Raw genomic sequence first — 59,281 nt, forward strand, 5'->3', positions numbered from 1 at the left:
TTTTTTTTTTTTGAGAACTTTTTAGGGGATAATCAGTCTTAATAACTTTGCAGCAACTGAAAACCTATAAGCTATGTTGTAACAGGGAATGCCAGGTGCTCTTACAGAGATGTTGCTACAAGCCTCCTCTATTGCAATCCCAGCATGTGCTGGCTGCWTTCGTTACAGGTAGTGTTGAGGCTGCAACTTGAGGATCAGGCTTCTGTTATGAAAGACCGTGTGTGTATATATGATAGCATAAAATATAAGGACATATTCAAACAGACCTTTGTCTTGCATAAAATACAAGGACATATGCTCATTCAAACAGACCTTTGTCTCATCAGGCTATAATGTAAAATGAGACGCCTGGGATTTTAAACAGTCTGAGCCTTATTTAAACTGCTTTAATCTCTATTTACCTGGAAGTAAAAGGCTCCAGTGTAAAATTGCAGTAACTTACTCCAGAGTAGCCATGGGTTTAATGTACCTGTAGGATAAATGTGGCTTGGTCCCTCTCCTTTGATGACCCCTCCCTCTGGTCATCTTGTAACCCAGCATGCTCAGGTGTTCMTAAACTGAGGGACATCTGGAGATGTCTTGTTATCAGCTGTATGGSAGCTTAGGCCTTCTTTAAAAAGAAGTAAAAATGGAATGAGCACAGACCTGCCTTGCAACATTGCACAAACCTTGCATGAAAAGGTAATACAAGGAGCACCTGCAGTGAGCTCTTGGAGCATTTTTCCTGACAGTTTTTAGGCAGTGGCCTTTAAAGGAGCTCTTCCTTCTCCAGCCTTGTCCTTCAGACCTCCATCACCCCTTTGCACCCTGGCAGATAACAGGCATTTCCTTATGGCTGGGTAGCTGCTCTTTAACTTACCTCTTCTCTTACTGTCAAGGGTATAGATGCAATGCAGAGGGTCCTAAGGTGAAGGATGGGGAGCAAGAATGTGGGAGATGTAAGGACATGGGGCCAAGAGAGAGGCTAAGGAAGGAGGGAGACTGGAGCGCAGATGGAGAGGGGAATCACAGCTGGGTGCTTCTCTTCATGATTACTGTTCTGTGCTTCTGGTGATGAATCTTGCCCAAGCCTGGAAAGGCTTCCTTTCTGAAAGGTGCAAAGGAGCCAAAATCAAGGGGACCTCAGCTTTAAAACACTGCCTATTTTGGGTTAGAATTTTCTCATAGGTTGAGTCTGGATTTTTTTTTTTGGGGGGGAGGGGGAGTGAATCTCAGTTTCTAGGATCAGGGATTAGTGATGTGGTAGACCCAATTAGTGAACACTGTGCTAAAATAGAAGGGGAAGCAGAGGACTGGGATTAAATAAATGCAGCCTATATGATGACTGACAGACACCAGGACAAAGTTCAAGCAGGGGAAATAGGCCAGGAAACCAGAAAAGAAAGCCTGGCYAGTCCCTTGTTTGGGATATGGTGTGAGATGGAAGTTGGGCCCTAATACAGATGAGAGACCCTTCAAGCACAGTTTTCAGGGGGCTGTTCAGATAGGACCTGAACATTTTTTGTGCCCACCTCTGCTACTGGACAACCTGGGCAAGGGAGACTGGTATTTTTCYGTGCTGCCAGTTTCTCCTCTGAAACCCTGTAGCATTGCACTGGCCAGGAGGGAGGGCCCGGCTCCAGGGCTGGTGCTCCTGGTGAGCCCCTGCTGAAAGGCATTTCCTCCATGGGACCCTCTTGCACCCCACTCGTATGCTGCACCATGAGAGAAGTAACGTGGCTTGGAGCCACTCCTGGATCACCAGTCATGGTGATCACAACTGAGTTTTCTTAGRAATTTTTTCTTTCGAAATAGTGTTTATCCAACTTGATCCTCTTCACCAATGTGAGCCCTGGATCTGTTCTTTATTGGTGCCCTTTCCTGCTTTCTGCAAGGTTGGTGTGGTTATAATTTCAACTATGATTTTCTTCCTTGCTGTCTGATGAGTTACTGCAGTGCTGTACTTTCCTCCTGCGTATCTGGACATCCTGCATGTCCACTAGGCACTCTGGAAAAAGGAGCTCAAAGAGAGAGAGTCTCAGAGGCACTATGATTGTAGAAGATACGGAATATTTTAGCAGCACCACGAGAGACAAATTTAGACAACTTTAACAGAAAGTGCATGGCTGTGCCTTGAAATGTAATCCTGATGACATCTTTTTATTATTGAATAAACAYAAATTAATGCTTTTAAATTCAATATTCATTTTTCCACTGAATTTAATCCAATACGCCCTATTTCCAGTTGTGAGAAGTCCATAATTACATTATATAAAAGTGATCTCAAAATAGATTTTTCCTTTTATACAAAAGATACACAATCTCACTTCAAACTACATCTTGAAAGGAACTCATTAATTTGGCACTAATACCGTATTATTAAAATGATTAAGTCACTTTAAAATAAAAACTTCTTGTGAGAGGGAATAAGGAGYCCTGATGAGCAGCAGAGGAAGAGTGGGGGAGGAAAAGCATCGATAAGTAGAGCAGAGCATTTAGAGTTGCTATTTCCCATATAGATGGTGCTGGGAAAGGATCCACAGTCAAGTGGCTCCTGTGATGCCTCAGACCATATCTTGGCAAAGGGCAGTCTGTTGAATCTCTCCTTGTGAGCAGTCTGGCCTCCTGACAGAAGTACAGGGGTCCCTACCTGCCGTACAACTTTCACAAATTCGTGTGGCAGATTTTTCATGACTCCAACAACTGTTTTTTCACRTGGTTCTGAAAAACCTTCAATCCTGAGTTCACAACTTTAAATTTCCAACAAGCCATACAGCCAACTTTTTCACAAGAAAGTAATGTTGTCACCCGAAAGTAACACTTCTATAGCCTACAGTCTGTTGTTCTCTTTTGTTTATTTGCAAATGTTGTATAAAATGCCATTTAAAATTGGCTCGGTGAAATGCGGCACTTATTCTAATATTGACCAACTTTCTGTGTATGAATGACATGGAAGTAGTGAGACAGATATACACAGCAAAGCAATTGGACCAGACTACTAGGAAGGGCTGTCATCACATCACTGACACTATGAAACTTTGTAGTAACTTGAACTTACATGCACTACTGTCCAAAAACTTTATTACAGAACTTCAGTACCGTGATTTAGTAACCAGGCTCATCACAGGTTTTTTTTTTTTTTTTTTTTTTTTAATTACAAAATCTTCCAAATTTAACACTCTTACAAAGGAGGGAGGACAAATTTGACACTGAAAACAGAAGCTGACAGTTGAATCTACTGCTACAGTACTGTTTTGTTTTTTAAGCTGACCACTTTAAGACTCAAACCCACTAGTTACACCTATTTTTAGAATAATAAAAAAAATAGGAAATTAAATGGCATCAACTGCTTTGGGGAAGATGAGATGCAGGCCTTCAAGCAAAGCAAAAAGGCCAGCAGCATTTTGGCCAGGAGGGTAGTAATACAGTCAAYGGACAGGTAGAGAAGGGGCTATGACATTGGTAATCTGTGGCAAAGCAAGGTGACAAGGCTTCCTGGTTGCACAGACACATTATAGTAAATATCCTCAGACTATAACAGAACTACTACTGGGGGAGAGGAAAAAGCTTTTTTTTTTTTTTTTTTTTTTTTTTTTAAACATAGAAGCAGCTGGAGGAAAGCTGGGAGTTCTCCCTGGTAAGAAAAAAAAATCATTACAAAATTGTAGCCCTTTCATAAAGGACTGAACTTTTCCCATACCCTTGGATCAGCAAAGTGCACCTAGTTTTTCTATGCTGTACCTCAGACAATCTCTATCTGATTTACTCCAAAGATGACTTTTTAACTGGAGTCTTTGAACCTGACAYGTGTGGATTTTCTGCCGCTTGTGGCAAAGGAGCCAAAATGTGGAGCGAGTGCGTGACTGCAAACTGTTCCCACAGGCTGCTGCAATGCTATGTCCGCTCAGCTCAGCGCTAAGGCAAAGCTACAAGTCATCAACCTATGAGCACCCCAGGAGGAAGGACATGAAAAGGGCTTTTTGTTAAACATACAGAAGTTGGCAGGCTTTCAGGTCATAAACACTATGAACAATACAAAATTAAGGCTGTGAGGAGTTCTTGGTTTATGTCTTAAAAATAACTAAATTTAGTAAATTTGTACAGCAGGCTGAATGCATTTTCTTTTTTGAAGCAGGCAGGCAGCCACTACAGCACACTTGCAATACTATCTAAAAGGAAGCTCGCGTCTTGGGATTATTCAAAACCTGCAGACTGCTTAGCCAGCTAAGAGATCTTCCCATGGATTTTCTTCTATGGATCACAAAATGTGTTATCCAGACTTCAAAGCTGGAATGGCTACTACTGTCATGGGGGTAAAATCAGACTGTGGAGGACTGGGGGTTTATTAGATCCTTTGGAGTAAAGAGCAGGATAAGAGAAGAGAAAGAGACAGTGGGGCTCAGGCCCATGTAAGGGTGGCGCCGAGGGCACCTTGTTCCTGTCCAGCCTCTGTCAGAGTGAGAATGATACCATGGCTCCTTCCCAGCAGATCAGACCAGCCCTGGTAAAACGTTATCTACCAAAACAAAAACCTTTTGTCACAGTACTTACAGGTGCAAAATTCTATAATAACTTCAGTTCTTCCATAATAACCCGGATTCAGAAAATGAAGCTCTCTGTAAGTCCTCCTGCATCATGCAAGTTGTTTACCGTTGGATTGGCTGTGCCATACAGTAATGTGTTTTGTCCACTTAGTTCTGGATGTAGCACCAACATTTAAAACAGAGGTATATATGCTTCAGAATTGATGCAGCAGTTCTGTTGCTTTGAACATGAGAATAGGGCACTTGTGAGTCTTCGCCTCTCCTCACTAACGTCTCAGTCCTCACACAAGCTCTGCAAGCTCAAGCTTACTGTAGCACAGAGGCATGAAACTGCTCAAAAAGTGATCCGACTCTCTGTTCGCTCATGACTCGGTGAAGAAGTGTGAATTGCCTGCTGTGCTGAATTATGTCCCTGTATATCTGAATTTATTTAAAACATGCTAGTCACAAAATCACAGTTCTGTCCAGTTTTTCTTCCAAAACACTGACATGTTAAACTTCCTAGATGTGCTGTACTTGTCCTCAAAGGTGGGAAAACCTTTTCATAATTCAGCTTCTTGAAACATGTACTATACAGAAAAGATGTGTAACAACTCTTTTGGGAGATAACTTGTTTATGGTCATTAAACTAGCAATATCTTTTTTTTAATGTTAAGTCTCTTAGTAACAAATAGTTCTTTACAGTGTGATACAGCTTTGATCATATTGCACAAAGACATGTTTCTGTGTTGTGACTTTTTTTAAAAACTTTTTTTTTTTGTTGCTATGATGAGCAAATGGGAAAGAGTTAGGCAGACAGTGATGTAGCATAATCTACAGCAATTCTGTTGCTATGTGTTGTGAAAGCTATGACCAAAGACAGGGCAAATGTGAGTGAGCTCCTCTTTTTTTTCTTTCCTTCACCTCAAAACTGGGATGGGAAAAGACAGTACATTAAAAAAGAAAATGTCAAATTCTTTTTGTAGCATACAAAACATAGAGGAGGTGTTTGCACATATCACTGCAAAGGAATTTCTAAGCCAAAATAAAAAAGCAAAAAGCCCCTTTATAAATAATCAGTATATAATGACAACACAAAAGGAATTTGAAAGAACTTTTTTTGAAAGAAAAACTTCTGAGTTCATACTTTCATGACTCACATTTTTAAAAATCTAATTCATGGAACTATGTATTTTGACCACCTTTCCCTTCTGCAGAAAAGTCTATTTCTGCAAGTTCTGAGAAGTCCAGTTTTATTGTCTCAGTCATACATCATTAATAAAGGGTTAGCTAATGCTGTTAATTTATGAGCTCCTGGAGCTCCTTATCAGTCAGCTCATTGACTTCCATGATCTTTTCCAAGTGCTCCATGTACCGTGCATGGTCTTGCAAAAAGTGTGGTACCCTCATGTTCTCGATCACAGCTAATTCCTTCAGGCGGTCCACATCCTCGTATGAGATCTGCAAGGAAGGAGAGGGGTTAATATTGAGCTATAGTCCTGTTACATCTGTAATTTCTCTGTTGTGGCTCTAAACTCCCTATTGCAGATGGTAAAACATTTTGGAGCAGAGGGATTTATAAGCTTGTCAGAGTCCTTTGAAAGCAACCTTAGAGCATGAGTTATTGTGCTTCTCAATGGAAGAAAAATGTAACCCTAACAAATGCCTACATAGTTCCTGATTCTGCTTTTGATTAATTCAGTGAACAGACTCTAGTGACCTAATGCGAACCTACAACAGCTACAGCAGTAGGGAGGGAAAGGATGGAACGCATGTAATTCCTGGAGTTCTCAAAGAGGTGAATACACTGACATGAGACTGGAAAAGGTGCTGGGCCAAAGATCAGGGAACTAGAAAGGGAGTGTAGGACAGATACAGAACAGGAAGCAGGCAGGCTTGGGCTTCGGGAAGGTCCAGAAAGTCCGGCAGTCCCAGCTACCTAAACAACTCGTATGGTTTCATTTTCACCAGCAATAACTTATTTGTGCTTATACAAAGCTAAATTAAAATATGCCTCTTTAGTAACTAACTACAGCATAGGCAACCTTATGCACCTTAAAATGGGGGAGCAGGGGGTGGAGATTGGGTTTGCCTCTTGGCATCAACAGCTTCTGGGCATAGCCGCAGCATTTGCAAACTTCTTTCAGACTACTGCTTCTTTATAATGAAAGCTGAGATTTTTCTCATAGTTAGCTCAAGGTGTTGTGAATGATAATCTGGAAAGGGTGATTTCTTTGGCTTTGCAAGGCTACACAAGCTGTCCTGCAAACACAGAACAAGTCTCCTTGGGCAGTTATCCACTGTGATGAAATGTAAGCTGTGTGCGCTGGGGCACCCTACAGGCAGAAGCATATGTACTGGCAAAAATGTACGCCAGGCTGTGCTTACTAGCTGGCAATTCCTAGTTCCTCAGGCCATAGTGGTGCCAGGTGGCTTGAGTGTGGAGCCTGCTCCTTCAAACCTTTTTACCTTCTGTTCCTTCTAAGGAGCTGAGCACAGTGCTGTTAGAGTTGCCTGGAAACAGCCTGTTCTCTTAGCAGGTGATGGTTCCTATTTAGAAAAAATGAAAGCAAGCAGTGATGACCTACCTATGCGTAAGAGACATGGAAAGTCTCTTTGGAGGGTCTAATCCAAGTTACTAAACCGGATCCACAGGAGCAGTTAAATGTGGGGTGATTATCTCACTGAAAATGGGAGCAAACTCCAGGAAGAGGATGAATTTGCATCTGAGCACTTGAATGTTTTCTGAGATGCAATGACAAAACGCATCTTAATTTAAAAATGAACATGCACCCATGCCCAGGCAGTAAGCCAGTATGAAGGCACATCAACATGAACTATTGCTGTACTACTGCTGTTTGAAGAGAGTGTGAGATTTCACCCTGCTTAATGTATTCAGAAGCAGATATACAGGACCCATATGAAATCATACCATCTCCTCTCAGTCTGGAAACACGGCACCAAATGAGATTAAATTCTCATCTCTCCTCTCCCAACTTTAAATCTACCTCTTTTCCTCAAAAAGGGAGAAAGAACCCTTTCCCATCTTGTATTTACATTCAGGAGTTTCTGTTACTGCTGCAGCTAAAAAATAAGCATTTGTGATCAAAGGTATGGTCAGAATGGGATGTGTTTCACTGGTTATGGCAATTTCTAAAAATAACTTTTGACATTTTGAGGAGAACATAAAAACATAATCTCATCCTACTATGGCAACAGGTCATCTTCCTTACAACCTGTAATTAAAATTATTGTAACAGGTAACAAAGACTAGGCTAAAATTGGCTCATTTAGGCTTTTTCTAATGTGTTTATGTTCTTGGAAAACAAAGCAGCAGGTGACTTTTTGCTGCCTTTTCTTTTTACAACACTTGTAGTTGTTCAGTACTGAGACACCTCCAATATCTGCATTCTATTTCTCTTCTTTAATATTTGCATGTGACTATTACATGAAAGTTTTGCAAGGCTTCCCATACTTTATTCTTTAACTACTGCAAAGCTTTAAAAACTGCTCTTTCTCAAAAGCATCTCTTTTCAAGCTTCAGTGTCTCTTATTCATCACCCTCCAGGAATGCAGAACAGCTTGCATGAGTGCATAAGCCATGTTCTATTTCCACATATTGCTCTCTTCAGCACTCTAAGTAATGCCAGAAGCAGCAGGAAGGCATGACTGTTTGGGTCAGCCAAACCTCTAGCACTCAGATGAGAACAGAGGACACAGAAACTTCAGGATGGCTCTCTTAAATGCGTTCATATGAGAAATCAGTGCTCTGATTTTATGGCTGTGTTAACTACCTATTGAAGCACAGAAAGCAATTTCTTACTGGCAGTATAGTTGGTTGCTTTTGCTTCCTATTATGTTTATTCCCAGGTTGTATTTGGAATAAAATAGGCCTAAGGTAAACATGCTGAGAAAGATGAGCTCACTTGTTACAACACAACACCACTAAGAATCTTTGAAAAACAATGAATATTTTCCCACTATTTCCTGGCCTTCCCTATGTTTGAATTCCAGTACTTTTTCTTCTAAGCTAGAAGAAAAGTCAGTTTAGCTTCCTTATGGAACATCTCAATCCTTCTTTTCTGCCTTAAACAAACAAACAAAACCACCTTTAGAATGGTGAGGAACTCATAATAACCACAGTCTAAATCTCAGTGAAAGCTCAGTATTCCTCTGTGAACATAGACTTTTTTTCTTGAGAGCAGGCACTGCTCTTACACACACATCTTCAGTTGGATTGTAGATGTCTGCAGTAAAAACATTCAAAGTAGTGTTTAAGTTCCCTTGATTTAGAAGGGAATTTAGATTTTAGATAATTTTAGATTTTAAATTTAGATTTTAAGTATGGCCTGTATCATAATATGCTATCTTCCTTCATCACTCAATGTCAATACCAAGCAGGAAGCAATACTGATACACCAGCTTTCAACCCAAGCAAAACAGTACTAACTTGATTCCCATTTTATGTGAGTTTGAATCTTGCTTTATGAAATGTGGAACCCTAGCAATCTAAAAATCCCGTTCAAGAAGTCTCTGACAAACCTGCACTACTTAGAATGGATTTGAGGACAACAGGCTTGTCCCAGCCCCACCTTTAAAACCGAGGATGGCAGTCAGGCAGAGAACACCAAGAAGTGATATTCAAAATGGATGGAAAACATATTGTGTGAATTCAGAAATACCATGTATTCTGGAAAAAAGAGACACTAATTTTCAAAAAAAAAATATCAGAGATGACATGAGAGAGAGGAAATAGGGATGGAAACCCCAGTATCAGCCCTCCCTTTGTGATGGAAGGGGATGTGTTAGGATCAAACTGTGAATTTGACTTTCTACAAGGACCATCACCTTCTCTAGCACCTGTCCTACTTGCCTGAGGCATTCCACTGTACTACAGTGAAGGCACCTGATAAACCTTCCTGAACAGTAATCAGATGCCATCAAAAGGAGGAAAAGAAAGCCTGAGAAATATGACTGTAAAATCATAATCTGATAAGTGAAGAATGAGAAAAATCTGGCAGGAATTTTTAGAACCTCAAAATATTTGTAACTCTTGCTTTGTGTAAATCACGTGCTACACAGATTTCTAGATCAAAGTAAAGCAAAGGGCAATGATTTGCGTAACTCTTCACAGGTGACCTTGCTAAAACCTCGCAACTGCATCTTTCGGGTAAGAATGAGTCCGCTCACCTTTCCAAGGGCTGTCAGAAGGTGGAAATCAATGGACTCTCTGTATCTCAGGATTCGAAGGATGCCATCCAAGTATACCTGATCCTTATTGAAACAGCCTAAAAGGAATAAGATTTATTCCACTGCATCAGTTTGTTTAAGTTGTATTTTAAGAAGTCATTATTAACAGAACTGTAATTCTTAAAACTACATGTTTGTATCTTGGAGCTTCAAAACTTTCCTAAGACTAACTAGAAAGCTAAACTCACTAGCTAGAGAAAGAAAACAAACACAAAAGATCATACCTGTGAATATCTTCAGCAACACTTGTAATAAACATGAAAGGAGGTCATACTGAATCTAAACTTTTTCATACTTTTACAGTTCCCACATTCAACAAAAAAAATCCTTTATTGACTCAGTTTGACAGTCTTACAAATGTGTATTTTCAAAAGCATAAATCCTGTTGCCTCATTTTAGAAAGTGAATCATTCCATTTCTCCTTTCTGTGAAACTTTTACTGCATGAACAGGTTCTGAATGAGCTCTGTGCACACTCTGGCCCCATCTCTGAGGAACAATGATAGATAAAACAGAGACCCACCTGGCTGTGATGTATCAGTCCACCCCCTCTTGGCTCGTACACAGTAATCCCACCTAGTGTTGGGGTCCTTGACAAATTTTCCCACATCCTGGAAAAGCTGACTGAAGGACATTTGACTAGCCTGATACACTGTGTAGTAGAGCAGGGCAGCCCTCCAAAGAAAAGGGTCCTTGCGGAACAGGACACTGTGAATACTTGCTAGCCCCTCTTCAGTAGGGTTGATTGGTTTTAACCCATGTTTTCTACGTCCGTTCCAGTTGCACCAAGGTTGGCTGTTGTTGTTAATACCCCGAAAATAGTGAGTTCCTGAAAAGAAAGGAATATAGGACTTAGAACAATAACATCTACTGATTCCAGAAATGACAAAATACTAAGGAGATGCCAGGACTAAGGACTCACCTGGGTACTGGGCAATGGGAAAAGTGCCAACTTTGGCCCTATTCTAAATGCCAACAGTGCAGTAATTCACCTGCTGACTGCAAATCAGACTTCCAAAAATGCCTAAGGAATACAAATGTTAGCAAGCCTTGAGTTCCCAAATCCATGGAAAGGATTTTTCAAAAGTCTCTTACATGCTGAATGCCTCTAGGATACATTGGGCTTTGTGGTGAACAGAAGTAACGAGAGGCAAGGAAGGGAGGGTTCAGTGGCAGCAATGCTGCCTCTTGAGGCTGATTAGAGTCATACTGCTGCCTTGAAAGAGATTGCTGTCCACTTATAAAGTGAATAACACCGGCCCAAGGCAATCACAGGGCTTGCTTCTCAGATCAAATTCGGCAACTAGCCAAGTTTATCTGGTTTTGTTTTACTTAATTAGAACAAAATTCACTGACAAGTTTAGAGAAATTTTCTATGGGGCTGAGCCAACCTTGTGTAATGCAAAATGGAGGCAATCTTGTGCAGGTTACAGGATTGCTGCATACGCTCCTCGTATTTAAAGCTGCCTATATTAGCAAGCAGTGCAGCGTAGCAGAAGGGATTGGTAAAGTGAAATGGCTCATGCTGAGGCTAAGCAATCCCACTAGCTGTGTTTCAGGGTCTTTACTTTGGACTAACTCAGGGTTGGTTTTACAAACAAAATGCCCCTGAGCAGTGACAGCACTGTAGATATGCCCTGAAGCATAGCTTCTGTATTAGCATCATCTGAAAGGATTACACTTGGCCTGCTCCAAGACTGCTCTGCAATGTGAACCTTGCTGCAGTAAAGTGGGGATGACTGGCAGACTTGCTTTGAAAGGTTGCTCCTGAGCTGACCTGAAATGTTAATAGAAATACATCTAGGAATCTTAAAGTGAACATCTTCCTTCTGCTATGTGGTGCACATATAAATAGGTTTCTCCTCTTCAACACACTTACAATACAGGTCATTTAAGCAGGGGTATTCCCTCCTTTTGTGTATGTCCAGTACTTGGCCCATTATGGCAAAGGAAGTAAGAATGCATGCATGTACTCCCTTTTGTCTGAAGACCTGCTGCCATGCTCATACCAATTTCATGTCTCAGCATCCCTTCCAGCCAGTGTTCTCGGGCAGTAGAGATATTGATAGTGAGAGTGGGACGGCCATTCACCACTGTCATTGAGGCTCGAGAAAGCAGGTCCTCCGTGAGATGGACCACGATCTAAAGATGAAAGAGTTCAGGTATCAGAAGAGCTCTCTTCTACTTCCTGTTCCTGCTTTGTATCTTCCTTTGGCCCTTCCAGTATTTCATTTATGCTTGGTCCCTTGCCCTTTGCAACTCTTCTGAGCTAATGGCAGATTATCCTTGTGAGACATTTCTGACTCCACTGAGATATTCCAGCCACCTATGCTTCTGATAAAACCCCAGAGACCTTAGTGGGACTTAGCATGATGGTTATGACAGGCAGATATGAGACTGCAAAATTTGAATATGGCAACCAGGCTAGGAGGGAGAGGAATCAAATGCAGAAAGCAAGCTACAGAAAATTACATTTTTAAGGTGTGCCTAATAATCTTGGAAGTACTGATAATTTAAAAATATTAGATAAACACATACATTGACTGAATATCTGCACACTTAACAGTCTCTTTACCTTTTTAAATTGCAAATCTGAAGTCCCAGGAACGAGAGGGGAAAGCATGGTGTGCTTTGTGTCCTCATCGATAATGCAGACTTGAAATGTTATTCAGATATTGGTATTGTTTTGTTTTATATAGGAATCAAACTCTCTCCTGTTTTTCTTGAAAAATCAGTAATCAAAAAATGTCACAGAAAAAAAAACTAATGATATATTGATATATTTTTGTATTTGAGTTTTTAAAATAATTTTTAAACAAGTGGCTGGGAAAGTCAAAGGAAACTCTCTCTTTTGAAGATTAAGCAACTTTCCCACCTCAAGAAATGCTTAAAGAAGGTTCCCCAGAGTGCTGCTCAGGTGAGTACCTGAGAGTGTACCTACAAGAGAAACCATTTTTACTATCAAAGTTAACAAAAAAGGACCCAAGGTTCAAAACCCTCCTCTTCAGCAGCAAACAACCAGTCACCATAAAAATCTTATTAAAATGTAGGAAAGAAAAGAAAACCATAAAATATTTAGAATCTAAACTACTCTTACTATTTAGCCTTATTAACAGCTGATGTCTCTCTTCTCTTCAACTACAGAGAGTGTTTACAGCACATTTTAGACCATACTGAGCATGATGTACTCTGTAACTGTACTTTGCAGAACTGTAACTGTACTTTGCAGAAGGCAACACTTGATTAAGACAGATATGAGATGTTTTATGATAGTCATAAATATTTGTCTTTTGCTTCCATAAAGACAAAAAAAAAAAAGGATGCAAAGGGAAATAAAAGCACAGCAAAGACCAAAAATGTAAATTTTTTCTGGCTTGCTCTAAACTGCAGCCTTGGAACCTCACTGTTAGAGAAACAGGTGAAGTTTGGCACCAGTGTCAAACTGTAGTCTCCTAAAAAGGAGTGATGAGTGTAACAGTCTCTCCTAACATTACTGTGTTCACTAACTAAATCTAACTTCCTATAAACTAATTTTTGTCTATTGATTTCCCATTTCAGACTCCTCTTGTTCAATTCCATGAGCTCATACAAGTCGTGGACTGTGTCAGCTGGTGTTTTCATCTGCAGTAATTCTATTTTTCTACATTCAACTTCAGCTGACTTTTCCAAACAATCCTATGCAACTCAAACTGGATTTTTTTTTTAAGTCCTGAATAACTGAGAAATAGGTTTTTTTGCACACACCTCTAGAAAATAATGTTAAAATGAGAAAAAAAAACAGCAATGAAATCAACTGAACAAGTCAAAGTTTTTAAAACATTTTTATTTGCTTATGTCACCTTCATTTGTGCAACTTCTCACAAATCAGTCTTTTGGGCTGCGGATTATTTTTCTTGGCCTTCTCTTACTTCCCTTACCTTTGATGTAAATAATGTGATACATGAGAAAGAATGGCAGAACTGAGAAATAAATGGAAATGTGCTATTTCAAACAGCTGAAAAAAGAGAGGAGGAAGGGTGTTGCTCTTGGATACTCCCAAAAGAGAAGAAATTAAGAATGAGCATATATGAGTCAGGAAACAGGCTCAAAGAGATGGCTGAAGCGTTCACAAGGAACTTGCATCATTTGGATTGTTCAAAAATTCAGCTGGGCACAGCCATTAGAAAAATATGATGTAAGGAATATTCTTACAACTATGGAGGAAAGGCCTCTCAAACGGCCTCTTAGTTCCCTTCCCTGTGCAACTTTTTTTCTAAATAAATACTTCTTTCCTGAGCCAGCACATGACCTACCTCACCAAGACAGCCTTCTTTCACCATGTATTTCCTGACATGATTCCAGATGCGACTTTTGGTCAGCAAGCTGCCTCCAGTGGCCTGTTCAAACTTTTCATAGCTTCCATACTTCTGTAGTGTCCGTTCCATGATGTTAATGGACTACCAAACACAAAGGTATAGCAGATATGAATACAGCAAGACACCTGTGTAAGCTTGACACGTGTTCTCTCTTTCCCTTCTCCTTCTCTCTCCTTTTTTTTAAACTCACTCGGAGTCGCTAGTAAACTGTAGTCATTACATATAGGCTGACACACTCTGTAATCAATTATATAATCTTCAGACATTCATTAATGCCAAAGTACTGAAAAAAAGATTCTGATTAACTCACCTTGGACCCACATGACAGATGATTTTCAGCTTAGTGAAATGACACTCATTTCTTTCTATAATTTGGGGAAAATTGTACAACTGGCTTGTAAATCAAACATAAAAGGCCACAAGGACATGGGAAGGTTAAGTTATTAGCATGTATCCTTTATGGTTTTCCAATGAACTTTGTAAATATCATCCATTATCATCATCTTACTTTATTATTTATTGGTATTTTGTAATTTAGAAATGCTGAACCATGTTTGAACAGATGTATAATTTTAACAAGAATATTTCTACCAAAATGCCTCCTTATGATGAAATCCTCTGTACCATGGATGTCTGTGTTTCAGAAGGGAGCCGAGATAATAGCAACTTTACTCACAGAACTTCCATTTAAGCCAAAATACTTCTTTATAACCCAAACAATGAAGGAGGGAAATTCCATTAGGCAAATAAAGCAGTAACAATTTCAGTTCTCTTGTGTATTGCTGCGGGAAGAAGTCCTTTGTGTGTGGAGATGGAGCACAATGCCTGTTATATAAAATGAGATTGGAACTCTGTGCATGTTGAAGATGTTACTCATGAGGCGTGAAATAGTCATTTCCAGTGAGCTATTTCCCAACACTTCACACCCTTAAAAGAAAATACATTATAGAATATTTTCTTACCCAGCAGTAGTCCAGCTAAGAAAACTGCTTTATTCTCCTATATGACAACAGAAGCTCCTAAGAACCCCAGACAGAAAAATATTATTGATATTACCTATAAAATGAATACTATTTCTAAGAAAACACCACGAATGATGATGGTGGAAATCTTGCTGACTGAATCTCTTTCTACACTGTACAGTCAGTGTATGTATACACCAAGCTGATAACAGTTATGCTTTTTGTTTACAGCTATGTAATTCTGACATTGCCAGACTGGCTTATTGTCCACAAAAACAGGATTAATTTCGTATCTCTCACAGTTACTAACAATCCTCTTACTTCATTTTTGATGTTGAAACTAAGCAACCCTCAGTATTGCCACTGAAAAGCCATAAATGCTAGTCATGATGTAGTCTTAAAGTTCTGTTGCTCTTTGATGAAAGAAATACAAATTATTTGAATGCCAAATGAATACTACACTTGATTTTTGGTATTTCCTTTTGTGCCTCTCATGCTTCATGTTAAATTTGAAGGGTCCCCTAGTCAGATCTGAGAAATTTATTCAAAAGTGAAGGAAGTACCATAATTTAGAAAAAAAGATGGTTAGCTTAAAGAAGCCAGTCATTGCTGGAGGTCACATAATGTGGAAGCAAAGAAGCTATCTACCCTGTGTCACTGCTGTGATCTTTCTTCTCTCTACACCTGAATCTCCACATTAAGTTTTTCTAAAGTCATGTGAGCAGAGGTCACAAGCTGGAGAGCAGTAACAGTGAATCAGAAAAAGGATGTAAGTGGAAATCTGCTGCAAAGGTTGCCCTTGGTTGCTACAGGAGATATACAGCCAGTTCTTCAAGTACAGCATAGCAGCAGTATGATACAAAACTAATGCAACTTGTCCAAAAAGCTAGAGTACTTGGCCTCAAGAAAATGACTCTAACACAAACAGGCTCATTATAAAGCCAACCAGAAACCTTATATGAACACTATCCCTTCACACTGCCTCCTGTGTGGCACCTATTCGCCATGCAAATTCCAGCAATGGTTTCAGGCCTGTTAGGAACTTAGCAGCAGTTACACCCTAGACCCACCCTTGGCTGGGGTAAGAGAGTCCTGTCCTCAAACAACACCCCCAGGATGCAGGACTGTCTGGAGGGGCGGCATGTCACCGCTCAGCCTCAGGACATTTGGCTGGTCCCCAGGATCAAGGCCACTTCTGGCAGCCAAGGCCCTGCACCTGCTGAAGTCAGCAGAGTAAGAACTCGATGTTACAAAGAAATGCAGCAATGAGGAATGGATTAACTTTTCTAAGTTTTCTTTATAAGATCAGGCATCTGGATATCTGAACGGAGGTATCGTAAAAAAGAGCAGTGCTACCATAAAGCCTGAGACGCTGAAAACCGCTTGGCTTTGTGTCTCCCTGTTACAACACTGGAATGACCACGTGCACTCCCACATGTATCAATAGGCACTTTAAACACATTTAGCTTGGTTGCTTGCAAAGAAAACAAACCCTTCTGCTACTAAAGCAGCTACGGAACTGCCACAGTGAAAGCTACCATGGGTTTCTACAACTTGGAAACAAATGATGTTTTTCAAGGAGGATACATCAAAAACAGAGGATGCATCCTCACCTCCTGCAAACCAGGTAGCTCTAGCAATTACAGCCAAATGGCATCATTTCACCTTCCTGCTATTTTAGATATTTAAAAGACGTTCAATGCTGTTAATTTTACTGTTAATTCCATTGATTTATTGTACAGAAGTATTAGTAAGGAGAGCAATACATCTGCATTGTAGACCTATCCCACGACCTGCAATGTAAATGAGATTTTTGTTTCCAAGTAACTTCCCAGGTTTTACATTAGGTCCTCTACGAATGCATGGCAGCGACTGGAACTAATACATAAATAAAGGTTAGAGAAGTTTTAGCACATTAGTAAATAATATATTTTTCTCGTGAACATGCATGTCTATAAACACTGCATGTTATTTAAAAATGATCTTAGACAAATGAAGCAAACTTAGTGTCTAATCTACATAGTAAAAGTAAGAATACATGAGTCCATCATGCAGGGTCTAATGTTTCTGGAGTCTAGTCGCAATTGCTTTAACCAATTTGCTTTTAGCAAATTCAGGATCAAGGGCAAGGTGCAGAGAACAAATTAAAATTGAGTTCTTGGTTCTTAATCTGACAGAGAGCTTGTGTATTTTCCTAAAGGGTTTTTTTGTGTTTTTTTTTTAAACAGAATTATTACATACAAATTATTAACTTGTTCTAACAAGCTTTGGCTATTTTGTATGTTTTTCAGTATATCTGCAAATGCCAAAGTTATTTTCCTGCCTTGCACATGGTTAAAGAAATCAAAAACGCCTGCTCTCTGTCCCAGGAATAGTTTATTCTCAGCAGGCAACCTGAATAATTCAATATAACAACTCTTCAGTTTCCTTTGTAAGGTGCCAGGTCCTTAAGAAATTAATGTCACCTACTAGTTGTTTGGTATATCTGGTTTCACTGAACAATTAATTGCTGTCGTTTGCTCACTTTGAAAGAAGGAGTTTCTGAATTAATCTTCTAGCATGAAATTTCTTTTCACTACTGTTGACAGGAAATTTCAATGAAGTCCATTAGACACAAGAAGCTAAGCCCCTACTTATATTCTTTGATGCTTAAATCCCTTTGAATGTGCCTCAGTAATCTTCATTCTCAAAGAAATTTGATGCCCAACAGCAACATATTTTAGCTCCCAAATCTCTTCTTTTTTCTTTTCTCTTTCCCAGGTCAATTCTCTCTCTCAGTAATAAAGTCTGGAAAGATCTTCAAGTATATTGAGATGTTGGAAGTGAAGTTTTGAATGAGATTTACTAGGTGGTTCTGTCAGGTGAAATTACTTACTGGTTATTAAGGGACTAATTCTGTCACCTTTAATAACACCTTATGGCTCAGAGTACGCAGCAATAGGGAACTGAACTTCATTCTTTGTGATCAAATGGGCTCCCACAGAGGCACATGGGAACCCGTCTACTAGGAGATGGGTCAAAGCCTACAGCATTCTGTTGCAACTGTGTCAGCTTCACAGTAATAATAATGTATTGTTATAATTAATAGCATTATATAAAATCGCAGTGAGATGAAGAAGCAAGATGTAACAGGACTGCTTCAGGCTGAGTTACTGTCAAAGCCTGAATGAACTGCCCTCATGTGGCCAAAGCCAGAGAACTGCAACACCCTGAACTGTCGCAAATGCCATGTCAGCAGAACCCGTATTTTTGAAGACGTAAGTTTCTTTCTAAGTTTAAATGCACTTTGCACAGTTGTATTGCACGGCATTGCCCCCCCCCCCCAAAAAAGTTGTCAATAAGGCAACTCAGAACACTGTAATTCCTGTGGTTTTAAATTCTCTGAAAGTCATTTAGTGAAAGACCTGATGCGAGGATGGATAGCATTTTCAAAAGTGGCCAGGATTTTGTTCTTACCATTTTAAGGGATCTTAAGCCATCTTTCAATGCTCAGGCTGTATCAAGAGTAGTAAATCAGACAAGGCCAGGGCATTGGTTCAAGTGCTGGAACAGAATCATCCACAGAGCTTAACTATTAGCATGCCCCCAGACAAAGTTTTGTCTTGGGCTAACAAGCATGCTCTCAGGCAACACTTGTCCATGGCTGAAGGACAGTACAGGCCACCGTGTTCCCAGCAGAAGTGGGACCGAGGTTACTACCTTTTGGATGAGGAGAGTTCAGCCATACGGATGTGAAGTCTTGGCACTTGCCTTCAGGGCCAAAGAGCAAGTCCTGGCTCTTAATTAATATGGGATACGTCTTTGCAGTTCCACTGCCTTTACTGGTCATTCCATTCAGGCAGTAGGTAGTATGGAAACTGAAACATTTGAGAACAGCAGCTAAATTCTAGCTCTTTTTGAACAGTGATGAGTTAGGAAATCATGGAGCAAGTCAACAAAAATCTTGGAGTCTGTGACTCCTCTACTCAAATTACGTGAGTGACTTCAGTTAAAACAAAAGCTAGAACTGCAGATTCCTTATTTTTCTTCTTTTTTTCTGGAACAGGTCTTTTTAATGTATTTTTATTGCACAGAAAGCAGGAGCAATTTATGGCCCTGGAATCATTGCTAGTTGGGGAGTGTAGGAGTAGAAGTTTGGCTTAGTTCATGTCAAACGCTGCTGAGAAAAATTACTGCTGCAGCAATTTCACGGCATGTCCTCTTCCTGTCTGGACTGCTCTCAGCGTGGCTTCAGAGAGATGCCACAAACACACAGCTCAGTCTGCCTCTGTGCAAATCAAACACTAGGTCCAGTACAGCTTCATTACGAACTGCAGGAAAAAGCTTTTCCTACAACATGATGACAAAAAGTTTTGCATGGAGAAGAGACCAATAGAGAAAATGGGAGTGAGATTCTGACACTGAAAGAAGCCAAGAAAATAAGTGAAAAAGAGAAGTGTTAGGCTTAAAGAATAGAAAAGATACTTATATACTTTATGAAGGGTAGGAAAAATCTGGAGTGCTGACCAAAGTGGAGCAGGGATGAATGAGTTCAGGTTTGATAAAGCAGAAACTGTTGATGCAGACCACTGCTGAAACCATTTGAGAGCCAGGAGGCAGCTTCTTCTCAACATAAAAGCTCATAAAAATAAGGGTGTTTAAGAAGGGAAGATAAGCTTTATTAATCTGTACTGTTTTGATGCTGTTTACAAGGATATGTTACCACTACGAGAGACACAGCTTTATGTAGCTTTGGGGGTGTTATCCCAGAGGACTCTCCTGCCATAGTCAGGACATAGGTGTTTTTTAAAACCACTGCATCACAACAGTGAGAAAATGAACACTGAACATGCATTAAAATTTCTGTTTGGCCTTCAATGGCAAGAAACTTTCTCACACTGACACCCCCATACACCAACATTAGCTTGGCAGTCAGGAGCCCCAAGTTCACAGCTCTTCGTCTGCCTCCGTTGCTGAACTTCTTCCCATCTGCTTAAGGCTTTTTTAAAATGCTGCGAGACACCTGGATCAACAGCACAAGGTGAATAGCAGGTTCTCAGAGATACATTCCCATGAAAAAGCTTTTGAAAGTCCACAAACCCACAAATCAACACTGCACCTCAACCCACACACTGATGTGATTTCAGCAAGAGAAGCGAGTAGCCAAAGGGTACCTCCTCTACCCCATATGCCACGCTGGTAACCTATATCCTGATGATTCAGCCACCTCAGAACAGATGACACAAGCCTGAACCCCTGCAGATGGAGAAAGTCATTAAGCTTGGTCTCCTTATTCCTGAATAAGTATTCCTACTGTTAGGAATTTACTGATTGCCACTATCACCTTTTTCCATGGCTCTGTTTCAAAGAAAACAGAAGGAGTTCTGCTAGTTCCTTCCAAGAGCACCGGATGCTAGCTCTCCAGTGGGTGGAAGTATTACTCTGCATCCTCCAAAAAGCACTGAAACAGCCATAAGAGCCATCGCATGCACGCACGCACGCACAYACACACTCTCCTACCGGCGTAAAAGTTTCTGAAAGTGGCAGATGGACCAAGCATTGAGGTGGGAACTGTCCCCAGTAATGCTGCTGGTTTTGACACTTGCCAAAACCACCAGTTAATGGTGGTATCTGAGGGGGAAAGGTTTTTTATTAGTTTGATCCCAAGCACTGAATATGACATGGAGACCCCTCACTCAGGGTTCTCTGCTCGTCTCTGAAGTGAGGTGACAGAACTCAGGTTGGAACTTGCTAGGAAAGGGCAATATCCAGAATAGCATGTCAGCTCTTGTCTATCTCAGCATCCAACAGTGAACTCATTTTCCAGCCTCAGGGTCAGTGGGAAGCAAGTTACTGATCTTGTCACAGTTTCTAAGGCCAAACCATAAACTTTCCAGTAACAGGGAAAAAAAAAAAAAAGAAAAAAAAAAAGAGAAAGAAAGAAACAAGAGAGAAAAAAAGACTATATGCCTGTATCAGCTTACTAGTAAAGGACAACAATTCCTGTTGCTTATTATCGAAAAAGTCTAGCTGAATCCCTCTTATGGCTACAGAAGAGTGCCAGAAGAAGCAGTCGCAAGATAGGTCCCACTGCATAGCAACCACTGTGGAACTCAAGAAAGTAATGACACCAAAGCATTAAGGGGAGGAGACTTGCTTTCAGTTCTACTTAATTACCAGCTGCTAGGATTTTTTTTTTTTTTTTAACAAATTGTTTGCAGCAAATAGTTCTCTGAATCCCAAGTCATCTGCATACAGCAATACAGGATAATCTATTTTCGTGAGCACATCCTAGCAGTATTAGTATCTATAGCATACCTCAAGCAACCAAGCTGTACTGCTGCACATAGATGATGGGATGAGACAGCTGAGCTAGATAATGGACTGAGTGATCTAGAAGATAGTTCTGTGTCCTCAGTTCCCATGTTCAGACACAGCTCTGCTACAAAAGGCATGCAGATTTAGTTGAGATTTGTGATGCAGACAAGGCTTGCAGGCACTATTGCCCTCCTCCCTGCACAACTTATGTGTGTTCAAGTGAGGAGAAAAGCTTTCCAGCTGTATGCGTAAGTACCAATAAGCTGTACCAGATGGAGCTTGCTAGACTAATCAACAGCCATAAAATGGTGGCTGCCCTCTTTTCTAGATACAACTGAAAAAGAGAGACAGAGATGAGTGCAGGTTTCTGAGGACAGCTAACTTAGGCTATACTGTTTTGAGCTTTATTTAAAGTTTGCTATGTGTTTTCTTTCTGTTTGCTTGTGCTCTGTGTGGTAAAGAGCATGTTTCCATAATTCAGGTAGGGTGGATGTATTTTCAATGAAAAATGTCTTATATATTTTATAAGGAGTTAAAAATTCATGTTTGTTTTGGCTTTGTTCATAGCTAAAAGAAAGAAGCCCACGCTCCTACTGCAGTATTACCAGAAGCACTCTGCAAACAGTGGAAAAGAGAAGTCTGAACAGTGTCTTCAGAACTATGCTACCTGGATAAACCCAATAGCCTTGTGTTACACATTAACACTGTCTTATCTGTAAGTTTAGCTTAGGAATGAATTTAGTACATGTTGCTAATAAAACAGTGAGGTGTTTTACAATCAAATATCCTTTACAGCCAATGGCACTTTCATGGATCTTCAACACATCTAATCTGCAGTATCAGCAGAATGCTACAAGAGGTTATTCTGCATTAAATGTCTTGTCATTTAGCCTTCCCCTTTCACTTGATTATCTCTTCCATCACCTGAGATGCTTGCTAATTGTAAGCTAGTTCAATTCACCTACCACTTGTCAGGATTTAAATGTGTGTAACACAAACACTTACGATGTGGTATAACTGATTGTTTTCCCCTTCCCATTTAATTTAAAATTCTATTTTTCTGTATAAGCACAAAGGAGAAAAAAGTACAAGTCTTTCTCAGGAAAGACTACATGTTTAACAACAACAACAAAAAAAAAAGATTTAAAAAGATGTCTTTACTGCCCTCACCTATCATTCAAGAAATAGAGGTGTTCAGAGGCAAATTACTTGAAGTTGCAATTTCCTTACTAGTTTAAGTTCAGAAAATGGCAACTGATAAGTCAGCTGCTCTGCAAAGATAAGGGCAATTACTTCTACCTAAATATTACCACCTAAGGCATCAATACAAAAATTATAAATGCTTTAAGTGTTAATAAAAACTAACAACTAAGGACAACTAGTCTGAGCCAGAAGGAATGCAGGTAAGCAAGCTTTCACAGAACCTAAAACACAGGGCTGCTGCATTAACCTTGAAATACAGCAGTAGAGAATTATTTCTGTAGCATTAGAAGTGTCAACTAAACTGAAAAGTTAGAAGTCTGACATGCTATGTATTACTTCTTTATTTCTCAAGTTCTCTTCCTTAACAGCACACACTGCATGACTCATGGAAGGTAGGGCCTTATTATGTAGAAAATAAGATAAAGCAAGAGGAAAGAAACAAATCGAGTGTGAAAAAAAGGAGATGTTGGAAGTATAATTTTGAAGTATATTAATAATGCAAAAATATTGACTGTATGGCTGTGAAAAGTCAAAGGAAAAGAGTGGGATATGCCTGTGGTTAAAATATTTAATCTGTCTAGAAGCATGGGGGAGAAGGAAGTGCTCCCAAGCCTGCATTTTCCCAGCTGCGGTACTGTGGTGTCAATTGTTGGCAAATCCATACTGTTCTTTGCCTATTTTTGCTTAAAGGGCGAGGGGAGTGTTGTCATGTGTTGCCACTGATTCCACTGACATGCACAAAGGCAAGAAGGATAATAAGAGAATGCAACCTGCTTTCATGTCTTAGCAGGCTAGCTTCCTAGCTGGGTAAAATTACCATTAAAATGATTTTAAAGACCTTAAATTCTGAATTGTCTGGTTTTGATCTCATTTTGCTCATGTATCCTAGCAGCCCCTATGAAGCTAGAGAGTTAGTGCGAAACTAGTTTTACTGAAATTTAAGTCATAGAAGAGCAAACAACGGTAAGTCACTGTAAGCCTCTTCCACAAATGGGTTAAGAGTAATTTCATTTCTGCTCACAGAAAGTAAAGCTTCCTAATATAACTGCAATAACCAATTAAAGTCTAAAATACTACAGGAAACAAAATAGAGCTGATGCCTTTTTACAGAAAAAAGGAAGACTACTTGCAGTTGTGTTTGACTACAGATTACTTGACATTGTGAGTACTTTCATTATAGATCTAATTTGTCTTTTCAGAACTTAACGCTTCCTATTAAACACTTGCATGTTTCTCCTCATAAGTAAAATCTGAATGGAAAAAAAATAGCATTGAAGAAAACTGCTCATACAACATTATGGACTAAAACTTTGGGTAATGCTGCTTTTTCTAGATAATAAATTTGCATGAAATGAAATTCAAATTTGTGTGGAAATGAAAATTTTCTGAAGCTAGTTGCAGATTTTAAAAAAAGAGAGAGAGTGCCATCTGCTGGACTGACTTGCGTTAAAGGTGCTATTATGTTCACTTGCATGAAGCTCAGGATGTTTGTTCAATATTTTTTTAGGAACTGAACTTCGAAGAAATGTTTTTACTGCTACAAATTTGTCACTTAAACTAAATTTTAAGAAAGAATTTACAACTCCTTGATAGGTTTCATAAATATCATACTTAACTGAGTATTAAATACCTAACTGCTTTTATAAAGGTGTTATAAAAGATTTATTTGAAAAGGTTAATGTTACAAATCAGAATAATGCTAAGGGATTATTCACTACTAAAAAGGCTGAATACTTATCATGAAGGTGTGGGCTCTCTCCTCAGAAGGAGGTTAAATTACTGACAGGCTTGCTACATAAAATCATCATGCATAAAATCACTTTTAAAGCCCTGCTACCTCATACTGAAAGGGATAATTTGAATTAAATTCCATTTGACAAATGCGTTATTGTTGATTTGCAGTAATCTATGATTAATGTCGCTAACGCTGCTGTAAAAAACTAAAGGAAGCCTTGTTAAATGCTCTAGTCAAGGAGTAATTTTATTTGGTATCAGAATGATTTATTTTGTTGTTTAGAAGAATGGGAGCTAAATCTAAGAATAGAAGAGGTGTTGTGTTTTCATAAAGAAAACATTTTCTTAATGAAAACCCAGCAACTGAGTTACTTAAAAAAAAAAATTACATATATATGTGTGTATATTTTTTTTCCAATGTGAAAATGCAGAATAGCCCTTATGATACAATGACTGAATTAACGGGTAAGAATGTCTGCATGTTTCGTTGGATTTGAAAATAAATGCCAGATTCTCCACAAGTCTGGAGTCAATCATTAGAACCCATGGTAACCTAATTTGGGACATCTTTTGCATCATGCATTTTAGGAGTTTTGCAGTGAAATAATCATACTACAAAGAAGGGAAACCTGTGGAAGCAGGATTTGCTCCCAGATTAAATATCACTTCAAGTGTGAGAGTCTCTGTTTAAGGAACCTTGTCAGACCTAATGGCTTAGAAAGACCTTATTAAAAGAATGTGGGAAGAGAACTGTTTCTTATATTATATAGATAACACTGTTCTGATACTTAACTCAAATTTCAAAGCAAAATTATTTTTGATTCAGACAGCTAGGAAGCCAAGTTGATTGCAGAGAATGGGAACTATGCTATGATACCATATTGTTATTAAAAAAAAGCCACATATTTTTAAACAGTTTTATCTGTCTCTGGAATAGAATTCTGGTCAGGATCAGGGATATAGCACTGATTTGCTGCTTGACTGAGCTTAGTACTACGTAAATATTCTTCCAAAGTTAAATATTCTTCCAAAGTTAAATATTCTTCCAAAAAGTTAATTAAACCAAGTAAAATCAACACATGCTTATCCAATAACCATGACTTCAAGGTAATCAATTGCCTTCTCCTCCCCTCCCCAATAAATCCATGTGTCACCAAGAGGACTGGCAGGATTTCTGTATTGCTTTTTTTCTATTTACTAAAGCCTATTTATGCATTGTATTTTTCCTATATTGGATTCTACTTCATTGCCTAAGAAGCTTTCTTGCATTAAACTATGTTTCAGGTAAAAACAGTTATGCGAAACTATGACCTTATCCTACAAAAAACTGTAAACATTAAGAAGGTTTTCACTTTATCAAAAAAAATTCTTTCAATTCTGCTGTTGTCTTATCATCATTGATGCATTTTTAAATAGTATGTGAGAAAGATTAGAAGGCATAGTTTTGCACTTGCTACAGATAAAGACAAATATCATCTCTATAAGCATGGAAAAAAATATGAAAGTTATCAGTGGAGAGAGAGCAGGAAGAGAGGAAGGGGAAAAAAACCAAAACTGTACCTGCTTGAGAAATCTGTCAGATGCTTGGCTATGCTTAGCTAACACATTTGGCAGTGCAGGGTTTGCATATTCAAATTGAGGATTGTATGTGAAATCCGACTTGAAGAATTTCATCTTCTCTTTCTCCACATTGGAAGGCTTGATGGCAGTCAGTAAACAGAGCTTTCGGCCAGAGACATCTCCCTCTTTTCCATGGCTTTTTGACAACTGGGATTGTTTTGGCTTTGTTTGATTAAAATGCCTTTTAGTTCTACTTCTGGGTCGAGGAGGCAGTCCTATGCTGTTCCCTGCAACTGAAATGCTGTTTGTAAACTTCATGCTGCTAGACGCCGGGCTAGYGATAAAGATGGAAGGCTGTCGGTTTGTGCAATACCATCCGCTGCTGAACAAGGGCAGTGGGCCTTGGATTTTGCGATGCTCACTGCTTCGCAAGGTGGCAGAACACTTTGTGGCTTTTCTGTGTTTCTTATGGTGAGCAGATGACTGCTTTTGGGCCTGGTGTTTTTTTTCTTCTTTGCTCTGCAGCAGGACGTTGTAGCTACTGGTTCCTGTTGTGAAAGTGTCCTTAAGAATCCCAGTAGACAGGTGCTGGAGACTGTTTTCATTATTAATGTTCAGCTTATGTTCTTCTGGACTCAGGATTGATTTCTTAGAGAGCTCTTGCTTAGGCCAGTGAAGTTCTTCTGCATTAAAAAGGGAAAAGCCAAAAACAAATCTGTTGTTCTATACAGCAATATGAACCTTAAGATCCCTAAACAACAACATAAACAAAACACAAAACTTGACTAGATATAACTTGGCATGACTGCAGTTAACAGAGTCTTGACTTTTAGACATATGGAAGAATTTTGTGTGTGTGCGTGTCTGTCTGTCTGTCAGCTTTAACCACCTTAGCCTGGGCTTGTAAGATCCAACTACACAAGTATTCTATGTTTGCAGCTCCATGTGTAGATGCACAGCTTCTACAAGTGCACTCAGTTTGCAGCTAAGAACTAACATGTTTAAAATGAGATTCCTGTGCATGGCTTTATAAATGCACACCGTCACGTCACCATCTTAAACTTCTAGTTTCAAGCAAGACCTGATTGATCTTTATCATGTAAAGAAGGCCTCTGCATGGATAAAGGACAGCTTGAAAACTAGGGAACAACTGTAGAAATACATAGGCTGTACTGGGAGCGAAACTCCAGAGGGATCTGTGCTGGGATATATGCAGCCTGGTGTTGCCTCATCTGTAAAATCTGATTTGCAGAACGTGCTCTCAGGAAGGATGGCATCTAGAATGGCATAGCCACCGAACAATTTGCAACACTGTAGAAATAGTATGGTAAAGTTTAAAGGGCTTCCATGTTTTGCATTTATTACCTAATACAGAGAAAAAGTTCTATTTAAAAAAGGTGGAGGGAGAGAGATCAGTTAGTCACAAAGGCACCTCTAAAATCTTAAACCACACTGCTATTGCATTTATTCAAATTTCTATGGGAACAGCTGGTTTAAAGAAAATACTTCAGAAAAAATACTATAAACTAAACTGAATGCGAGAAGTAAAGCTTCCTTTAGTGAAGGAACTCTCCTCTCTTGCTCTGATCTGGGTCTATCCCTGGGGCAGACTTCTAGGGAGACAGGTCCCTGGTATAGAGTGGCTGCATGTGAAAGTCACTGAGGATTAAAATTGTATTCAACATTTGTGATGACTGGTAAGAGAACTGATATCTGTGCACTGGTCCTAACCTCCTCCTCCTCCCACTAACTAGTTGCTAGGTAAGCTGAAAGTAATGGCATAAATAAATCCTGCGACAGAGGAAAGCTTCCTACTTCCATGTCTAAAGTGAAGGAATTCACAGAACAGGAGATACGGCCAGAGATTGACTAAAAGGCCCCAAAGGGATTCTAGCTTCAGCCCACAGTTATATATAGCTCAGCTGTAATTACTTTACATGCAGTAATTATATCCTGAATGGAACATTAAAAAGAGTTCATTAAATGCCTCCAAGGAAAATAAATCAATTGTAGTTTAATTTCAGATTTTCACAGGAAAATTAGGTTTTGCTCCCCAAATAAGCACCATAACAAAGCATTTCATGCCTTCAAAACTGTCCATTCCATGTAAATTTGTGTTCTTCAAGTCTCCTGAAGGTAATGTTTAAACAGCAAAAAGACTGAGGTCCTGTTTCCATGAATGTATGACAAGAAATCCACTAGAAAGATAAAGGCATTAGCCTATTCTCCTCCACTAAAACATGCATGCCTGATATAAGATCTGTTTTGTTTCATAGTAAGTTTGAGCGCCTTCCTTCTACATTTGGCAGAGGAATGAACTCCTCAACTTTCCCGTTCAAATTCCAGCAGATCACTGTCATGAGGTGCATGACACCTTGCCTACCTGGCTTACCTTGCTTTAGCAGGTACTGCAGTGGTGAGAAACCACGACTCCCATCGCAAGGAAAACAGTATCAAACATGCAGTCAGGCTACTCTGTAGTGGGCGTTCAGCTATGCGTGCACTCATCTACAAACTGTTGCTACATAATGAAAGGCATTTTTTTGGAAAACCGTATAGGGCAACTGCTCTCACATCTTTCTTGGCAGGTATTAAGGACTGGTTTCAGGCCTGCACTAAATATGACAGTGCAAGAATCCTTCCCTTTAAGAAAGGTAAAGGATTCAGAATGGCAGTTATGATCTTTATGGAAACTCTGATTAGCAGTGTGAACTTCACTATTTTACAAAAAGAACTAGAAAAAATACCTGAGGCAATGTCAAAGCCATCTTGCAAAACAACAACGAGCTCTTAAAGTTGTTACTCTAGTATGTTTGTGGTGGTGATTAATATTGATTAAAAATAAATGATATTTTAATTATTCTGTGTTACAGACAACTATGTATCTCACCCTTGATCTTGGTATGTACCATATCTTGAAGGATGTATCTTGTCCAGCCACTTGTGGTTTCAGACATTCTTGATGTTGGAAGTTGCAACAAAAAAAAATACATGATCTGCCAGCTGCCTCCATGAGAGACAGGCAAAGATCACTGCGTAAGCAGGATTATATTTGTCTTAGGTTGTCAAACACAACTCTTGATGGCTCTAAAAGCCTCCAAGGAACTGTTCCCAGATCCATATAATGTTCTTAAGTGCCAATGTTTGGCTGCACAAATGGCAAGTTTGAGCCTCCTCGCTTGTACTAGTAGAAGTGCCACACCTCCATTTCATCAGTGACTCTCCTGCAGCGAGACCAGATGCAATGGACTAGTCTTTTTTGTCACCATGTTTGCAGAAGGTGGGAGACTTCAACTGCTGCTTCTAAGTGGCACAATATATGCCATTTGTGCCTCAAAATGTGTTTCACTTCTGCAAATATTAAGATCTGTATTATCTGTAGCAAATATTAAGATTTGTATTATCTGTAGCTATTTACAGGGTAAACACTGTTGTAACAAAATCTTTTGGGGACAAAAGACTCTACACTGCAGATCTTTTACAGATGGGTTGCTGGCTTAACTTGTGTGTGATTAGAACCATTAGATGGCAAGCATAAGATTTATAAAATACATAAACTGCCTTTACTAGATTACCTCTAACTTAGGTACAACAGACTTTTGAGCTGCTTAAAACAGGATGAAGTAGTGCTGTTCCTGACAGGTGTTCCCACACTTGTTCCATCCGACTGCTTATTCCTCCCTGGGTTTCCTCTTGCCCACACCTCTATGAGGGCACCAAATATTTGTGCAGCCACAGGTTCAGCTGTGAACCAGACTGAGAAATGGATCCAACCTGAAACTAACCCAGCCAGAGGCAGCAATCGGGGCAAGGACAGGGGCCAAGGGCAGGGACCACTTCTATTTCGAGTAGTTCCAGTTTAAACTGCTCGTAGAACTAGATGTAGCGTCTTCTTTCCCTTCTGCAGTCTTTTAACTCCCTCACACTGTTAATTTTACTAAAGTTGATGATGAGCTGTTACTCCCTTAGAATATTTAAAAAGTGACAGGTCTCCCTCTGAAGACATTTTCCTTTCTACTTCCTATCCTCTTGGTGAAGAAGCTACCTCCGTAGCTCCTTCCCCTCTTTTGATGATATCTGCTTTAACTCTGTTCCTTAACTTTTCCACGAATATAGTCAAATCACAAGCTATGGAGTCTTTACTAACCCTGCTTCATATTCACTCTTTCTTTCCCTCCACTTTGCTCACTCCAGCCATCACAGGATTAGATGAGACCAACAGACTTTTTCAGGCTATCTAATAAGGAACATCCCTTGCACGCTCTTCATCTTTTCCAACAGAAAATAGTTATTTTTAAATAATTTCCAATGCATTTGGAATTTCAATGTATTTACTCTTCCAGTTGCTAAAATGCAAACTGTGGGTCCTTTCCCGCATTCCCATGTGAATCTACCTTTAAGATCTGCGTCAATATTAGTAAGGGCTTAAATAACTAGAGGTGTTAAGCAATCACAATCTCTGTAAACTCCAGAGCTATTTAAATACCAGTTATTCAAAGTTAAACTGAAGAGGACCATAAGTGGTATATAGGCCTAAAGTGCTATATAAGGATGAATCCTCCATTACATATAATAGATCTGCATGAAGAAGTGACAAACTCAAGGCACCAAGCCTGAACAAATGACAAAGCTAATCTTGATCTTCATTTAAACATCCTTAGCTTTTTCTCCTGCAGAAAGAATGCTGAAAATGCAAATCAATCAACTGCTGGCTGGGTTAAGCTGCCCCCCCCCCTTTTTTTTTAATTTAGCATCTCCTACAGAGGAAATATTTGAGACAGAAACCAAAGCCCACTAAGCCATAAGCTTTGCATTCATTCAGAACCTAATTTTGAATTAACAAAATTAAGTTGTGAGTGAGAAGTCAACTCTTTTGCTTTGCACTGCTTAATTTCTAATTGCTAAAATGCCTCTCTTTTTTCAAAATAAGAGCCAAGGAATGGTTTTTGCTTAGGTATAGAATATGTGGATATATATGGCAGAAAGGTTTACTATAAATCACTTCAGATCCACTCACAGACTATAGAGCATTAACTGAACTAAAAGTATGTTGGCTTTTAGGCAACTCAGTTTACTAAACAGTATTAAAGCTTCCTGAGATTAATTAGTAAAGCTTGCTGATTGAAATCGAGTTTTAGTAGTCCTGATATAAAAAACATCATCCAACAGCCTATGTTTTGAAAACATACACTTGTGTTCTAAAAAATACCAATGTATCATATTGCTGTGCACTAGACAATCAGCCAACAGATTATCAGTCCACATTAGTTACACAAATTGACTAGCAGTAATTTCCAGCTTGTAAATCTATCATATAGGTTTTATTTTTCGCACCTCATCCACATGTGAAGGGAAAGAGTACACAGAGAAGTATAAGTCTAATTTTCCTGTCTTTATAGATTTCAGTCTTTACAGTAGAAAGCAACAGTCAAAGAACACTGGCCCCAGCCTTTAGCTGCATTTGAGAATCTCTCAAAAAATGTTTAATTTAGGCACAAAACCAGATTCTCTCCACTGATCTCACTTCCGAGCACTTGGAAGTCACAAAGCCGTAAGTCCGTCAACAACAAAAACTAGTCTAGTCTGTCCTAGAAGACTGCCCCCGCACGTTTACTTCCATTTATTTACATCTTGCTCTTCTCTGCAACAGCACAACAATACACACAGAGGTCCTGCAGATGCTGATAAATTATGACACTAAGTGATCTGCCAGACTTGGGAGCAGGAGGTGATGATGTAGAAATAATCAGGAAGAGGCAGAAGAGCTGCCTGTCCCCATTTTGACACCAATGGGGTATGAAGGAGAGAAACCTTCTCCTGTTCAGGGGAAATGTGGTCTCAGTGTCTTGGGCCAATGTAGAGCTCTACCCCTCTTTTGAGCAGCTGCATTTGGTTTCTGCTGTCCCTTGAGGTGGGTTAGCAGGGCAGACAGCCAGTAAAAAGCAACTCCCCTCCTGTCTGCCTAAAAGATCTCACACCAGAGCATGAGCAGCTCCAAGCCAAAATCTCATTGCTTTTAAGAAATCTGCTGGAGTTGACAATACTTAGCTTACTCCATACTGCAGATACAATTACATTGCTAGCTTTGGATCTTGTAGCACCACGAACTACCAAATCTTGTCAGAGGCTGTCAGTTAGAAAGCATACCTGTTAAATTTTGTATCAAGTTCAGGAACATACAGGTTTCTGTCTTTCAAAAACTGATGTACTGAGCTAATTTTATTATGTCAGTAATACGTTTAATAAGAGTCTAATGTTAGAATTTTCCACAAATTCTGGTGAATGTTGTGGAAAAATTTTCTTCTTCTAGGCCACTTGTGGGTAGGTGCTATCCAAGCAGCATCCTAAATTGCCACTTGTTCCATAGGTGGCGTAAGGTGAATAGATGATAGATCACAGAATCAGTAAGGCTGGAAGGGACCTCTGGAGATCATCTAGTCCAATCTCCCAAATGTGCATAGGTCTCTCTCTGCCCAGCTAGCCCTGCTCTAAAAATGTAGAGAGCTCTTATGGTTTCTGACCAGCTGTCACTCAGGTGATATGACCTTTTCTGCATAATCCTTTCCAAACTGCAGATACAATTCCTGCAGCACTTAGCAAGGATTTATTGGAGAATTTCCTCCTACCACAGGAATATAATGATCTGAGCCACTGCTTTTGTTTTTCAATTTAGTGTTATCATTTTAGAATATACTTTTTAAAAAATTCAAAATCAGAAAATAATACTTCCAATAGCATGATTTGGATTTTCAAATCTGCAGAAATGCAAATAATTTAACGTGACCTGTCCTCAAGTAAGAAGAAAATAATGAAGTCTGAAACTGAAAGATGAGAAAAAAACAAAAGGACATGTCAAAATTCAAAATTATCACAGAACATATTACAACTACTATCACATCTTTTTTTATGTTACAAAGAAATTTATCTACAATATTCAGGTAATATGAATGGACTAACAAGTATGTGTGGATGTTCACTAGCTCCAGCCTGTACAATTTGTGGGTGCAGAGGGCCACAGAAATAACATTTTGCAACAAACCTGGCTAGAGAGAGGGTTGTGTGCGAATTGTCTGTTTGTGGAGTAACAGAAGCTGACTAGCTGATATCATAGATTACCTTACCATTATAAACACTTCCAATGTTTGCAAACACTCAGGAGTTTTGAATAGAAAGCGCCAGGCAACCTGAACTGCACAGTACTGGCAGCTCTGTCTACAATGACYGAAATGGTTTAGTTGTGGAATTAGCCACTGAGCTCCTATAAAAACACTAGCACACAGCTATTTCCTATTTTTCACTGTATGAATATTTATTAAACAGAGCCCTGTCATACTGGAAACTCTGAAATGCAACTTAAATTTATTTTCGAAAAGGTCTACCTCTTTGTTTTCTTCCTGTAATAAAACACCTGTCACTCAACTTTAATTTGGAGCTCCAAAACCATGGGCAAGCTTCAAATATGGGAAAACTTGTCTGATTCCCAAGCTGCCGTTGTTGGTATACAACATCTTTCCTTTTAATAAATCTTGACCCCTGGGGATTGCAGTTCCTGCTGTGCATCCCCGGGAAGGCTTCACCTGGTTCCGTGAACTTTATTTCTGCTCCCTTTAGCACAAAGCAGAACTGACCCCGGTAACATCCACACGCACGCATGGGAGAGCATATAAATTACCCAGGAAGGGAGTGTCTGTAAGAAGTCTTAATAAGGACTGTGGGGGGGTTCACCGAGCCATCTCCTTCGGGTCTCTTCTGGGCAGATTTCTCCGCGACAGCCCCACGCTGGGGCTGCTCAAGGCACCATGTGTCCAATGACTGTTTCAAGCACGGAAAGCAGCTGGGCGGCGGCGGGGGGACACACGCAGCCTTCCAGCGGGAATTCTCCGTGCTGGGTGCACGGATTCTCGCATGCAGCGTACGGRCAGGACACGCAGAAGTTGCCGGTATCACGCCAAAGGACTCTGCGTTGCGGTTACGTGCAGCAGGCAGAGCAAGGCGCTACACCCAGGACCGGCCGAGCCGCGCAGCCCTCCCCGACGAGCCGGCAGCCCGGCGGCTCCGCGGGCCCCGGGGCGGGCGGCGGCGGCGGGGCCGCCAGCGGGCCGTACTCACCGGTGACACAGATGGMCTCCAGCATCGCGGCGGGGAAGGAGCGAGCGGCGCCGGGCACGGCGGCAGCGCGCAGCCTCGTCGCCGCCAGCCCGGCCGGCCCCGCCGGCGGCGGAGAGAAACGGCGCCCGCCCTGCCCTGCGGACTACACGTCCCAGCGTGCCCCGCGCCGCCGGGGCCCGCGCGCCGCCGCGGCGGCCGCGCCGAGTTGCATGCCGGGAGTTGTAGTGTAGGGTGGAGGCGCGCACCACCAGCATCAGTTACCGCATYGGGAATAATTAATAATAATTATGGCTATAAACCGGGCCTGTGGAGGGGGGAGGAGCGTGCGGCGCCCCTAGGCACAGGGTACGTGCCATTCTCGGAGACCAAGCCCCGGAGCAGAGCTGCTGCTTGCTAAAAACGACAGGAGGGTTGCGTCAGAGCAACCATTTGGGGCAATAACTTAGTAATCAGGAGGGTTATTGCAAACTGGGAATTAGTGCATAGAACTGAAAGCAGAAGATAGACTTTGCTTTGCATCCTTCATTTGCTTTTCTTGCTGTGACAGCTTTCCCTCWCTGAAATGTAATCTGCACACAAATACCTATTAAATGTCAAACAGCAGTAAGCCAGTCTAGTTCAGTACTTCCAGTTGTGTAACCAAAYAATGTAGATGTAGTCTAGGAAGACTTTGTTACTTTCATGCAAACTTAAGGGCGCTGCTGAAGTTAGACTGTACTGGAAAACATTTTAGTGGGTGAAGGCATTTTCTAAGTGGTCAATACTTAACTGAAAAAGCAACTTAACTGCAAGCAACCTAACAGCATAGTAATATTGAACATGCATTATTTGAATGAACTGATCTGCCAAGGAGAGGATAGCTGGGAGGTTGTGTTTTGCTTTGGTTGAACAGCTTAAAYGCCTGCAATTTTCCCCTCCCATCAATAAATTCATACCTGCAATACAGTGCACACGTAGATTCCCTCCAAAACATCAAGGTCGTATCATCCTAAAAGGCCATGAGATCTGACTGTATCCTCATGTCTCAAGAGACTGCAAGTCCATAGATGATACCTCTTCAGTAGTTTGGAGAACCCCTTCAGAGTAGTTCCTACATCCTACTTAAAAAGTGTTTTACTGAACATCATGAATCCTTCTTACAGCTATCTGCAAATATGCAGTTGCACCAAAGATCAGCTGGGCTTGCCTTAYGGAATGCTGATCACCTACTCCTATCTTCTTTCATATCACTCCTCATAAGCCATAGTTAAAAAAGAAAAAAAAACACTTTAAAGCACATATTTCAATTGTACCTACTACTGCCTCACACACGGTCAAGGACAGCGACTCTTAAGACCCGCTGAGAAGACTGAGATGGTGTTCTTCTCAGTCTACTAATGCAAGAGCTAATACTGAAACACGATTATGCCTAGCTGACAAACTGGATGTCCTTTATAACTTGAATTCTTTGAGAAGCAGAAAAGATAAAAGCTCTGTCAACATATCTAAGTTTAACCTAAAAAACCCTCTGAAGTACTTTGCTAACACTGTAGTATTTGGAACCTGCAGGCTTGTTTCCAAATCTCAAGTTGCAAGAACTGAATAAATGGTTCTTAAACAGAGATAGACAGAGCTATCACTGACAGGTTCATGTTTGCTCATGTTAGTTGGTAATTACAGAAAAAAAAAAGTGGATCAGTTCAAGCAGTGTGAATAATCAGCGAAGCAGCTGAAGAAACGATAGGTGGTTGATACAAACTGAAGTCAATATGCCATTTTAGCATAACTACTCAGTAGTTTTTGCTGCGTAGACCCTAAATTCTCATCTGAGAGATGGGATTTTATTCATGCTTGGAACCCATAGCAACGAAGTTGATAGCGCCAGCTTTTGAAAAACACRTGCAGTTGAATATCATCTATACACTTCTATCTCCTCCCCTCAGTCCCTCCAGAGGATGCCTTCTCCATGTTTTCTGTCCCTTATCCACTTTTCCCTGGTGTCTGAGAGTCTTCTTCCACTGCATTCAATCACCCCTGAATCCATTGTTTTTTCCTCCCCACTGTTTCTTTCCCYGCTAGCCCTCCTCCTTCCCAGAAAGGCTTGAAGGTTTTGCGAGGGCTGTGCTAGCACCTGGCCCTAGCAGGAGGATGACAAAAACAGGAGCAGAAGGCACAAAGGAGGAATGCTAAAAGGCCAGCTGCCCCTGTTTTCTGCCTTGGCTCAGAATGAGCTTTGTCATGTTTGCTGATTAAAAGTACAGTGTAGATAAGCTCAGTAAAGAAAAAGTCCTATTGAATATGGAAAGAATGATAYATGGATGTTTATTGTCCTTCTAACTGTTCTGACCTCAAAGGTACTTTAGTTTGAAAGACTCTCCAATTGGGCAGCAGGAAAGAGATTAGCCACTCTGTCATTAAAAAAATCCTGGAAGTTGGCAGTGCAGCTGGCATGGATAGTATCCTAACAAGGTGAGAGAACAAGGAGACTAAAATCAGCAAGGTTTAGCCAACAGCCACAGTCTGGAGTACATCTTAAATAATATAATAACACCATGCAAATAAAATCTGTGTCTTGATATCACTTGTTCATTGTTAGGAGACAGAATTAAAGCTGACAGRTGCACCTGCTATTTTAAAGCTCAACTTTAAGATAGTATTGCTTCCAGAGATCATTTTGCATTTATCTGGTCAAAAATACTGTAATTATTTGCATGTTGAAAAATATATCTGTATAAGCATCAGTAAGCTCTGCAGCATGCAGAGTCCAGAAGACCAGTGATACATTCTATTGATCTCTTGATCTGACTCAAGCTAATACTGCAAAATTCAAATACACACACACACATACATACACATTTGGATTTTGTGTGTGTGTGTGTGTGCGTGCGTGCATCCTTGGTTTAATGTCTATTTTATTTTTTGCTCTCTCATAGTCACACTGATGTCTYGCCTTTCTTCCACCTCTCTGTGCTGAGAAACAAGAATCACCACGGAACTAGGTAAGCTGAGAACAAGAGTATTTAAAATAAGCACTTCACATAACTTGGCATGACTTCAGAGCCAGCAGAGTGACAAGGTTATCCTACCCTCTCTGATTTGATGACTATTAGCTGGCTGAATACTTTCTGACCAAACAATTTCAYTGACCAAGTGACTCCAGCTGACTTTCCTTCCAGCCATATTTTTTTTTCTAGAAATGTCTCCTGAAGTGCCTGTAACGTTGCCATCTCGTCCCAGCTGGATACTTATCTTCTAGTACCTAGCAAAGGCAGTACATGTTTTTAGGGGGCTGCTTACTCATATAAACAGTCTTATTCAAAGAGGTTGCTATTTTAAGATGCCTTGAAAGTGTACAACTTGATGTAGCTCCAGTGTTCAGATTGATTTACATGCTGAATTTGCTCCTGCTTGATGTCAGGGAGGCTGAATACCATAAGCTCAGCCTGACAGTTGGTAACAAAAYGGCAGCAAACCTCTCTATAAAGTTCACAGAACTGAAGGCAAAATAAAATTCTTATGATGTGGTCTATGTACAAAGGTAGCTCACTGTTGTCCTTCATCGTGGAAGAAAAGTCAGAAATGTGTATTGCATACAACCCTTTCAAAGGAAATTAGCTCTATCTGTGGAGAATGTGGATTTCTAGAAGTTCTGAAGTTTTCTGAAAAAAYGTGTGACTGTTTTTACACTCACAAATGTACTTATGCCTATTAAGAAGAAAAGAGACAAAGAACTGGGTGGAAGTTGTATAAATATATATTACAGTCAAGCTGGTACCTGCTTACAGTACAGACTGGTGGACCGATATGCCATTCTTGAACTTCTTGCTTGAAAGCTTCCTTTAACTATCTGCTTTMGCAGCAATGCCTTGTCACTTGCAGGAGTCACCCGGACCTTACTGTGGCAACATCAGGAGCAGGTCGGGCAGCCTGGGGGGCTTGAGCTCACTCCTCCCCACGAAAGCATACCATCAACATAGACACAGACCCTGTACTGACCTCTGCAATTTGCCCCCAAACTATGAGAATTCTTAAAATCATGTTTATGCTTTGAATGTTGGCCTTTTAATCACTGCTAGTGCAYCTTCAATGGTGCTGTGAGAATTCCAGCTGAAAAGCAAATGTTTACATAAAAATGCAGCTTCCTTTTTCCATCTCTCTTTGTTTTATGAGATCCCTAGATACTGTTTATCATGGTGTCACTGCAGCCAAGCAGTGGGAGTGCCAAGGTCTCCAAAGGGGTGAGGAGGGCAGGGCACATACCAYCCTACCTCTTGCTGATCCCTCTGGGTCCCCTGAGTTCAAGAGAGATTTTTGGACTAGATGTACAAGAAGATGAGCTCTCTGTACCAACCCACTTGTAAATCATTGTCCGGGAGCAGCAAGGGCAGGCTGTTCCGGGCAGCCCCACAGCACCCAAGGGCAATCCTCCGAAATACTACACCCAGACATTCAGTAACATTGCATTTGCACTACATATGGATCACTGCTTTATGTATTCCTCCACGAGATGCTCCTCTCCCTTTCATTGACAAGGAGCTGTGATCTCATTTTAATATCCCTTCAGTTAGTCTATTTTCCATGTCACAATAGCTTTTCCAAGTAAAAGTAGACTAAAATATCTGGSATATTTACTCATGTCTAACACTGGCTTATTGTAATGATATGTGTAGTACCTACTGATGCTGAGACGGCTGTATTACCAGTGTCCATCACGGCTGAGTCTGTAGAAAATATTCTCACCATTATATTTAGATTGTGTTTGTTCAAATGASAGTAGAATTTGTCCCTCTAGCAAAAGCTTCCTCTTAATTCAGATGTGCTTTTATTTTCTTTCCAAACAGAGAAAACAGTTTTCCAAAGCAAAAAAGAATGCATCCTACAATTTTGTCTAAGTAGCACCCTCTACTGTAAAGATCCTATTACTGCATGGAAGATTCAGTATGTCTCTGTAGGGATTTTTTTCAAAGGAAGGATGTGGAAAAGAAACAGTCATGAGCTTATCTAAGACYCAGTATATATCTGTAAGTTTTTCCCTGTTTAGAAAAGTATATAGGCTATATTTAACTGGGATTACTTACTTAAGTTTTAACAACTTTAAGGTAATTTTGTGCTTACCATTCCTGAGCTTACACATTTTTTATGATATATTTTCTTTGTATAGTATAGTTTCTTGTATTTATTTAAAATAGGAAAATAAGACGTTAGCAAGGACAGGTCAGAAAACCACTGCCTGTTAGACTTACAGCATACTAAGCCTGCAAAAAAAAGCAAAGCCACTAGAGTTGAAAGAGCATTACTTTTTGAAAAATGGCTTTTCTACAGGAATCTCCTAATTTTTCCATCTTTTCTGAAAACTCTTTCAAGAATATAAAATGGGATACCATTTTGGTTGGTGAGACTGCTGATGTGATTATGTGATTACTGAATTTGCATTTTGCTACAGAGTTGCAAGCAAGTCATTGGATACTGTAAATTAATGTAATGGTCTAAATTAACATAATGGCACTCAAATATGCTCATGCCTGTTGCTCTATTTTAGAATTTTTATGTCAGCAAATGATACAGCTGTGCAGTATGGATAAAGAAAGAAAAGAGGCTATTTTATAACCGAGACACAAAAGAAGGAAATCTTGGTAATTCTCCCTCTACTGTGTAAATCATGACCCAAATGAAAGGTCCTGAGAAACTTTCAGTGACTTAGTGATACAAATACAATATTATACTAAAGAAATTGTGAACAGAATAAATCTTTTTCAGAATACAAGACAGGCAAAGGTTTTTTAATTCCCACAGTGCTGTAMAAATACAGCCTTCAACTGCGCAGAGTTTTTTCCTGAAACTCAGTCCACTTGACAAGTGTCTCTGTTGCTAATGAAATATGAGAGTTTGGTGTCATTCCCTATTTCACTAATTTCTCCATTTTAGTATATTTTCTCTTGTTTTTTTCATTTCTTGCTGTTCTGTCTTTATCTTTCCTTGTCACTTGCCATTCTCCACCCTATCTTCTCCTTTTATTTCTTTCTTCCGCAATCCTTTTGCTTTGGTGATTTTTGGTGATTGCTGCACCATCAGCTTCTGTGTGACTTCTCAGTCACTCTTAGTATGAGATGGTGCATTTAATCTCTTACAAACTGTAAGAGTAATCCATCAATGTCCTCATGTGGCAATATAGTGTAGAATATAAATGACTACATACTTTTCCAGTCTTTAAAATGAATGACATCTTCAGTGAGCGTCTTCTTSAGTATCTTCCACGTTTTGCGAAATGAGAGGATAAATAAACCACACAGTGTAAAATTCATTCTGTGCTTTTTGAAAATGTAGTATATTTTCCCCTARCAAATGTCTAGTTTAAGGGATTCGTCCTTCAACTATGTCTACCAGACCAGATTAATAAATAAAGCCTTCTGGTGTTACAAACCACAGTCCCAGCTGAAAGTTACACTGTAATGGTTATGGGGCCTCACATTCTTTTAGTCTGGTTGATTATGAATTTCCTACTAAGGCTGTTAGAAGACAGACACAGGCTCTGAGCATTGCTGGTTTAAATCCACATCAAACATGCAGCTGCACTGGGCTACTTACTCACCAGACCTGCCTCACTGCTGTCATAAATAAATTCCTTTACTGGATATAAGTCAGCCTGAGTTGCCTCTGTGATTATCACAGGAGCTGACAAAAAGTGTATAATCTCTTTTGCGTTGTCATAGAGAATAGATCTATGTGCTGGATATCAAAATTTTGTGATTAAGTATCCTTCCAATAGAAAATACAGATTAAGGCAAACTGATGTGTTCTGCCATACTGTGGACCTACCCTTCTATTTGTTGTTTGATGAAATCGCTCTCTCCTTTTCCGTAGCCAAGTCTCTGGCATATTCATGGGGAGATCAGAGGGCAAAATTTGTTCTTCCTTTCAGAATTACTAAGGAGAGGAAGCCTATTACATACTTACTGATCTTCTGTATTGCAGGATCCCCTTGTATGGGGATCCTGGTGTGGTGGCTGTGGAAAGGGGACTCTCTTACAACTTGGCTCCCACCTAGTTTTATTCAGAGGACTAAAGAGAGAAACATTAGGATATAGGCCTGCTCATGTATGTCCTACAGGCTGCATTGAGGGGGAGAAGATGGCAGGCTGGGGGGAGAGGCATGACCATGCTGGTGGACCCATCCTGAGTAAATTCTGCAAGAGCTTTCTTCTTGTCTCTTTCCCAAGGTTAAACAGCCTGCCTGAAGTCACTGTGAAGACTTATTGCTAAGGAAATTATAATCCAGAAATAATGATGCCCTGTACTGTCTATTRTTTGATTCTCCTCTATCTGGCACCTTATGCAATCATATGTACCAGTGTAAAATGAGTATCAGAATCATGAGAACTTTTCAACTATTTAGCACATTAGCAGAGTACAAGGTGCAGAACAGAAATAGTTCACCAACTCTTGACAGGTTTAACTGACAGGAATTTTATTTGATAGTGCCACCAGGGTCTAAGTAACTCCCAGTAACATGGCTACACTACTGTTAGTCAAAGAGTGAATTTTCTGTTTTTAAAAAAGCCTTTTCTAGGCAAATTGAAACTCCAAGGAACAGTACAATGTACTGTATTATAATGCACTGTATTATAATGCAATAGATTAAAATCTGCTTGCAAGAGCAAGGAAGGTGAGCATCAGCTTTCACTTTGAATTATTAGCTGTGAATAAAAGGAAATGACTTTTACAACTTGGAAGCTAGTATTTTTTTCTAGATGACATGATTACCCAGATTTTTCTATGAAGCAAAGGAGACATCTTGCTCATCTTTCCTGTGGAATTAGAATCATGAACTCCATTTCTTAGCRGAAAGTAAATTTTGAAAAATATCCTCTGAGGATTACAGAGTGCTATGTAATGAACCACACTAGGATCAGCATTTTTGTCTTCAATATTTTACATCTATGACTATATTGCTATTGTAAGGAAGCCAGAACTACAAAACCTTTGGCCAATGCTCTCCCTGCTGTTTAAAAAATTTTTCCATTCATATTAGGCTTCTAGTACAAACTTCTGTAACCCTCTGAAAATGAAAGAACATCCCTGAAAAGTCAGTAGGCTTAAAAWTTTTTTGAAGGAGAAATTGAGAAAGTAAAATGTTTTTATTCCATGTTAAAAGACAAATGACTGGCTTCTGTACCCATGCTCTCTACTCCCATGAGAACTGCAAGTCTCCAGGTGCTTTACATTGTGTTATTTACTGCTACATAAGAAATTATTTTGCATTAGCTTTCCCCTGGCAGGGAGGAATCTTGTGGGGGAAGGAGTGAATGAAGGCACTGATTCATAATTTCTGAATGCAAAGCTGGCATAAAATATTGAGCTGTTTAGCAAGCAGAGTTGGCCCATTGTTCTGCTGGTTTCAGCATGGCATTTCTTTCTCTTTCATTATGCCTTCAGATTGTGAAATATTAGTTGTTTTTTTCCAGAATCTGTAAAGCTTTATACAAATTTATTAAGAAAAAAATCAACCCTTCCTGGAAATGTCATTGCTATGGGCCTTTCACCCCACCACTATGCAGGGAGGGGATCTTGTAGCATTCGAGAAGACAACAGCCCTTTTTTGGCTCTTTGGAGTGATATAGAGATTTTATATTTACTGTTTATTACTTTTTTGGAAAGCATATATTAATCCCTTGAGAAATTGAGAAAATAAATATTCCTGTTTATTTCTAGCAGAGATCCACTGAGTGTGGATCAAAATGATTGATTATTTGCTCTGGAGAGAGAAAAAGGAAAGGAAATTTGTCACATAGCATGTTGCATTGACCTTGAAAGCAATTATACACTTCCATTGACCAATTATACACTTCCAGGAATGTTAATTTCATCTTCAGAATAAGCACAGAAATAATAAGTTACAGAAGTAAATTTTACAGGAAATTTGTATTACAGAATAAAGCGTGATTGTTTCCTTCTGTTATATAGCAGATTTGATTATGTACACTAACAGTGCAGCTAAGGCTATTGTTAGTGGGCAAATAGAGTCCCTAGGCAGAGCATCAAGCACTGAGACATATCCATTTGAAAGATAACAGTGCTGGATGGAGCCATGTTTGGAAAAGCAGCGATGGTATCTGGAACTGCACCGTGCAAATCTTACACATCTGCAYGTAAAGCAGAAAGCATGTTTAAACTGAAGCAATTCTGTTATGTTGGAAAGGCTCGAAGTGTGCACAACTTTTGTTCCTTTGAGGTGACAGGAGAGAGGAAAGACTTAATAGTAGTTCTCTGTCTTAGTTTTCTATAAGTGACTTTGAAGTTTATACTGGTTATTTTGTCTGCTGGTGTTTGCCTGCATGGATTCTGTACTGCTCCATTAAAGGAAAGTTTTTATTGTATCAGGAAGAAGATAAAGCCTGTCCTTCCTTGTAACTCACAGTATGTTCATGGGGCTTGAGTGATGAGTCTCACCTGGGAAACCCCAACATGTAGCCTGTCTTGCGAGCAAGTTCAGACCCTGGATCTGTGATGGCTCCAACTCACATTTATCCAAGAACAGCAAAAGGACTGTCTGATCTTGAGGATTTGTTCAGAAAAGGACTGTTTGATAATGGGTTTTCAGACTCTGCTGCATTTTACGTCATACTTGGCAAATAAGGCATTGGGGAGATTTTCTATTGAGAGATGATTAGAAGAATGTGGTTTGTCTAGCYGAGCTAGAACCAAAGCTGGAAGAAGTGATTGCTACTTACAAATAGTGCAGGAGACAAGAAGCACAACACTGGGGAAGAAGGGTATTCAYGGACGGTAATGAACAGTATTTGAGTATGAGGAAAAAGGTATAAAATATGGAAGTATGTATGAGTAGGCTGGAAATTTGAAGGTTTTTAGCCACTGGAGTGGTCAAGTCTACARCAGCTTTCCAGGGGGAACAGCAGGGACAAAAGCTGAGCTGCCTGTGAGATGGCATTCAACAGATTTATGGACACGAGTGTGTGATGCGGTGCCCAGCATGGCAAGTGCTGGGTCTGAGCACCCAGTGGGTCTCTGTCCRTTCAGTGTTCCTAACACTTGCCTATCAATACAGGTACTACCCTGGCTTCACTTTTAGTGAGACCAAGCAGGAAGGAGAAAGACATGAGAGAAAGAAGCTGTGACYGGGAAGGGGAAGAAAGGTGTCAAATTCCAGAAAAACAAAGTTTCTGTAAATCCCTTTTAATACTTTCTGGCTGGTGGGACTGTCTGAGGGCTCTGAAAGCTGGGCGGAGAGTCTCAACTAATGAATCACGAACGGCCCCAACGGCTGGTGGAGGGACGTGGCAGAAGCACAGCCTGTGCCACGGGGAGGGGAGGGAATACAGCAGCTACTCGGGAGTAAAAACAAACACTCCACATATTTTCATGTATTTTTGCTCCTGGCGGGGGGGAGGAGACAGGGCTGAGGCGGTGGGARATACCCCTTAGGTGTGATGAGGGGGGAGCGGTGGGTGACAGGGCTACGGGCGGGCCCGCGCAGGCCTCACACGGGGAGCGCGCGCGCGGGGGGCGCAGCGGGCACCCGCGCGGRCCGCGCCCGAGCACATCCTACCCGCCCCGCTCCGCAGGCCCGCGAAGGGTGCGGGAGAACAGGGCCGGCTGCTCTCTCATTGGCTAGTGCGCCCGCCGGTCASCGCTCTCCGCCCCGCCCCTGCCGCCTTGCGCACGCGCAGCAGAGGCGGGCGCTGAAATTCAAATCTGAAGAGCGGTTGGGTTGGTGGTTTCGCCACTCTCGGGGCGACGCGAGGGAGCGGACGGAGCGCGGCGGCAGCGGCAGCCACAGCGGCAGCCATGGACCCCTTCACTGAGGTGGGGCCACGGCGTGGGCCGGCCCCCGAGCYCGTGGGCTGTGGAGGGGACGCAGCGGGGGAGGGGGTGCGGGCGCGTGTCGCCGTGGAGGTGGTGGGAGGGAGGGAGGCAGGCGGCAGCGGCCGTCTGGGGTCTGGGCGGGGGCTGCGCTCCCTGTGGGCCCGCTCTGGGAACAGATTAGATTCTCCCACGTCTGGTTCCTAGCCAAGGCCCTTGAGGTGCTCTCGGCCCTCCCTTCCCTTCACCCTAGGCCGGGGGTGAGTGTGCTTGTAGAGAGGCTGAGCAGTGGGCCGTCTCCCTGTGCGCGCGCGCGCACACACACACACACACACACACACACACACACACACACACACACACACCTTTTTCTTCCTCCTCGTTTTGCTCTTACTTGCTTGTACCTCCAATATTGCATCTGGTCAGGTGTTTGTTGGGCATGTGATTTTCTCCATAAGAGAACAGAGGGGTTACTGAGGGAARGTTTTTGAGAACGAGAGGTCCTTCTTAAATTAGACTGAGGCCTAACTGGGTTTCCTAGTGTTTTAGTGTCTGCCTTTTGTGTGTGTTTGACAGATAAGTTCTCCCGCTGAAGCAGGAGAGGGACTAAGTTAATGGGAGTGGCATTGTACACGCTGTGCCTGACATATCTGAAGGCTGAGTGTGGAGTTTGCTCACAGCAGAGAGCACCTCGTTAAAAATGCATCTTATTTGACATGACTGCCTCCTGTGATCAGTCACTTTCATTTGCAATTTTTTTTWAAAAGGCCAGTTGTTAAAATAGATTTGTGTTTGTGTGCTTGAAGTTTACAGAAGCAAAACTGGAATGAAATGAATGGAATTGACCAGCTTGAATTTGTTTGAGGGTTGTAGCTTTCTTTAAAAATGCTCTTCTCTGGTTTTATGTGACAGATGTAAAGCCACGGAGCTGTTCTATGACTGCTTTACAAATACCTTTGTATAAACATATGTGAACGATTGAAAGTCCAYAGCCTGTCTGAACAGAAAGCTTAACAAAAAATTTCAAATCAAGTACACTGAAGAAACACACTCGCTGCTTCCCTTGTGTGTCAGTTTGAGGTCCAGACTGTTTTCCTTAAATTGAATGCCTGTAAAAGAGGCTTGCATAGATCTGATTTTAAAAGAATGCATAAGATATTGATCTAAACATTTGTGCTAAATGTGTTATGGCAAGATAGACTTTCCCTACCCCCATGTAAAGCCTGCAAAGTATAAACAACTAAAACTGCTTTCCTTACTTGGTAGTGAGTGACATGATGAGACTAGTCTTAAATAAATGTAAAGTCCAGAACACTAAATCAAGTTTAAAATTGTTTTGCATGCTGGGAAGTATTCCAACCTGAACACACCCTTCTTCCAGATAACTGATTTTTGAAAAGCTATGACCAACTCTGARGGCGCTGCTTGAGTAAACTTTATTCAAATGTTTGCTAGTACTAGAGGGTGCCTAAAATGTTTTAATGCCTTATCAAGAATGTTATGCTATGGAGGACTTCATTCTACTTGTATGCAAAAGATCTGACCATATTAGCATATCTGAATTTAAATCTAGTAATTTTCCTCAAAAAGCTTTTCAGAAAAGAAATTCTGTTATCACCTACTATAAAATAACTATGTTCTGATCTTTTTTTTTTTGTATAACCTTTTTCCAACTTAACTATTTTCAGATAATCAATGTATACAAATGAATATGCTCCGTTACTTGCTGGGAATTGGTGAAGTGTTGATCTTATAAAGCAGCTTAATTCAAGCCTTAACTAGACAACACATACTAATAGTTCAGTGTTTTCTGATTTTACAATAGTAAATTTTACCTTAGTATTAACTAGGGCACTAGCTAGCTTTAAGCTCAAATAAATTTTGCTGCACGATTCAAAGAATGCTTTCAGATCACGCAGTTCTCAAATACTGCTTCTTTTGATTAATCTTAAACACAAAAACTAGTAACCTGCTAAATGTCAGCCAAAAATATTAAYACAGAACACCCTGAGGAGATCATGCAGAAGATACTTTTTTTAATCACAATGACTGATCATGTTGCTTGTGACCTTCATCTTATAGTTGACTGTATAATTGCCCTTTCTTCTTTAACATTTCTAAATATGATCCATGTGAGTACCTTAACAAATGCTCTCAAAAAGTGGGCTTGTCTGTCAACATTAAAAGTGGGAAGACTTTTTCTAATTAAAAAAAGTGCTGTTGACACACAAAGTGTGATCATCTAACTGTGATGTAATAGATTTTGAATTCCTATATATAATGAAATGCTTAAATCCTACTTTGAAATTTTGACTGTTGTCAGAATGCTTAATATACTGGTAGTAAGTGTCTTGTTAATGATCTTGAAAGCTAGTCTTGAGTTTGGCTAAGTGTGGCTTACTCATCACGTGTAATAGCAGAGTTTGAATTAAGGCGGTTGCATGGAAAATTTGAGATTCCACAAGCCAATAGCAATTGGACTTCAACAACAGAGGCATGCATTCCTGTGAAATGACATCCTATTTGTAACAACTGAAACTTGACTTTACTGAATGTGCTTTTACAATTGAATAGAAATATGAGAATAGTGTTTTAGAAAATATACTCAACTTCTATGTGTATAGTCTTTGGGGTTTTTTTAATGTGTATAGTACCTGCACATCTTGCAGTTTTGTATATTGGGTAGGTGGAATCAAKGAAACAGACTTGGGAATAAAACTGGCATGTAACTCCTAATGAGGGCACTCTCAGTATTTCATACTTCTTCTCTGTCCCTCCCCCCCCCCCGCCAACTTTGATGTAGAAATTAGAGAAGTGGCATTTTGCTTTCACAGAAAACTGAGTTTGACTTTCCATTTGTTCAGTGTTGCCCTACAATGAAACATTGTTTAAGACTTCAGCCTCAGACTGTTAAAAATGTGAAATGTGTGTTTAATTGCTATGCAACAGGACATATAATGGCTGGCATAGTTCTCATACTAATTTATGTACCACCAAATGAGTACAGCTTATGTGCTTCCCTTTAAAGCCTGTTAGTTCAGTCACAATTTCTTGTCTCAAACTGCCTTACAACCTAGATCAGAGGCATAATTTAGTATTCTTTGGATGTGATCAAATTCAGTGATATTGCTTTATGAATGCACTTTTAAAAACAAATTATTTCACAGTTGAATGCTGTAAAGAATTACTTGTTAATAGTGTAGCACATTCATTAAAGCAGCCAATTCATATTGCATATGGTCATGTTATTCAACTTTTTCTAATGGTTAGGGAATGAAAGAACATGTTTTTAAGATAGCTTAACTGAGCGCTCTCTCTGTATGTTTCTCTGTATACAGATATATCATGATAAATAGCCTGTATATATAGGTGGATACTTATGACATCAGATTTTCCTTCTTAAAGTTGAAGTTTGAGGAATGGAAGTTCACTCTGATTCAGATGATTAAATAGCCTCAAAATAAAACTATTTTATTTTAATAGCCATACATTTTATTGGGTTTTTATGACTGTCTAGGAATCACTTTAACAGCATTTCTTCTRTTAAAAGATTAGTGTTAAATCAGATGGCTTGAGCATGTCTGTCAGCAATATATCAAAAAAAGAAATAATAGGCAGACTTGACAGTTCTTTAGGACTGTCATGTGGTGACTCAGTAAAAATTTCTCATTTCTTTGAAAAATATTTCTGACTATTTGAGGCTCAGTAGAGGCATCTTTTCATTTTGTCATTTGTTGCTCTCTTTAGCCTGATTGATTCTGAAAGCCAAACCATGAGAGACACTAGTTGATTTAATGACTAGAGCTTTGGAACTTTCTGGGCAACTTCATCTGTATTTAATAAAGGAGTAGATGTCTCACATCTAACTATGTTTCTACAGTTTTTATGCATGTTTGTGGCTAGGTGAGAAAAGACCCAAATCAGTGCTTTTGCAAAGGAAATGCTGCAGCCTGTTTCCTGTCTAGCAGGGCAAAAAACCTGCAGGCATGTACTGACTGGCCAGATAGCGAGAGGGATATATAAACTGTCTTTTAGGTTGATGGTACTTCCTGAAAATGAGGGRAGTAGCATGCATAGGGAGCAGGGGTTATTGCAGTGAGAAAAAGGAAGTAGACAGAAAAATATATGTTTGTAGAAACATATTTTGTTTTTCCTGGTTTCAGGAGGAGGAGGGCATAATTAGTCAGAAAACTAAACTTTGAATGTTTCTATAGTATAGCGTGTGCTACAGTAGATCAGTTAGCAACATTTGGTAAGCATATTTAATTTGAAAAGTAGCCTCAATAAATTTCTGGTGTAATAGGCCTTACCATATGCTTATCACAGTAAAAATTCAAACTGTTAGTTTGAACTGTACTGTAAACGTGAATACTGAAGTGTACAATGATATGTGATTTCTTGACTGTTTAGAAACTGCTTGAACGAACCCGTGCCAGGCGAGAGAACCTGCAGAAGAAAATGGCTGAGCGACCTACAGCAGGAGTGAGACCCACAATGCAGACCAAGAGGGTCAGGGAGCCTTTGTTAGAAACTAGTAATCAGACACCTCTGCCTGGTGAAGAAGGTACCTTATAACAAGTATAATAGAAATTATCTTTTGATATGAGCTCCCTCTATTTTTTGGAGAAGGCAAGGAGATAACTCATAGTATTTATCCTAAATTAAACAATGATGGATGCAGTTAYCTGCCCCCCCTATATCTGAATATGGCTAGTGTTTAGCTTAACCTGAGAGCAGGTGCTCTGATTAGTAAACTAATTAAAAATAATTGTATGATGCTGAAGAGTGTCTTGTGCTTGGTAAAACTTGGTAAGGGTAATTTCTGAAAGGCAAGTCAGGGTATAACTAGATTGTAACTTCATCTGTTATGCTTCTGTACTGTTTCTCTGAAAATGTTTTAATAACACTAATTTACTTAAATACTTTGACTTGTACAGTGAAATCTAGTACAAAGCCATCACCGTCAAAGAGGCTCTGTTCTAGCAGTATGGAAGCTCAAGTTTCCAGTTCAGAGAATAGGCAGTCGATTTCTTCAAGTTCCACGAATCGTTCTCCTGTGATGACTTCAGAGTTGCACGTAACTGCTTCTAACAGGACTCCATCAATTCAGTCGCCTGAGAAAGCAAAAACAAATGCTAAGTCAGAAACTCCTGGAGCCCTTTCAGTCAAAACACGTATGCAGAAATTGGCAGAACAGCGACGTTGTTGGGATAGTGAGGGTATGTTTTGCTTGCTAAATGATATTAATGTTTTTCATTGCTTGCATTCATGATAATGTGTGCTAGCAGAAGACAACTTTGTGTATCTGAATGCTAATATGTTTTCATAAAGAATTCTTATAGCCAGCATTGGGGAAGAAGGAGAAAGGAGTGCCTAAAATAATGAAGCTATTGACTACAACATAGTTCGGTATACTTTTTTCCTACTGCTTGTACGAGGTCTTGCTGCTCAGAACAGTGGTGTGAAACTAGTAAACTGCTAGATTCAAAATGTGATTGGCCTTGCAATGACATTTAATTCAACCTGTATAATCCCATGCCTCCTGATTCCTTTGATAGAAGCAGTGTCTAACAGGTGATAAATGTAACATGTATCAAAATGCAAATACGTGTAGTATATTTTACTAGCAAAATAAATGTGCTTTCTTTTTTCCCAGATCCTTCTGAATGTGCTCATCTGTCTCCTCTCCAGTCAAAAGACTTACCTGTTTCTCCACCTAAGCAGCCATCTATTGCACTAGCAAGTGATACCCCTATTGGGAGAAGAGGCCGTTTAGCTAACCTTGCTGCTACAATTGGTTCCTGGGAAGATGACCTAAGTCATCCATCTGCAAAGCAAAACAATGCACAAGAACAGCCTGGCACTACTTGTTTATCCAAATTGTCCACTACAAGTGGAGCATCTGCTAGAATCAATAGCAGCAGTGTAAAGCAGGAAGCTGCATCCTGTTCTCAAAGGCTTTTTGAGGCTTCTATTAATAAACCAGCGACCTCAAAGATATCGGTGAGTGTCTGATTAGCTGCCGATTAAGAATCGATTGGTGTATTTGGGGGGGAGAAATGTTAATGCATACCTGTTTAATTAGAATAGTGATACAGCCTTTAAAGGCTTGATGTGAGCAATCGCAATTGGTTTACAACCTTTGTCTTACTGAAATCCTATGTGCCTTTTCTTTAATGCACCTGAAACAATCCCCCTTTGAGATTTAAAGCTGAATGTATGCGTGCACATGTATGTGTAGTTGCCACCCTTCTCTTCAGAAGGGTTCTTAAAGTGATGAAGAGTCTTTCTGGGTTTCATTCTGTACCTCTGTAAAGTTGACTGACTTTAAAAACTGTAAATATTAATTCTAGAGGAAAATTAACRAGAACTCTGAAATTAGTAGTACCTAATGACTGTTGTTCCACTTATGAAATGGCAATATGTGCAAATAATTGTTTTTGGGGAAACATGGGAAAATATCTGAAGCAGCTGGCAAAAATCCTGAATCAAATACTGAAACAATATGAGAAAATCAAAATGCTACAAAAGCTTAACTTTGGTTTTCTGCTTTTTTATTGTTCAGGGAAACAGGTTAGTGTGCTATGCAGAATGCCTCTTTCTTTTGAGGGAATATGTAATATGTAACAATCTACAGTCTCATTTCAATATTATTCCTTTTTTTTCTTGTAAAGGATCCAAATAATTTTGTAACAAAACCCTCAAGAGACACTGTTCCTAGTTCTAAGGAATCTGAAATACCACCCCCACTAACAGAGAATCCCTGCAGTCCCCAGAAAACTGAAGAACTTAAACAAACAGTAAAGTCAACTTTGTCTCAGCCAGTTCAGTCCATAAAAGGGCTAGTCAAAGGAACACATGTGCAACTTGAACCTCAGAATAAACCCACAACACCAGGTAAATATTGTTTTTTTTTCAGCTTTAATAAATGGTCAGGCAAGTATCATTTTAACTCTGTGTTGAAAATTATATATAAACATTGTACGGTAAGTAATGTACAGGTGGTCTGTATTTCCTGCTGTAACTTTAGCAAAGTGCCGGAGGTCTACAATAACGATCACAGATAGTACAGCTTTCATATTCTGCAAGGAGCTTTTGGACATATTTTTAGTAATATAAACTTGAGAGCAAAACTGATCTAACTTTTCTCTGTATGTAAAAACTTGTCCTGCTAACGTTAGTCAATTTAGATGATTCARAGCTTCTTTAAAATTGTTGGATACAGTAGGTATGCAATATATACCAGGTAAAGAGTAGTCTCCATAATTGTTAGCCAACACCAAAGCTAAATGCTTTTAGTTTTGAAGGCCATGTAACTCCTTAAGCTTGCATAGTGTCTTTCCTTTCAGTGATAACACTAGTGTCAGAAGTGTGCTTCCCCAATTTAAATTCAGCTGTTTGAGTTARGAACTTAAACTGCTTGAACTCTTTGAAATGAGTAGAGCAACTGTATGTCTAGATATGCTGACAGTAAAAGACAAGCTTGATAGTGAGGTGGATGCCAAACAGTGCATCTGCACACGTAATAAAATGCTCATTTAGATGAAGGAAGCATATGAGGTTGGCTGTAGAGGAAAAGTTGGAAGAAGCAAGCCAATTAAAATCAACAAAAAGAGATCATACAAGAGGCAGACACCTGCCTGCTCTGATTCGTTGCTTTAGTAATTTAAGGGTTCTGTTGCAGCAGTGGCTTGTACTTCAGATTTAGTTTCTGTGAAGTAAAATAGAGCTGTAAAGGAGACGTCTCAGTTGCTTCCTTGAGAACATTCAGTGAGCTGTAAAACTGCAGTGTTCCCTTCTGTGATTTTTGAGGTTTTTTTTTCCTAAGGCAAAACAATTATTCTTGTAGGGGGAGCAGGAATTAAGCCCTTCTTGGAACGTTTTGGAGAGCGCTGTCAAGAACATAGTGCACAGAGTCCTGCTGCAAGTACTACAGGGTACAGAACACCCATTGTTACCCCAAATACAAGGACAATCCAGGAAAGGCTTCTCAAACAAAATGAAAATTCCTCTACTGCCAGTTTAGCGCTTCAGCTTAAGCAGGTACGAGTTGCTATACTTCCAAGCTTATTTATAAGCTTAGACTTTTTAAGCTTAGGAAAGATTCTTATGTTCTGCGCCTCCCTGAGGAATTCTGTATGTCTTGACACCCTAAGACCGTCACTTTCACCCTATTCCCCTTTACTTGCTTAGGAACGTGAACGAGAACTTGCATGTATTCGTGGCCGGTTTGATAAGAGCAATCTGTGGAGTGCAGAGAGAAGTGAAAGTTCAAATAGAAAACTTCCAGAAGCAAAAATGGTAAGGTATAAAATATAGTCTGGATTGTTTTAACACGTTCTGGGTACAGGGATAGATGTGCAAAGATGAAAATCCATGCTCTTTGAACACCCAGGCTGTACAAGACTGCTTGCCAAGTAGTTTGTATGACTATTACTAAAGTACTGTGAGTGTGTTTTTTTTTTTTTTTTTTTTTAAGAATCTATTGAGGGAACAAACTATACTGTTTTGAGCTGACTGATTTTTCTTGATAGTGCTTTAGGTATGCTTTCTTATACTCTGAAGAACTTCAAAAATGAAAAACGTCCTTCACACTAAATCTATTTAGTACTTCAGTTGACTTTCTGGAATATGAATCTGTTTGATATTGGATAAGCAACCTYTTTTCCTAACATCTACTAAAATGTATTTCTTTCAGGCAATTTTCTTAGTTACTTTGAACTTTGTCCCCTGAATGTACTATGCTTTTATTTTTGGCAGGAAAGCCAGTCTCAGGCTAGTCCAAACCATCCTCCTAGTTCAGATGCCACCACTTCTGGACCAGCAGATGATGCAGCAGCAGATAAGCCAGCAAAGTCTCCTGGTGTGGAATCTTCAGGTGAGAACAGCCACTGTTAGCATGTGACTAATACTGAACTGAAGCACTGTAATCTGAAGCACTGTAATCTGTGTTAAAAAGCAGATAAAGAGGCTAGTAGCACTGGTGTTCAGAACTGGATCTCAGTCTGTCCCTTATTTGACTGACACAGTCTTTAAATCTTGCCATGTGGTAACAGCTCTGCACTTCTCATCACTTAAGACTGGCAAGGCAGATGGCCTTTTGGTTTCTTAGTAAAGATCTAGCTGTGTTTCATATCTTCTTGTAAGTGCAGAGACTGTAAGTGAGAATAGACAGTTTTAGACTTTATCCATATAGTAATATTAATGTTTATATCCATTTTTTCACAGTAATCTGATGGGAAGAAATTTTTTTCCCTTCCAGTATTYCCTTACAGTAGCATTATTTCTTGTAGTAGGGGAGGGGAAAAGAATCCAAGATGTTTATGACATTCTCTCTGGTGCTCAGTAAGTGTAAGAGCCTCTTATCCTCTGGGAAACAAAAGTGAATGTGGTTAACACTTCTCATAGACATCATGGGCAGGCAAATACACTCCTAAAAAAGCAGGATGATAACGCTGCCCTTGGTTTAGGGGGGTGAGGGAATGGTGTCTTTGTTCTACTCTTTTTCTCTTGAATGGAATGTGCTGTACTATGATTTCAGCTTTGTTTTTAATGCTATCAATTTCTTGATTATAGGACAGAAGAAATCTAACTGCACAGGCTGTCAATACAGTAAAAATATATTTTTAATTTCAAGCTCACTTGAATATTCAATTCGTCAGTGTTTTCATAAGTAGTCAGATATATTAAACTTCTCTAAACCAGTAATTTAGAAAAAGTTAAAGGCTAAACAATTTCTTAATGACTTGTTTTTGGTGAACTTCTTAGACATTCCTAAATGTGAAGAGACTGATAAACCAAGTCCTTTGACGATCATGCTGACGAACAGCTCTAAAAAAGTGACGTCTGTCTCAAAACTTGAACAGCTTGATGTGAAACAGAATGGTGTGTATTGATTAGATATATTTTAACATGTGCTTAGCTTGCTGTTCCCACTTGTATAGCAGAATATTAATATCTTTGAAATGTAAACTATGAATTCACCATACATCTTGGTATCTATGTGTGTATTTATGTAATTAAGTTTATATAAAATAAGTCAGGAAACTTTTTATAAAAAACTCTATCTTGGCATTGAAGTCTTCAAGAAATATGAAAACGCCAATACTAAACTGTCAAGGAGGGAAGGAAATGATAGCCCAACTAYTGAACTTGCATTTACGTTTCAGACTTGAAAGGTTGGACAAGTGCATCTGTTAGTGACTCTGCATCAGTTATATGCTATAGATGATAATACTGTATTAAAATAAGAGTGTTAGTATGTTTTAGGATTCTATATACTTTGCTATAAAATGGCTTTTTAAATCAAACTTACTTGAAAAGCATAAATGGGTAGCTTATCTGTTACTGTCTCTTTATTTAATGAGACTGAAGAGTTTAGTCTTGGTGCTACTAATATTTTTTAAAAACATTCCTCTTCAGATGAAGTATGTGAAACTGAAATGAATGTGGATGATGAGCTGAACAGCTCAAGAGTGATAAATGAAATTTTTGAAGTTCTTCAAGAGGATGGTCCGGACATAGAAAAGCTAAAGAAAGAAATGAGCATGAGCCTGGAAGGTGAAAGTGATGAGGATGAGCAGGAGGAGTCGCTAAATATTTCATCAATGTCYTTGTTAACCCCTTTAGTGGAATCAGTTGGTCCAGAGGTGGGTGTACAAATAGAAGTCCAGTATGAGTCATAGGTGTATATACGCATTCAGTGAAATTGTTACTAGCTCAAGTCTTTTAAGAGAAATAACTGTGAAACAGTGCTGTCTTGGAGATTTTTGGATGTCTTTAAAAAAAAAACAAACAAAAAAACAACCTCCCCCCGCCCCAACAAAGCAACAAAACAAAATGTCCTCCAAGAAGACAAGCAAAAATGATAGATTTAAGTTGCTCTGTCCTTAATATTTGTAAGTTAGCCTTTAAATAGCGTTAAGCAGCCTCCAAATTTAACATTTATGTATAAAAAGAGAATAAAGGTGAGAGGAAACAAGTCATGATCAGTTTGAARAGATTTTGTAAAAATTTCTTATTCTCCCTAGGTGTTTGTTTCACCTTCTRCCTCGGTTGGTGAGGGCAGCAGTGTCAGCGATGCAAGTGTAAAGTCTGAAAAGTTCCAAAGGACTAAAGTCCCTAGGGCAGAGTCTGGAGATAGTATTGGCTCTGTGTCAGAAGATCGCAATCTCCTATACAGGTAACAAGCTCCAGAAAGTTAGTTGAATGTGTAAGTAAGCAAATGAAGATACTGTTTAATAGTTTTTRAAAAAGCAGTTGCCTTAAAAGAGAAAATGCTTGAGGTAGTATGATAAAGGATAGAAGGGGGGAGGAGAACATGTTTGTTATACAAGTATAAGGATTCTTTCACTGAAGTATACTGCTTAAATTACAAAAGAAGCTTTCTTCGAGATCTCAGCCTTTTATTAAAGATTGCCTCTCTGCATGGTCTTTATGTTGCTTCTACTTAAAATGAGTTGAATAGAGTACTTTGAAAAGCTTTCTAGACAAGTTGGAAAAAAACAATGCTGCACTGTTTTWTATATATATGTATATATACATACACACACTCATACCCATGTGTAAATAAAATTTATTTGATAGATTTTACTTCATATAATATTCATATATATATATATATATTAAATTACATATATCTATAAAGATTGTCGCATCTGTTTAATGGTTTCCTGTTTTAAAAGTGTTGATGCATATAGATCTCAGAGAGTAAAAGAAACAGATCGTCCTTCGATAAAGCAAATCATTGTTCGCAAAGAAGATGTTGCTTCTAAACTGGAAAAGAAAAAGAGTGGCCCGTCTGATCAAATCAATATTAAAAAGAAGATGCAGGTATTCTGTTTCTTTAATTGTTGTTGTTTTAAACTCTTTTTTTTTTATTTTATTATTTTTCTTGCCCAGAACACTCACCTAATCCAAATTAGGTTGTCTAGCACAAAGATAAATGAGCACTGAACGATAACTGCAGAATTCAAGTAGCCAATGAATCCTTTAATGGGAGAGCAAGGCATTGTTTTGAGAAGGGGATAGAGAATCTGTATTTTGTTATTGAAATTGCATTATGCAGGTTTCACTACTACATCCTTTTAGTAAGTAATATTCTGATCTTCTCTAGTATCTCATGCACCTAYATCACTTTTCTGAATAACTGCCTCTTCTATAAATATTGATGAAGGGGCACTAGCGCTCTGACTGGCTATGAAGTGTACAAACATTTAATTGTTCACTCCCTGTTCAATCTAAATTAGTTATGTGGTAGGAAGAAAGAATGCACAATGTACTTTTGTAGAAATAAAACTGTAAATTGCAAGACTTTCTAGCTTACTAGCCATCTAAACAATCTGATTTCTTGAAGATTGTCAAGATGCCAAAGATGCTAATCTTGTGGTGTTTCTATTTTTTTTTTCAACTTAACAGAAAAACTCTCATGAAACTTTACTAATTATTTTTACTACTGCCTTGCTGTAGGAGCTGAATAATGAGATCAACATGCAGCAGACAGTAATTCATCAAGCTAGCCAGGCACTGAACTGCTGTTTTGATGAGGAACATGGAAAAGGGTCACAAGAAGAAGCAGAAGCAGAGAGACTTCTCCTCCTTGCAAGTAGGTTTTTAGACTCGAGCCCAACTCTTCACGCTGTGAATGCTTTAGGAAGAATTGAGTTCAGGCAATCCATTCATTATGGTACTTTGTACCTGCTTATTTGYAGTTTTTCCTCTGAAAATCAGTAACACAAAAATAACTGTTCTGTCTCAACTTCTCTAATAGGCAAGATCTTTTTTTGGTCTGTTTCTTGCGATGTTCTGGAGAATGATTGATATCTCTGTTGCATTTTATATACTTCATATGAAGTATTTATATACTTAAGCTGTTTTACATAAGTATATACTTGTGTTCTTCACAACCATACTTAATTATATTCTCTGTACAGCTGAGAAGAGAGCTGCTTTATTGGAAGAATTAAATAGAGTGAAGAGTGAGGGGCCTCAAGGTAGAAGAAATAAAGCTGCTTCTACATCTTCTGAATTTGCTCCATCCAGGGGATCTGTTACTATTTCAGAAATGCGTCTACCTCTTAAAGCAGACTTTGTGTGTGGTACAGTTCAGAAACCAGGTAAAACTAACAACTGAAAGCTATACTCTTTCTCCCCTCAGCCTTCCCCCCACWCCCAAAATTTCTGGTTTATTCTCCCTAATTTTTGTATTCTGGTTGCTCTTTCTCCAGAAAGAGGATGATGGAAGTTTAGTAACAATATTGTACTGTATTCAGTTGATCTGCTTTTTGGTTAAGTTATCAGTATTTTTTTAGTCTTGTTAATGGTATCCTTTTCTGGCTTATGAGGGTCACGAAACTTACCATAAATTTCTTCACTTGGTCTTAAAAAGATCTTTCTGTGGTTCTCTGTAATCTATTGGGGATAAAGTAGATTTTATATCTTTAATCTTTCTCTTACTGCTCTGAAATTTTCATGATTGATGCAAGTCTAGTACTAGATATCAGTATGTGAATTCTGACCTTTGTCATTTTATGAAATGCAAGTTAAGTCTCTATTTTTAGTCTGTCTCCTAACATCCCTAAGTACTTCATTTACAAATACTTGTTTTCTATTTCTTGTCATGTTTAAGTCACTGAACTGTTAAAATGGGGATTTAATGTTTCTTTTGTTCTGGGCTAGAAAGATCTAATTCTTGCTTTAAAAAACAGTAAGCCAAACCTGGCAAGACCTTTCTGTAGGTCCTGAGAAGTCTCCTGGAACACGGTGAACTTCTGTGCCACRTGGTTGTTTAAAGATTACTATCTGGCAGCCCGCAATAACCAGTGCTATTTTCTATAGAGTACTATAGAACTTGATTGTAGCTGGATACTTATAACAGGTTCTAGCTTCTTGCCTCACTAAAATTTGAGGATGCTGGACAAAGCTTGTCCAGTACTGGCTACAAAAGTTTTACAAATGAATTCACATATACCCTTTCTGTTTTAACAGTTGTATGAAGCATAAAATGAAGTTTTTATATTTAAGTAAGATCACTGGGCAAGAATATGGGTGCATTTAACCTGACATATTATAGCTCTTCTTGTGTAAGACATGTTATGCAATTCTTYTCTATTTTATAGGAAAGTCTCTTTAATGGTTACAAAAAAAAAAATCTAAGTTAAATTTCTCTCAAATTCTGTCAATTGAATTATCTAAACAAACTACTATGAACTATTTGTCAAAACCGTGTGCTACAGAAATGTAGCACTTGTGTGTTCTGGTGCATAGAACATAGCTTTATTTTCACCTCTTGTGAAGAGAATATCAAATATGAAGGGTATAAATCAATGTTTACTGGAGTCTACAACRGTAGTTCTGAAAGCTTTGGCCTGTCCTATGTATCAGAGCAATCAAACTGTTCTTTGTTTATAACATGATGTGACAGTTTGCAACGGTCTTGCTCTATTATTCATCAGTTTTCTGCAGCCAAACTCCAAGTTGTATCCTGGCTGCTGAGATGTGCTCTTCTCGTTCCC

General features: G+C 39.5%; 2 protein-coding genes across 4 annotated transcripts in view; one reads left to right on the forward strand and one right to left on the reverse strand.

Moving 5' to 3' along the window:
* Positions 1-5,548: 5,548 nt before the first annotated feature.
* MATCAP2 (microtubule associated tyrosine carboxypeptidase 2) lies at positions 5,549-34,113 on the reverse strand. Its single transcript, XM_085309140.1, has 7 exons — positions 33,972-34,113; positions 25,863-26,545; positions 14,044-14,187; positions 11,761-11,893; positions 10,275-10,580; positions 9,693-9,790; positions 5,549-5,963 (listed from the first exon to the last, which is right to left on the reverse strand). Exons 1-7 carry the CDS (start codon positions 33,994-33,996, stop codon positions 5,802-5,804), a joined length of 1,551 nt encoding a protein of 516 aa, XP_085165266.1. The 5' UTR covers positions 33,997-34,113; the 3' UTR covers positions 5,549-5,801.
* A 10,530-nt stretch (positions 34,114-44,643) lies between these two features.
* ANLN (anillin, actin binding protein) overlaps positions 44,644-59,281 on the forward strand; it is a 29,782-nt gene continuing 15,144 nt past the window's right edge. For 2 of the 3 annotated variants that reach the window (XM_085309142.1, XM_085309144.1), the window contains exons 1-14: positions 44,644-44,771; positions 49,179-49,332; positions 49,706-49,987; positions 50,425-50,771; positions 51,443-51,665; positions 52,597-52,811; positions 52,962-53,069; positions 53,529-53,646; positions 54,537-54,653; positions 55,191-55,417; positions 55,799-55,950; positions 56,453-56,600; positions 57,237-57,372; positions 57,701-57,883. In XM_085309142.1, the coding sequence (XP_085165268.1) occupies positions 44,754-44,771; positions 49,179-49,332; positions 49,706-49,987; positions 50,425-50,771; positions 51,443-51,665; positions 52,597-52,811; positions 52,962-53,069; positions 53,529-53,646; positions 54,537-54,653; positions 55,191-55,417; positions 55,799-55,950; positions 56,453-56,600; positions 57,237-57,372; positions 57,701-57,883 (2,428 nt within the window). In that variant the 5' untranslated portion in view covers positions 44,644-44,753. The remainder of the gene's footprint in view (positions 44,772-49,178; positions 49,333-49,705; positions 49,988-50,424; positions 50,772-51,442; positions 51,666-52,596; positions 52,812-52,961; positions 53,070-53,528; positions 53,647-54,536; positions 54,654-55,190; positions 55,418-55,798; positions 55,951-56,452; positions 56,601-57,236; positions 57,373-57,700; positions 57,884-59,281) is intronic. The other variant, XM_085309143.1, reaches the window with a different exon arrangement.

This window comes from Rhea americana, unplaced genomic scaffold (genome assembly GCF_003343005.1).
Source record: "Rhea americana isolate MKP2758 unplaced genomic scaffold, rheAme1 scaffold_291, whole genome shotgun sequence".
Taxonomy (NCBI): Eukaryota; Metazoa; Chordata; class Aves; order Rheiformes; family Rheidae; genus Rhea; species Rhea americana.